General features: G+C 42.5%; 1 protein-coding gene, 1 long non-coding RNA gene and 3 pseudogenes across 6 annotated transcripts; 2 read left to right on the forward strand and 3 right to left on the reverse strand.

Annotated features, from left to right (window-relative positions):
• Positions 1-1,668: 1,668 nt before the first annotated feature.
• Positions 1,669-3,983, reverse strand: Metrnl-ps1 (meteorin-like, glial cell differentiation regulator, pseudogene 1; annotated as a pseudogene).
• A 2-nt stretch (positions 3,984-3,985) lies between these two features.
• Positions 3,986-4,535, forward strand: Ccdc69-ps1 (coiled-coil domain containing 69, pseudogene 1; annotated as a pseudogene).
• Positions 4,536-5,027: 492 nt separating this feature from the next.
• Positions 5,028-6,498, reverse strand: Hexim2-ps1 (HEXIM P-TEFb complex subunit 2, pseudogene 1; annotated as a pseudogene).
• A 6,654-nt stretch (positions 6,499-13,152) lies between these two features.
• LOC102547473 (uncharacterized) lies at positions 13,153-25,742 on the reverse strand. 4 transcript variants are annotated; one of them, XR_010052593.1, is made up of 4 exons: positions 25,691-25,742; positions 20,088-20,190; positions 16,269-16,340; positions 13,153-13,767 (listed from the first exon to the last, which is right to left on the reverse strand). It is a non-coding gene; the product is annotated as an uncharacterized LOC102547473 (long non-coding RNA). The 4 variants fall into 4 exon arrangements; XR_010052592.1 differs by lacking the exon at positions 25,691-25,742 and adding an exon at positions 25,253-25,415; XR_001838371.3 differs by lacking the exon at positions 25,691-25,742 and adding an exon at positions 25,275-25,414.
• Positions 25,497-44,461, forward strand: Sypl1 (synaptophysin-like 1). Of its 2 annotated transcripts, NM_001014263.1 has the most exons (6): positions 25,519-25,631; positions 25,914-25,985; positions 37,784-37,908; positions 40,027-40,234; positions 42,737-42,922; positions 44,219-44,456. In NM_001014263.1, the coding sequence occupies exons 1-6, from the start codon at positions 25,581-25,583 to the stop codon at positions 44,351-44,353; spliced, it is 777 nt and encodes a 258-aa protein (NP_001014285.1). In that variant the 5' UTR covers positions 25,519-25,580; the 3' UTR covers positions 44,354-44,456. The 2 variants fall into 2 exon arrangements, with proteins under 2 accessions (XP_038968556.1, NP_001014285.1); XM_039112628.2 differs by lacking the exon at positions 42,737-42,922 and having other exon boundaries at positions 25,497-25,631; positions 44,219-44,461.
• Positions 44,462-60,948: the final 16,487 nt, after the last annotated feature.

Raw genomic sequence — 60,948 nt, forward strand, 5'->3', positions numbered from 1 at the left:
TTTAGTCAGTGAAGGGCTCTACAGGACACCGACTCAGCAAAGTTCCTGCACAGGGTAACCTCGACTCAGCAAAGTTCCTGCACAGGATAACCTCGGTCTGAGCAGTGCAGCGTTTGTGTCTCATCAGGACTTGTTTTGTGTCTAATACCCTTCACTGGAGCCTTTTTAATGTCTTCTGAAGCCCAGAGGATTTATCCTGGGATTATCGGGAGGAGCTTTGAGGAGCTCTGAAATGGCCAGCCATGCTTTCTCGCCAGGCAGCACAGTTGGCTAACACACCACCAGGCAGCATGGCTAACACAGCCGAAATGATCTTGCAGTATGCTATTGGCTTCACCTCTGGGGCGGGGGGCGGGGTCAATGACGATGGCTGGGAATCGTCACAGTTTACTTTAGCGCTCCTGGCACACTTTGGAACCAGTCTGCATAATGCAGTGTCTAAAGAACATGATTCCAGCAGAACAGAGCATGTTCGGTTAAAAATAGAACATAGGCACAGTGCTGTTCATCTATAAACCATGAGGCTGGGGGGAGGAACAAAATTAAATAATAGTCCCTGGGGGTTCATGAACACCTGCCCCTGTCGCTCAAATCCTCCAAAAGCTGGGGACTGCCAGCACATTGAAGCAGGCCCTGCCCTGAGACCAAATGGCTAAAATAAACCAAACTGACCCAGTTAAATCAGGAAACATGAACGCACCTTCAAGCAGGCCACAGTTCAGTTAGCCTCTCTAGCCCAGGCCCCTTGGGGAGTTAACTTTGTGTTAGATCAGGCTAGACTGCCTTAGCGCCCACATCAAACAAGCTGGGCGTACAGCTGACGGGAAGCCGAGGCTGGGCTGGACGGAGTCTGCTCTCCTGTGTTTCCACTGGGTGTGCACCTGTTACGTTCAGCCTGCAAGACATGAAGTGCAGTGCTTGCTCTTTTTTTTTTTTTTTTTTTGGTTCTTTTTTTCGGAGCTGGGGACCGAACCCAGGGCCTTGCGCTTCCTAGGTAAGCGCTCTACCACTGAGCTAAATCCCCAACCCCACAGTGCTTGCTCTTAAGCTGTAGGGAGTCACAATGACCCGCTGAACAGACTTGCAAAGTGCTAAGAATCAGAAAGGAAATATTTTGAGTTTCCATGCTAGGAAATAATTTTGACAGGTAGCAGGATCTGTTTTGTGTCAGTAAAGAAACAGATATTTGCTGTCTGGGTATATAAAAGGCTAAGCTGTCAAAGACAATATTGTAAATATTGTAAGAATATGGGAAACTAGAGGGGGGGGCTGCTTCCTCTCCCACGGTGTCATTTACCCACACCCGACTGGCTGGCTGCTTCGCTTCTAGGTGACTCATCTCTGTTTCCACCTACAGCACCATCCCATCCGAATGCGGTAGTGGGGAGACGCTCTGCATCCCCCCTGTCAACTGTCGTTTCTGACTCTGAGACTCTACAGTACTAATATTCTCCATGTTTTACAGCCACCTGGGTATGTTTTTAAAAGTTGCAGTGCCAGGGCTGGAGAGATGGCTCAGCATTTAAAAAGCACTGGCTGCTCTTCTGGAAGACCTGATTGGATTCCCAGAACTCACGAGGCAGCTCAGAACTGTTTGCAACTCCATGCCCAGAGAATCCAACGCCCTCTTCTGGCCATATGAGCACTGCACACGCATGCAGACAAAACACCCATATGCTTAAGATTTATTTATTTAAAACAAGCCCAAGCAGTGCCAGTAGTGAGTGTAGGGTGTGGTCTGCAGTGGGTAGAAGTGAAGAGCCCTCCCACTGGATGCTAATGTGCACCCAGAAGACATGGACAAGGGTTTCCTTCTGTTCTGTTCTGGTTGAGAACTAGGTCTTAGATTATGGAACAGGCTGGCCTTGAACTTCAGATTTTTGCCTCTGCCTCCCAGGTTTTGAGTTCATGACCGTTCATGATCGGTGGCCTCACTGTATCAACATACCTATGGAGGATTTCCTTTTGTGTGTGTGTGTCTGTCTGTCTGTCCTCTCTCTGCCCCTACACACACACACACACACACACACACACACACACACACACACACACACACACACAGAGCAGAGCAGAGAAAGAAAAGTTTCATTATTCCCTTTTAGGTCAAACAAACCACATCCAAAGCCTTAACTTACAGACACAAGCCAAAGAGGTCACTGATAGCTCATGACGAGTAGGGCAATGCTGTACCTAGGAACACTGGTGTAGCTGCCAGACTGGCTCCCTGGTGGCCTGGGCTGGGTAGGAGCCCTGGGATTGCAGAAATGCAAACGACAGTTGTAGTTCTAAGTCCTGAAGCTGCAGACTAAAGGCAAGGCTGTGTGCGCCTGCCCAGAGAAGGGGAGTCACTGGTTTTCTCCCCCAGCACTTAGGCTGCTTTGCGGAGGGCCACAACAGAGAAGGGCCTTGCCCTGCTCCCATTTGATGCATCTCTGCGGGCCTTGGTGGCATCCTCAGCAGAGTCCTCTGAACTTAGTTCACTTGAAAGGGTATTCGCCTATCAAATTCACAAAAGTGGCTGTCCATGTTGCTGCACAGGATAAAACTAAAACTCACTTTGTCATCTATCCAACACTGACCCTCATGGGCCCCTCACAGAGGGGGGCCCTGGGCTGCCTGAATGGCCTCATTCTTTTCAAAGCACTTGATCAAGGGACATTGTCTCTGTTTCAGGACTGTTGATCGCTCCTCAAATCCCAGCTGGTCTTCATTAGACAAGCTTCACTGCTGCTTCAGCCCAATGTGCCTGAGGCTGTGCTTCATGAAGTAAACTTGAGGTCTATTTGTTTTGTTTTTGTTTCTTATGGACATTTCTGTCTCACAAGAAAACTATAAGACCTTAATTTGCATTTTATACCATTCCAGTGGGTGAGGGCATCCTTGGCTGGAACCTCGAGGGTTAGAATAACACAGGCCTCCCTAGGTACAGCACCAGGCTCAGTCCATGCCACCAGCCTGCGGCCTCTTTCAGGATTTGGGCAACCGAGGCCACAAACATTGGCACATTGGAAGGAGAACAGCACCACATCACCTTGCAAGTCTCTCCATGTTGATCTTGACAAGGCTGTGTGCCCCTCTCCTTTGTGCTTCTATACATCCTTTGAAAGCCACTAAACCATGTGGCACAGTCAAGCTGAGCCCCCCACAAAGTGCACGTGCCCTGTGAAAAGCAATTCCCCGTGCCCTGGCTACATACACCACTCCGGCAGTACTGTGCCGTGACGCAGCCCGTGGCCACTGCCCTCAGGAGCTGTCTCAAGACCCTGCTCTCCTTCCAATGGAGCCTACTCTCTGTCGGGTGGATGATCAACGCTTGTTGCTCTAGCACATGAGTGGCATCCTGGATGAAGCCTTGGATGACGAAGCCACTGGTGCAAATGGCAAGGACAACCTCAATGTCACTGCACGGCTGACATCGGGCAGACAGCACATGCATGTCCAGTCCTTCCTGCTCACTCATCAGCTCATACTGAAGCCTGTGGTCCTCCTGCAGAATACCCTGTTGGGGTATTGCCTCCACAAACGGACCACCCTGCTCTAGGCTTAACTACTGCACCTGGCCAACCTCAGCACCGATGTCCCACACCAACAGTCTCAGTTCTCCCACCATCGCTCCCCCCCCAAATATTGGCCCTAGTGGAATCCACTAATAACTTTATGAACAGTTGAGTTCGGGGCAGGTGAGAGGTGTCGGACTATAGGTTATCAATGAGCACCCAAGTTGGGTACAACCACTCCACAGAGCCTGCTGAGTCGAGCAGGCTTATCTGCTCTGTTTCCTTGCTATGTGCCTCCTGGGTGCACAGACGCAGAAGTCTCTGGAGAACTGAACACCGGTGCTACCCAGCAGCGTGCTCTAGACCTGTCTGTGACCAGTGCACACCAGCAGTCGCACACAAAGAGTAGATTCCTGACCAAGCCAGTGGGGCCATCTGGCCTGTTCCAAGCTGCAGCCAGAGCAGCTCAGGGAAGTTCAGAGTCATAGAGAAGCAGGGCAGGCTGCAAGCACAGGCGATCCTACCACTGCAAGAGCCAGGAAAAGGTGAAAGATGCACAAACAGAAGTCCTGGAGACGCTGGACAAGGCAGGAAGGCAATGAGGAGGCTGGGCAAGCCCCGTTTAGACACTGCATAGGAGAAAGGCATTCTTGGGGACTCAGGGCAAGAGGCTGAAGTCCCACTGCAGAGCACTTCTGCAATGCTGGTCTCACCACAGGAGGCCGTCAGCCAAGATGAACGAGGTAAAAGGATGTGTTAGCCGACTCCGACTCTGTCAGAGCCACAGCCAGGGTCAGTGGTGTCCCAGCCTGTCCTGGGAGTCAGAGCTGGAGAGTTTTCGCCATGCCGTTGACATGAAGGGTGGGCCAGTTCATGAGCCAGAGAAGCAACAACTCCTCCTCCCGTAAATTCAGAAAGAAAAAATAATCTGTTATTAGCCCTGAAAACCATCACCCTGGTGCAGGAGGTTGAGGACCTACCATTTCAAGCTGGAACAGGTTGACTGTGTCAAGGCAGTTATGAAAAGATTTACTCTAGGGCCCCACAAAGGAGTCATAGAACAGTCACTGCTACGGCTGATGGAGGAGTCACCGGATCATCTGGGTTTGGGGCTAGCACCTCCCAGGGCCAGCACCCCCTAGGGCCAGCATCTCCTTTGTCTGTCTACCTGCCTCCACAGGTACCACCGACCCTGCCCTTTGCCCACTAGGAGGCCCATGCAAGAAAACGGAAAACAGCACTGTTTGCGTGGAGATGAAGTCTCGTCTCATAGCTTACCCTTGAACAAAAACTCACAGCGAGTGGGCCTCCGGAGCGCTGGCGACACAGCCATGTGCTGTCACTTCCAGCTGGATAAAGGATTGAATTTGCTATAGAGATAAGCACTGGTCATTGTTTGAAGCCTATTTACCCAAGGTCTTAGTGTGAAAATTAAGTCCTCTTGTTAAAAATAATTTAACACGGAAAGATTGTTTGGAGACCTGCGCGTGGACCGGGCTCCCCCTGCGGAGTGGGGGAGGGAGGGCTGCGTTAAAGTCTCACCGGCTGCCTTTTGCTCCTTTTAAGACCAGAGAAGAACACAGGTGCCGGAGGTGGCATTGAAGATTGTAAGATGTGGGCAATACTTTTTTTTTTTTTATAGAAACAAAAGCTACATTAACTTTGTGGACTTTGCGTCTTGGCATCGTGAGTTTCTAGAGAAAGGACTCGTTTCAGATTCTGTTGTTTGCCCAGCCTCTTCCAAAATACCTGCGATGTTTTCGTGGGGACTAAGCCGCAACTTGTGAAAGCTACTTCGTTTTCAAATAAAAAAAAAGTCAAAAACTATTTTTTAAATTAAATTAAATAATTTTCTTAAAAAAAAACTTTGGGCCCGGGGTCTCTTCTGTGGCTGGCTTTTCCTGGTCATAGCTGCTCTCTTGGTTTCGTGTGTCAAGTCCTTGCTGAAGCCACTGGTCTCCAGTCTGGAGCCTCTCTGCCTCACCAGCCTGCTTCTCCACCTCTAGACAGGGTTGCCTGCTGCGGTGTCCTGCAGCTTCTGGGAGTCTCGGCCTGTGACAGCCATCTTTCTAGATCCAGGTAGTCGCAGGTGGCCTTGAAGCTTCTCAGGATGGTAACTGCTCAGAGGCCACAGAGAAGTCTGTCTCTGGAATTCCCCTGCCCCTCGCCGTTCCCTGCTCTGTTCTCTCCACTGGAGCCTGGGTGAGAGGATCCATGGTGTACATACAAGTTAGGCTCTTCCAGGTCACAGCCATTCATGAGGAATTGGTGCTTCTGGTAGGGTGACAGGGGCTAACCTTTGGCGAACATCTCCTCGCAGAGCTGGGAGACTCTCCGGCTCTGTCTCTCAAGCCATTGCTGCTTCTAAGCACAGCTCAGCTCCAAGTAGGGCCAGCAGGGCCACTTGGGCTTCGATGACTGCTAGGGGCCAGCACCATCTCCACAGACAGCCCCTGGGGCTCTGGGGCTGAAAACCCCTATTGTTACAAACTGAGCCACCACCAGGAGAGGCAATCCCTTCATCCTCTGAGTGAATCTCCTTTCTTGGTGGCAGAAACAGGGAACCACGAAAGTCATGAGGCTCAGGGGCCATCTGGGAGCTCTCAGATCTCCAGAGGTCTTCAGCTCCTCTGGGGCTGCTGGTGACTGTATTATAGTTGGTACAGCCAGAGTGGCCATTTTCCCCTACTCTTTCAGTAGCTGCCTTTAACTAGTGCCACCTCTTGCTGCAGTAGCATCAGCTCTAACCAAGCTGCTTAGGCATTAAGACTGGGAGACGGGAAGGGGAGGGTGTTGGGAGGGGGAGAAGCAGAGAGAAGAGGACAGCCTCGCAGAGCAGTGCCTGCTAGGGCTTGTAGTTGTAATTAGCTTTCAAAGATGACCTTTTTTTAATTGCTTATTTTGGTTGGTTGGTTGGTTGGTTGGTTGGTTGGTTGGTTGGTTGGTTGGTTAGTTGATTGGTTGGTTGGTTGGTTGGTTAGTTGATTGATTGGTTGGTTGGTTGGTTGGCTGCCTGGTTAGTTGGTTGGTTGGTTGGTTAGTTGGTTGGTTGGTTGGTTGGTTGGTTGGTTGGCTTGGGGAGTTTTTTGGTTTTGTTTTGTTTTTCAAGACAGGGTTTCTCTGTGTAGCCCTGGCTGTCCTGGAACTCACTATGTAGACCAGGCTGGCCTCAGACTCAGAGCTCCACCTGCCTCTCCCTCCTGAGTGCTGGGATTCAAGGCATGCACCCCCATCACCCAGCTTATTTTTATTGCTTTTAATGGAGACAAAACCCTAAGCAGGACTATGTATGTGTACACAATGTGCATATGTGTACTTTGTCTTAGTTAGGGTGTCTATGGCTGTGAAGAGACACTGTGATCATGGCAATGCCTAGAAAAGACAACATTTAATTGGGGCTGGCTTTCAGTTTCAGAGGTTCAGTCCAGTATCAACAATGTAGGAAGCATCACAGTGTGCAGATAGACATGGCGTTGGAGAAGGAGCAGAGACTTCTACATCTGGATCAGCTGGCAGCAGGAAGAGAAAAAGTCGCTGGACCTGGCTTGAGCATTTGAAACCTCAAAGCCCGCCCCTAGTGACACACTTCCTCCAACAAGGCCACTGTTCTCCAAGAAAGCCACACCTCCAGAAAGTGCTTGGCGACCAAGCATTCAAATCTATGAGCCTATGTGGCCATTCCTATTCAAATCACCATCATACTGTATACCTTTAGCGCAAACGTTTAACTTTTAGGCTTCGTTTAGTGCAGGAGCTTTTATAAGCAGCCAGAGGGGCTCAGCAGTTATGATCTGGGCTGCCATGGTTAATACAGACTGCAGCCTTCCCAGAAGGAAGCTTCAATAATCTGAGCATGTGAAGACACGGAGCTGTTGCTCTCTGAGTCATGATTAATAAAGCACACAGTGCTATCCATCCTTTTCTCCAGTCACTCCAACAAATACTTGGAATTACCAACTTAAAAAGAAGAGGGTTGCTTTGGTTCGTGCATGTGTGTGCATGTGGAGGCCAGAGGCCAGGCAGTTTGCTCATGCATGTTTGTGACCCCACTGCAGTCGTCCAGCCAGGTCCCTGGAGCCTGCAAATCACTTGGTCCAACAAATCTGGTGAGTCCCTGATTCAGTGAGACACAGTCTTAAAAGACCAGGTAGAGAGTGGTAGAGGCCAACAAAACAGACATTGGCCTCTGCACACCCACAGAAATATAAAAATAAACCCTCAATGTACCTCTCCAGTACATTGATCTTTGAAAAACAATTAAAATTTAGCTGAATAATAGAAATTCTGTTAGCAGAATTCCAGACTTTATTCAAGAGGTATTTGGCATGGTGGAACATGCCTGTAATTTAGAGGTAGTACTCTAAAGCTGAGGAGGCTTGGGGTAAACAGAAAGATCTAACAAAAAGTGAGAAAGAGAGGGAGGGGGGGAGATGGGGAAGAGGGAGAGAGGAAAGGAGTAAGAATGTGTATGTTCATGTATGTGTGTTGGTGTGCACCTGTGTGCATGCACACGTGTCTGTGTGTGTATGTGTGTTGGTGTGAATATGCACATGCATGCGTGCGTGCATGCGTGTGTGTGTGTGTGTGTGTGTGTGTGTGTGTGTGTGTGTGTGTGTTTGGGGGAGCAAGCAAAGGTAATTTTCAGAGCATTAGTTCTGCACAGCAGCACAAAAGTCTTTAAATCACTTCTCGCTCTTCTGATTTCTGCTCATTTGGAAAACAATCAAGGCTTCCAGTATCTTTGGACATGGGAAGTGAGACAGGAACACGAGAACAGACTATAAGGTGTGTGCCACCCTTCCAGAATTTTCTGCATTTTAAGGTCATGGGGTTAGCTCAAAGGGGGAGAGGCAAGCTCGATTGGGGCTGTTTTAACCTCACGTGAGTCTGAGGCATTTGACATAAGGAAAGCCCCTTCTGAGGCAGTGGCTCTGGCAGTGGCCAGCCCTAGCTTCAATTAACCCCTACGTTAAAAAGCCAAACAAGAACAAGAAGAGAAAATTGCAAACATATCAAAGTCTATAAAATGTGAAACTCTAGTAGATTCTACCACACTTCTTAGCACCACAGCCGTGTGAGAGTCTTTTATCCCTAGTAAGTATCCAATCTCAAGAACCAAGGCTGACATTTTAAAGACATGGCGCACAGCCAGATCAGACAGGCAAAACTGGACATAGGCGTGTGTTCCCTGGGATTGAAGACTGACCCCAGAACTAACTCACGAACACACATGTAGAGGCCAGAGGCTGACAGTAAGTTACTTTTCCTCTATCACTCCCTACCTGACTGTTTGACACAAGGCTCACAGCTTACCATTTCAGCTAGACTGGCCATCTGCTATGTTCCTGAATCCATTTGCCCCTGCCCAGGAGTGCTGGAGTTACAGATGTGCATCACCTTGCCTGGCCTTTTTCTCAGATCCTTTACCCGAGGGGCCATTTCCTAGTCCTTGAAATGGATATTCCTAACCAACCAACCAACCAACCAACCAAGAAAAGCGATTCAGGATTAAAGTAAATCCCACGGGGCTACCAAAGCGTCTGGTTGACCTGGGCTCCCTCTGTGGCACTCTAGACACATAAACGAATGACCATGTGAACAGGTGGCCCTGATAGCAAGTCTTAAGGGAGCAAACACATCTTTGAAACTCGCTGGAAGCCTGCCATGGTGGCCTCACATTTGACATAAGAAGCAAAGGTACCTTCATCCTGCTGGGTGAGCTCTGCCCCAGCACAGAATAAATATTTGATAGGTATTTGAAGAGCCAAATCACCTGCCTGTTTGAAGTACATTTGGAATGTCTGTCATGCCAACAGCAGAGACAATAGCCTGCTGTTAAGCAGGGAGAACATGCATCTTTCTCTCCTTGGCCCTGTAGTATGAAGTCAGTTTCCTGGGGCTACTCTGTGTTGTGATGCAGTCCCATGTGGAAGATGTTTATGGAGGACATCAGAGAAAAGGGGGGGGGGGAAGAGAGAGACAAAGAAGAAAAGGGGGAGGGGGCAGGAAGGGTCTGCCTTTTATTTAAACTGTGATGTAACCACTCACAGGTAAAGGTGGGAACTGAACCAAATGTATGCTGAGATTGTATGGCTGTTGCCTTGGCAACAGATGCATGGATCCCTGTCGCCTGCGAGTGATGTCACTGCTGGGTTCAGAGGTGAAAGCTTGTTCCTGATACCAACACTCTGGGTGAGGAAAAGAGGGTGAAGGGATGAGGTAATGAAGGGATGAGGGTGAAGGATGGGGTAAGGCCCTGCTCCCTCCACTCTCCAACAACGTCTCAAAGTGTTCTTGATGGCAGGGACAAGGAAGGAGGGGAAGTAAAGGGTTTTCTTCCAGCATTTAGTAGGTTCCAAAGATTTGCTGGTTGTGTTATGTGATTCTCTTCAAACAACCTTTTTAAATATAGTTGTTGCTATTTCCATAAACTATATGAATCTTGAGAGAAATTAAGGAATTTTTCTGAATTCACACAGGAATTTAAACCTGGCTCTGCTGCCCAACTCCTGCTCATAAATGGTGTGTCTTGTCCCCGATGCTGTTCTGGCCTTGATGTTCTGCTCAGTGCTGGCTCTGCTGCTGCCACGGTATCAACTAAGCCCATCTGGGATCAGCCAGGACTTTCCCCTTTGCTGTAGCTGGGTAATCAGTTGGGGTAGAGCGCAGGATATGCAGTCCTGACCTCTTCCAGCAGTTCCAGACTTAGTAGAAACAGAACACAAGCTTTGGCTCCTTGACTGCCAGTCAGAGCAAGCCCACGGGCACCCAGACGTGGTTTCCACAGGACTTTACCTTCCTATTAAAGATACAGGCTGATAATGTCCCTCCTCTCCCAAGGACTCTCCAGGGCTCTCTCAAATGGCCTGGAAAGTGTCGTATGGCAAGGCGGACACTGCCCACCTCTCAGCCCTTTCTCTTCTATGTTCTCTGTGAGGTAAGCAGCCCTGGACACTGCTTTCTGCCTCCCAGCTCACCATATTTGTCCTTCACTGTCTCCACTCTGAGTTTTCAATGAAGTGTCAGCCTCAGTTTCCCCCAGAATCCAAGCTGTTTATGCTTGGACCTAGGGTTTTACATAATTGTTCTTAATATTTTCTGAGTGCCCATGAGCCTGGCACTCAGAACAAAAGCTATATTCTTGATGTACCCTCCATTTAGCCATCTGACCCTGCATCCTATTCCCCACTCAGGGAAAACATTCAGAATTCCTTTACTTTTAAAAATATATAGTTATATTCATATGAGCTTCTATAATGTATTTTTACATTGTTTTAAATCTATAAAATCTATGTATAAATTTCAGATATTTATTTTTCCATTTACTGTTTATTGCTTAATTGCTAGGCTCAGCCACACTGTTGTGAATTAGTGCAATTCATTTAGTTTTACTGCCATGTAATACTCAGTTGTAAAAATGTGTCACAATGTATCCTTTCTCCTGCTCATGGGCATCCTCCAACTTTGGGCTTTTGTCTCCTGGATGCTACAGCTGTAGCCATTATTTTATGCCTCTCCATTTTCCGCACCTGCAACTTTCCCTTAGGCCCACTCCTCCCATCCCTGGGTTACATGTAAATGAATGCTTGGCTTTAGGAGATAATGCCCAACTACTTTCCATCACATTGGGAGTGTTCTGGAAAGTCCAATTGGTACTGCCCCATTCCTTCTGATGACTGTCAGAGAGGGGGGGGGGAGGGAGAGGGAGAGGGAGAGGGAGAGGGAGAGGGAGAGAGAATTGTTGGCTGAGAACCAAATGTGTTATTCCCCCACCCCCCAGCTGTTTTGCATTTTTAAGAGGAGGTTTGGAGAGGTAGTACTTTAATCCAAAACAATAAGGTTCTCAGGCTGAATCTCTGGAGGGCTTTATCATGTTTGCTGCTGAAATGCAGTCTGACATCTAGGGGTGTAGTGGGCCTGAAGATACAGTCAGTAGTGGGAGATAGTAGGCCCATGCCTTAGAAAAAGAACACCATACAGTGTGAGCACAATCTCAGGCTTCCTAGTTTCTCTCTCTCTCTCTCTCTCTCTCTCTCTCTCTCTCTCTCTCTCTCTCTCTCTCCCTCTCCCTCTCCCTCTCCCTCTCCCTCTCCCTCTCCCTCTCCCTCTCCCTCTCCCCCCCCTCTCTCTCTCTCTAAGATCTATTTATTTTTATCTTATATATTGCATTGTTTCAAGGTAAGCTCACCAGAGGCCACCCCCTGCCCCCAGGCCACTGTTAAAGCTAAAAAGAAAGTCTTTATTGCTAGCTGGCAGGCGGCTGCATGGGGAACTCGCCCAAATCAAGCAGCCCGGAGCCTTACAGCCTTTGTCTTTTATGCTCCTGAACTATGACTAGGTCTTTGACGGATTAGGACACTGTTCCTGGTTTTGCAGGTGCTAGGGCCTGGGCTTTAAGGTCAGAATGGTGCCTCTAACATGATGCTAGTTGTGCTAAGTCCTGGGGATCTGGGTCAGTGTTTTGCCTGCATGTCATGTGTATATACCACATACATGTGGTTACAGATGATTGAGTCACCATGTGGATGCTGGGAATTGAACCCAGATCCTTTGCAAGAACAACAAAGACTCAACCACTGAGCCATCTTTCCAGTCCTGATTCCTAATTTTTAAAAATATGTATCTTCCTTCAGGTGAGCTAGGCAATACAGGCTAACACGAGAAACCACAAGCAGGCTTCAGAGAGATGGACAGGCATACGGCAATCTTGGAGGTACTCGGGGTACTGGATCTCAAGTCCCAGCATGGTCTTTGCTAGTATCACTCCCGTCACTGGAAATATCCCGAGAAAGCTCAGTCTCTCCTCACCAGGGCAACTCATGCTTGGGTGAGGCACAGGCATAGTCACTTCTGCAAAGGCTGGTACCCAGTTTCACCCACACAGAGATCTCTTACAATGGGTAGAAGTGTCTGTAGGGCCTCTGCTCACTGGCCCCATCCTTCCTAGTGCCGTTTGCCTCTACTTGGCTCTCTCTCATTTTTCCTCCATTAATTTATTTATTCACTTTACATCCTGACTGAAGCTCCCCTCCCCCCTCTCCTCCCAGTCCCGCCTTTACACCCTGTCCCTCATTTCTCCCTCCTCTTCTCCTTAGAGAACGGGTACCCACCACTCATCCTAGTGCATCAAGTCCAAGCAGGACTAAATGCGCCCTCTCCTACTAAGGCCAGACAAGCCAGCTCAGTTATGGGAAAGAGATCCAAAGGTCCACAACAAAGCGAGAGACGGCTCTCACTCCAATTGTTAGGGGACCCACATGAAGAACAGGCTTCACATCTGCTACATATGTGTAAGGGGCCTAGGTACAGCCCCTGCATGCTCTTTGGTTGGTGGTTCTGTTGTACTAAATAAAAACGGAGCACCATCCCACACTACACCAGGCACGGCAGGCCACATGGCGCCCGCCGGTGGGCTGTTCTTATCTCGGCAGACTCTCTGGTCTGGAGCTCCCGAAATCTCTCCGCCCGACTTGCTAAGTTCCCATGGCAGGTCGCTACCTTGCCAGCCTCAGGCGTCCAAATTCTGCGACAGCTGGGGTTCTCCATACCTATCTCTGGAACCCAGTTGAGTCACCATGTGAAGGAAACAGCACACAAACTTAGTTTAGAATCAACAGGTAACTCAATTGCTGGGTGGGCGCAACTACTAACATTCTTTTTTTAAAAAATCAACATTTGGTATGCTTTATTGAGAGGTGACAAGTAGAACAGGTAAACACAGTAGGGACTGTGTGGGGAACATGCGTGGGACTATACAGGTGAGATGCGGAAATCCCTACCGGGAAATCCAGTTCCTTAGTCACTGACCGTTTCTCCGTGTATTCGTTCACCAGCTCAACTACTAACATTCTAATCAGTAAGCCATACTAAATTACACCCACCAGGATCTGCCATCTTACCAGGGGCCTCTAGTTCATTACATCTTTTACCCCAGTCCCCAAAAATTGCAAATCTCCTTCCTCCTCTTCTCTATCCCCTCTGACCTGGAAGTCTCCCGACTCCTTGCCCAGTGATTGGTCCCCTGAAATCTTTAGTCATTAGGGGAGGGCCTTGCCACATGGTTCAGTCTTTAAGAGCCCCCATGGGCATGCGGTTGTTGACTCTGTAGGCCTTCTTCTGGTGGCCTTGAGTCTCCTGGCTTCCTCATTTCGGCCTCCCATTCTTCCACACAACTCCCGAGCTCCTCCATTGTTTGGCTGCGGGTGTCTGCATCTGTTTCCATCTGCTGCTGGATGAATCCTCTCAGGAGACAGTTATGCTCAGCTCCTGTCTGCAAGCACAGCAGAGTAGTATTAATAGTGTCGGGTGGGCTCTCTCCCGCGGGCTGGGTCTCCGGTCTGGCAGCCATTGGTTGGTATTTCTTCCATCTCTGCTCCGTCTTTGTCCCTGAATTCTTGTAAACAGGACACATTCTGGGCTGAAGGTTTTGAGGGTGGTTTGGTATTCCCTCCCCTGGAAGTCCTGCCTGGCTGCAGGAGGTAGCCTCTTCAGGCTCCATATTCCCCACTAAGCCAGTGGGCTCTCTTACAAGGAACAAGATGGCTTCTAGCTGCTTCAGACCTCTAGAGATTTAGACTATGTACCCACAGAATAGGATACTTTTCTGAAGAGCTGATAAAATACCCAAATATTTCTGCTGGCTTAAATACAAGTTCTTCCATAAACCAATCACTGCTCCAGTGGGATAGAATATGCAGATTAGCTGAGCCTGGACCACATCTTCAAACCTAAGCCAGATCACATGAGTAGGAATACTCTGGGATGTGGGGAGAAGGGAATATGTTGCCCTCAAAGGGATGCTGGACAGACATAAAAACTGAGCTACTAAAAGACAGGAGAATAGTTTTAGCTTCTTTTATGCTTCATTTTCACTAGTAAGTAGGTGAGAATAATCCGAAACCTATTTTATATTGATCTCTAGTATTCTATTAATGCTGGTATAATTAGCCTTGTAATATGAAAAAGAATGTAAGTCAAACCAAGTGTGGTGTAATCCTGGTATAAGGGAATCTAAGACAAGTGATTCTGAATTCAAGGCCATCCTGGGCTATATAGGGAGACAAATAGCCAATAATTAGACCAAAAATCCAATGAAACAAACAAAAAGATAGTAAGTTAACTACTGGACTTTGTCCTGTAAGGCTCAAATCACATGCTTTCATTAAGGGATGCCTGGGACTGTGTTTAGCCTATCATAGACAAGTCATGGTCCTTAACACCAAGTAGAATCATAACTTAAGGGTACGGTTACAGTTTTGTACTTAGGCTTCCCACACTGTAGCCAACCTGGCAAGAGAATGATTTTTAAAAGATACCTTTATACTATCAAGACTTCAAAGAATTAAATTTTTCCCAGGAAACTTATTGTAGGCTGAAGCCCTTGTACCAGCCAGAGGACAAACTTGTCTCTCCACGTAAGATTTTAGATAGTTCTAATAACTTATCAGATGCCACCAGGATAGAAGCAATCAAAGGGGAATCAGTAATGGGAGGAACCACACTGTGACCACGGCCACTTAGTTAGCATAGCTCTTGTCCTTATTTAAGTCTAAACCTGAGCTCAAGACTCTGAAGATCAAGTCAGTGTGTGGGGACCATGTCCGTGGACCTCACTCCTCATCTCAGTGGCTACACCAAATAACCCCTTTCTATGCTCGTCCAAGTTACTTGTCTTTTTAATTAGTATATTGAAGACAAGTGGTGGCTGAGTCTCCATAGCCCAGGCTTTGACCCTAAAATCTCAGATAACAACACTGAGGTTCAGGAGCCATTCTGGACTTTTCTCTTCATTTGAGTTACTAATCACCAGCTGCTGGGGCTTTCTGAGCAGTTGTCTGGTTAATTTTTTTCCAGGGCCTGGTCATATCCCTTCTTCCTTTCTCTCTTAGTCACTAGCTACTCCAAACCAACTCCTTTTCTCTTTCTTCTCTTCCTTTGACCTAGAGTTCTTGATACTGAAGTGTAGCAGAAACATGGCATGGTACAGGGCTGCGGATGGTAGAGAGAAGCAGGTCTCAAGGGCAAACCACACAGGCAGCAGTTCCCAGTGGAGGATGTGGAATCTGTAGAATTTCAAAGGCCTGAGAGAGTCATGGGGTTGTTCCGAGAATCTCCCCAGTCAATAGAATTGGATCATGTATGTACATTGTGAAGACTGCAGTCCTTGTTAATTCATCTGTTTCACTACAGATTTTTAAGGGTAATTCAATTATAGATCAGAAAACAGAAAATAGTGTGTACTCTGTTCTCCCTGTGTCTCCCCCTACTTGACAATGGCTGTCACTGTTTTATTGTTATTATTGGCCTACTCCTACATCCTAAAGGATGTAAACTCTTGCAGAACAAAGACAATATTGTGCTTCTTCTTGTATAATCAGGGCTTATCAAGGTGCCTGGTGCATATGAATGGTTGGTTAATAAATGTTGCAAAGGCCAGGTGATGGTGGTGCATGCTTTTAATCTCAGCCCTCGGGAGGCTCTGAGTTTGAGGACAGCCTGATCTGCAGAGAGAACTCTAGTAGAACAGCCAGGGCTACACGGAGACCCTGTCTCAAAAAGCCATTAATTAATGAGAAGCAAAGAAGGTAGCGGGTATCCAGTCTCTCTTTACAGATGGTCAACAACCACTTTTGCTACCTGTGCTAGGTTTGCCCTGCTTTTGCTGCTTTCCTTTCCTCAGCACCTAGCAGACTCTCTACCATGTTTCTAGGCATTCGGTAGCTCCCATGTCACTCCATGGCAGCCCAAACTTTGCCTTGTAGTGAAACCTACCTTCCTTGGATTGTGTCCCAGGCTCCAAGATTATCTCTTCATACACTCAAGTGAAAACTTCCATCAGTCTCACTGCCAGAAAAAGAAAATCGGATGATGTCCTGTTAAACTGTCATTCTGTAATAAACCGTGTAATGTGATAATCCTTTGGGTGTTTGCATTTCAAACCATGGAGCTGCTGGCTATGATGACATTTCAGGGTTTAAATGACAACGTAGAATGACAATTAGATGATAGATAGACAGACAGACAGACAGGCGGATGGGTGGTGGGGTGCTCCTCGTTCTTCCAGGCCATATCATCAAGATGCTCACCTGCCTTGATCATAAAGTCAAGGTCACCTTAGGAGATTAAAAACAGCAGGGATGAGAAACAATAGCCCAGAGTATCTTAAATACAGAGAATGGAAACCTTTGCTTTCCCTCCAAGGTAAAGAACACAAACCAAGTGAACTGCTTGGGAGTAAAGACTTTCTTATTTAATTTATAAGAAAATCACAAATGGTTATCGCTTTAAAGAGACATGGGTGGGGGGACATGTGGTGTCAAATGCCTGTAACCACAGCACTCAGCAAACTAAAACACAAGGTTCATGAGTTTAAGGCCAGGCTAGGCTACACCCTGGAACCCTGCCCCAAAACAGTGAGCTGCAGGTGGAGAGGCAGCCCTGGGTTATTCATTGAATACCACAAAACACAGAAAAAAGTCAAAGTGTAAAAGACACAAAGCTATGAAACAGAACAAACGATCAGAGCAGGTTACCCTGAGGGATCCTTTAAATGACCATCTCCTAAAGTACATTAATAATTAGACCAAATTGCATTTATAATTAACCTTCTAGAAACCCAGCTGGTATGTGAAGTGATTTCTTCTGCCTAAAGCAATTATGTACAAGCTTCCAGTGTTTTCTGTGTTGTTGGTATTTGTGTTTTCCAGCTTGTTTCTACTTTGTCATTTGTATACTCCCCTCTTCACATTCCCCAAGTTGATTCTGTTGTTGCTGCTGCTGAGATTATAGATTTCTGTGTCTAAAGAAGCCAGCACGGAAAGCTATCACTTTTGCTGGTCTGTTCCTAGTAAATGCTGTAATAACACTTCAGAAGATCATGGTGATTCTGGAAACCCAGGATCAGGAGGACGGGCTTACTTTAGACACAGGAAGTTCAGATCCCCAGGCCTTCCTGTCTGATAGGCTTAAAACAAAGCACTTTGACCACCCTGCTCACTGTCCTGGAAAATCTATCACACTCCGTGCTCTTCTGGGCAGGAACCCAGGTCTCTGTGAGATAGTAAACAGGAGAAGCAAATCGTTCTTTTAGAACTGGTTCATGCTGCTCTTCTCACCTAATATCAAGAGAAAGCCTTCTATATAACACAATATTAAATTTGAAAGCTCTGTAGAGGCCTTTGAGGGCTCTGCTTTCTGGAGACAATAAAATGTGGAAGTGCTCTGAATAATGACTTCTGAAACAAGTTGTTAAAAACTGGTTTGTACAATGTTCATATTGATGCTGTTTACCAGTGCATCCTGTGGGGCGGGGGATGATTTGTCTTCATTCACAAATCCTGGTTTATTATCAAAAATACTCAGTGTTAACTGACATATGCAAAATCAGTGCAAAGTAAGCAAAAAAAAAATTGAATAGTAATGTTCTGGGAAAGCGTGCACACATGACAAATCCAGTCAGGACCCAGTGGTTTCCTGTTTTTCACCATCGTGTTTTTGCTTCATGCAATATTGTGCTAGTGTTGCTAACTTGCTGCCTGCTCTTGGTCATTGTTACCACACTGGGGCCTGAGAGCTCTTTACCAGCAGGATTAGAAACACCGCTATTGCGCAGTACCAGCTAGGGATCTCTGTTTGTGCTCTAGGCTGCTGCCACAGTGTCTCTTCCAAACCAACATCTCCCCACTTACTCAGCTTGGCCGGAAACTACTAGCCTTCTGCCAAGGAATGCAGTCCACACTTGTAGGCTGGTGTGTACGGCTGGGCTGGTCCTCTACAAATGTTCCCTTTCTCCACCTGCTGCATACAGAATCACCGGACCCCATATAGGACGCTCCTCCCTTCAATCACTGTGCGTTGTCCTAGCCTCCTACCTAAGGAAGCCCTAGGCAAGCTTTAGTGCTACATCAGTTCCTCTGTGAATCCCTTTCTGACACGCTTCCTTCCTTTAAGCCTTGATTCCAGATCATTAAGATATGGATCATAGTTCTTACCTTTATAAAAACTCAAAGGTCACCTGAAACATGACTAAAAGTTCTCCAAAAAGTGTAAAATACTATACAAAAGCCAACTTATACCACTGCAGGAGTTATTTACATAATAAATCTGTTCTCTTTAGAAACTTAAGTGTTTTGATGGTAATAATAACATCTACCAGAGTCTGCCCAGCTGGAAACGGTTGAAGTGGGGCACAGCCTGTAGATCCATGATCTCTGGCCTTTCGATTCTCTAACTGTTCTGTGCTTCATTAAGTGCAGGCAAACTTAACTCTTACTTTATCAACTTCCTATAGGATTCCCTGGCAGTTAACACATGTCCTATAGCAGCAGGGGATTCACTAGAGGGTCTCTTGCTCCTTTTTTTCCTGACCAGTCAGCCTGAAGCTTCTCGCTGGCCAGGAAGCCTGTTAACTCTTTGTAAACCGGAAAGAAATAGGAAAGATGTCACTCACACAGACACATACACACCAGCTGAAGTGGAAAATGGCTGCACCACCTTTCTTTATTGCTTTCAGCCTTTTATATCCTTAATACAAAACGTTCTCTGTGTGCGAATGTGTACCTCATAGATAAAATGTTACATAAAAGGGGAGTAACAGAACAATATCAATAACAAGTTCAAAGCAGTGTTTCACGCTATAAACTCGCTCTAAGTTCAAAGCAATGGTTTCTCATGGCCTTGTCTTATCATAGTGCACACCTGTGGCTTCAGCCCTGGACCTGAATGTTTTCCCTCGAACACAGATTTGTCCCAAGCTTATTTCTCTTTTTAGTGTCATTATGAGAGCTCATTGTATTTCTTATTAAACAGCCTTTATTCACTCTTACGAGGAGTGGGCACCTTCTATTCTTGGCTTCAACTTTGTTACATCTTTCTAGAAAACAGCTAAAACCATCTCTTAAAACTTTCTTCCTAGGATTATCTGAATTAAATCAGGGATTCTATAGAATCATTTATTCATGTAAACAGCATTAATTCATGAGAGTTAATCTTTATGTGGTTCTTCAGGAAATCTGATCAATAGTGTGGGTTAATGCCCCGGGATTATTATATTAATTTAATAATGACAGGAAAGGCATTATCAGCTGCAAGATCATCTTGAGATGAAGGCTCTTTGGGACCTTGCCTCACAGAGTTGGCCAATCACAGACCATGCAAAAGTGGTGGGCCATCTCCAGGAAGGCTCCTGACAAATGTCTACAAATTAGAATGTTTCCCCTATTTACGTATTGCTTCAGTGAATCCAAGTTTCGAAGGTGCTGAGAATTATGCTCAATTTCAAAGCAAACTGTTTAAAGAAAACTAGATCCATACAGAAAGATTAGAATAGCTTAGCTCTGTGTGGTGTTCAGTCATAAAAAAGTTATTTGCTTTCTAAAATCCTAGTCTCAAGCTTTATGTTTCTTTATCAATAGAAGAGTCTTCCTTACAACTCTCTCTGTCCAATAAAGGGTAATCTCTTTAAATAGTTTTTTTTTTTGTTCTAACACTAAGTCTTTGCTGCTTTTTGGCTATCTAATTTGTAGATTGATACAGCTACTGTTTCTGGGACACGGTGACAGTAAAAGGTTACATCTATTCAGTTCTTCTCACAGTATCAGAAACTCTTCATCATCATCGTCTTCGTCATCATCATTGTCATCGTCATCACCATCATCATCATCATTAGGTCTCAGGTGCCCCAACCCACTTGGCTCTGCAACAGAATGGAAAATAAGGATTTATTTGCTTCCCAACTGAACATTAACAATCTAATAAGACTAAGTGTGGTTTTCTGGATTGAGTCATAGAGCAGTAAAAGAGCATTGATCTACTGATGGAGTTTGACTATTTCTGTAGTTTAATCAACAGTAATATGCCAATATTAAGTTTATTTTTTTCTGTTTATAAACCAGTGACAGAATATTTGTACATTGAGATTTACACAGACCGCAAACTTAATCTTTCCCGTTGACTCCATTCACCCCGTGTGCGATGTTTGTGACATTGGTAGGAAACAGACACGAGGCAGCTGGCAACTGTTAGCGAAAGGTCTTTTTACTGAGAATTCAGGTGCATTAGCCGTTTGTTATTTCGTAGTGGATCATTTTTTCTCTTAATGTTTGTTATTATTTGTTGGCAAAATCAAAGTGCCTTAAGTTAAGAGTTTGCTTTGAGATCCACAGAGACTCGGTTTCAGTTCACAATGCTTTCATTTACAAGTCTCATCGCATGTCCATTGTAAATTTAATACTGTAAATGTATTCAGACTCATTTACATGCCTATGGCTGCCTTTGATTAAACTTCTTCCAAAAAATAAAAAAAAAAGTTAATTTTTTTCTTTTTTCTTTTTTTCTGGAGCTGAGAACTGAACCCAGGGCCTTGTACTTGCTAGGCAAGCGCTCTACCACTGAGCTAAATCCCCAACCCCTTAAGCTTATTTTTTTTTTTTTTTTTTTGGTTCTTTTTTCTGGAGCTGGGGACCGAACCCAGGGCCTTGCACTTCCTAGGTAAGCGCTCTACCACTGAACTAAATCCCCAGCCCCAGCTTATTTTTAATTAATCAATTTTTTTCTTTAGATAGAATCTCATGCAGTCTAGGCTGACCTTGAACTCCTGATCTTCCTACCTCTATCTCCTAAGTGTTTGGGGTTACAAGCATGTCACGTGTTCAGTTAATCAAAAAAATTATTGATAAGTGTATGGTGGCTATAGAAGGTGCCAACATTAGAGGAAAGTGGGTAAAATGTATACAGAGCTGTATTTTGTAACTTTCCTGTACATCAGCTGTGACTATGAAATTGGAAGCTCATGGGCCTGGAGAGACGGCTCTGTGGTTAACAGCACTTACTGCTCTTGCAGAGGGCCTGGGTTCCTAGCTTCTACACGTAGTTCCCAGCCATTCATTAACTCCAGTTCCAAGGGACTTGACACCCTCTTTGGATCACCAAAGGCACCAAGCATACACACGATGCATATAGATTCATCCAGGCAAACCACTCATACAAATACAACAAAATAAATCTAAATGGAATAATAAATTTTAAAGACTAAAATATAAATAAAAATATTGCAAGTTTGTGTTTAAAGGCTTTAATTATTTTGAGATTTACTGAGTTGTCTCGTTTATGGTTTCTATTGCTGAGAGAAAACACCATGACCAAAATCAACTGTGTGTGTGTGGGGGGTATTTTGCTTACTTCTACAGTTTAGTGTAGTCTATCACTGAGAGAAGTAAGAGCAAGAATTCAAACAGGGAAGAAACCAGGAGGCAACAGTTGATGCAGAGGCCATGGAGGGGTGCTGCTTACTAGCTTGCTCCCTATGGCTTTCTCTGCTTGCTATCTTACAGGAAGCATAATCAAGGAAATCCCAGAATTTTGGAGCCAAAAGTAGGAGGATCTCTGTGAGTTTGAGGTTAGCCTGGTCTACATATTGAGTTCCAGGAGAGCCGCCAGGATTACATAGAAATAGCCTGTCTCATTCCCTACCCTGCCTCCCAAAAAAGAACATGCACCAAGGGCTGGTCCTCAGGCCAATCTTTGTTGTTGTTGTTGTTGTTCTTCTTCTTCTTCTTCCTCTTCCTCCTCCTCTTCCTCTTCCTCCCCCTCCTCCTCCTCCTCCTCTTCTTCTTCTTCTTCTTCTTTCTCCCCCTCTTCCTCCTCCTCCTCCTCTTCCTCTTCTCCTTCTCCTTCCTTCCCCTTCTCCTCCTTTTCCTTCTCCTTCTTCTCCTCCTTCTTCTTATTCTTCTTAAAGATTTATTTATTTTATGTATGTGAGTACACTGTCACTGTCTTTAGACAACCAGAAGAGGGCTTCAGATCCTATTAGAGATGATTGTGAGCCACCATGTGTTTGCTAGTAACTGAACTCAGGACCTCTTTTAACCACTGAGCCGTCTCTCTAGCCCCAATCTAGGTTCTTAATGGAGGTTCCTTTTCCAAAGGACTTCAGCATGTATCATGCTGACATGAAGCTAGTCAGAATACAAGACTACTGAATCAGTGCACTGCACAATTAAATACATGCAGCTGTTTATTCCAAAATTATTGTGGAATCTACTAAATGAAAAAACTATTTGTATATATAAACAAAGACCCAGGTAGGTTTTGAACTTGATTTTGAAGTATTCAAAACTACTTTTCAGGAAAAAGAAACAAAATATTTAGTTGGGAATTAGTTACAAAGACTTATTTTGCCAGTAAGGTGCCAGAAATCTTGTATTCCCACCAAGAAGAGCAAAGCATATTATAGCTACCCAGTGATGTGAGTTTTGTCTAAATATGGCATCCTTTCTGGCCTCTGAATATTCATCTCTCAATCCCAGGGTCACAGCCTGGCAAATGTTTTGTAAGCAGCAAAGAGAAAGTGAAACAGTGACAAATTACTTAGCATCTCCACAGATCTACATACTACTTCAGACAGCGCAGTCTGGCATTGCAAGCGTTAATTCTACAATCACCCTCATAAAAGAAATGGGAAGAGGACTGGAGAAATGAGTTATGTAAGATTTTTCGCTACCTTAAGCTCCACTGTAGATGGCTGCAGAATCATTTCCACAGTTACCAGATAGGAACTCTTCCTTTGATGGTTTAGAGACTGACTGCTCTTGCAAGGGACTTAGGTCTGCTTATTAGCACCCGTATGGCAGCTCCCTAGTTTCAGGGGGTCTAACTTTGGATACCCTCATCTGTTCAGTCTCCACAGCCTTTCCCCAGATTTGAGGAAATGACCACAGTGGTAAGCAGTGTCGATTCACCATCATCATGAACAGTCTTTCCAGAGTTTGAACAGTTACATTGTCAATGAAATGCTACTGTTATGGGAGTTTTACACCCTTGTTATAGAATCAGCAAAAGACTCTTATAGCTATCTTTTTAACTAATCACACACCCTGGCTCTGCCGCCCACTACTGACTCCTTCTCAAGCAGCAGTGCCACACTGTATGTGACTGAAGACTCGATTCCTGTGCTTCTGTTCAGATCCTGAAATGATTGTCCTTTCTCAGCCTCCTGAACAGCTGTGACTGAAGCAGACCTAGGATCCCACCTATCCCCCGGGCACTGCCTGTACTAATAAGCGCATTAAGCCTACATTTTAAATGTTCCTTCTGATGTCTATTTCCAGCGCCAGCCATGGCTGTTTGAAAACGTTTATATAAGATTTTTCACTACCTTAAGCTTCACTATAGATGGCCGCGGAATCATTTCCACAGTTACCAGATAGGAACTCTTCCTTTGATGGTCTAGAGATTCCTTGACTGGTGTTAAGAGACAAATCTGTGATTGGCTCAAAGTAATAGGTAGTATTTATCCAAAACAAGTAGTTGCGGTTGTCCAGTGTTGGTGGACATAATCCTTAGGCTATATAAGAGGAAATTCAGGCTCAGTGTGCTGACTCAAGAGATGTGCTGGTGTTAACTCCTCTGGCATTGCTGCCTTAGGCCCCCACACAACTGCTATTAAGTGGTCTTGCCTACTTTTAGTAGTGCAGGATAAGTTGGTGACACAGGAATGTAAAAAGCGGCAAAGTCAGAAAAGCAGTGGCGGCAAGATGGCCCCCACACAGTAGCAGGTACCCTGTGTCTAAGGCGGCAGAGGTGGGCAGCCCTAGCAGTCTAGATGAAGAGCCAAGACTAACCGATAAAACCTTATAATCAGCCAGAGAAGTGCAAGAGTTCCAGAGAGCTGTTAAGCCTTCGGGGCCAAAGGTCTCATCCTGGGCCAAGAGCTGCCAAGGATGGAGGAACTCCAGTGTTCTCAGACTTACAAACCGGAACACCTGTAGGGTTAAGTTGTGAGGGCTGCGACACTAGAGGGTGCCACTTGGCTGCTGTTTCTGGCTGGATTCAGCCACCTAACAGAAAAGAAGGCTGCAAAGAGACCACTTCCCTTGCCTACCCACAATTCCTATCTAACTGTATAGTCAAGCAAACCTCTGCCCGCTGACTGGTGTCAGGACTAAAGGGACAAACCATGTGGGTACAAATTATTTCGGACCTCTCAGCTCTATAAAGTTGTGAGATGAGCATTATCCCGTTCTGTTAGCATCTATCTCATTTTGAAATTACATTGAATATATTTTTGAATATTTTTAATATTCTACTTTGAATATTTTTTTATTTGAAGCAAAAGCTAAGTAATCCATTCGTGGGTTCCTACCCAACAGGCATCAGCAGAAAAGAGCTTTTAAGAAATGCTGAATGGAATACTCGGAAATACGAGTGAAGGAAGGAGGAAGTGTTAGCTTGATAGCAAATGGTCACTACTTTTAGTTGTAGTTGTTCTGATAGAATAATCCAATGACATTTCATAAACACAAATAAGTTCCTGGAAGCTGGAAATGGGATCCTCTGTGGCAAAGATCTTCCTTCCTTCGCTGTTGGGTTGATCATCTCACCAAGCATGAAGACAGGCCGCTATCCCAGCCCTCCAAAATATGCAAGGTAACAAGGAAGTCAGAGAAGAGATGTCTGATTGTCCCCACCCCCATTCTGGTAGCAGGAGGGAGGGTTTCCTAAGACAAATCATGAAAGATGTTAACTCGACCCCCCCCAAAAAACGCCCGAAATACAGGCCTCGCCAGACGGAGATAGGAGTGGAGAGATGAGTTGCCCTGTGAGACCTGTCAAGTCATGAAAATGGGTGGTCTTTCTCCTACTCTGACTCCCAGCAACTTTGAAATGTCCGCGGACATGTTTGGTGAATCATACTTTCAAAGTACCCCCTCACATAAGGCAAGTTCGCCAGACCGCTGTAGTTTTGCAATAACTATTACTTTAAAGGCTCTTTAACACGACCTTTGAAGTGAGGCTTTGTCTGGGTTCATACTTCATACATTTGTCCAGAAAGTTCAGAGCACGGTGAAGAAGGTGATAGAAGGGCGTTGTGGGGGCCGGTTGTAACAGCCACAAAAGGGCATAGCAACCAGAACGCCGCCCAGGTGGAGGTCCGCGCTGCGCAGGCGCAGGGGGGGAGGTCCCTCCGACCCCACCCCCACCCCCGCGCGCTCGCGACGGCCGGAAGCCAGACTGGGGGGGTGCCCTAGGGAGCGCGCGTGCGCTGTAGAGAAAGAGATAGGCTTTGGGGAAAGGGGCGCCACACGCATGGCTTCCAAAGCCTACTTGATTCGCCAGCGGTTCAGCCGGCTGAGTCAGGTGCGGCCCGGGGAGGAGCCAGCCTTTCCCAGCCCGGTCTCAGCCAGGCCTCAGCTCACCCTCTCCGTCTCTTCAGTGCGGCCTCAACCGCCGCCCCGCTCCGCCCCAAAGGCTAGGCCGCCCCGGCCCGAAGGGCCTTCCTCCCAACCCGGCAGACCCCGCCCTCAGCCCCGCCCCTAGGCTCGCCGGCCCCGCCTTCCCGCTCTCTCGGCCGAAGTGCTCGGGTGTCGCTGCTCCCCTCCTCCGCCCCGCGTCCTGACTCTTTTCCCTCCTTTCCCTCAGAGGATGTCCACCTTCCAGATCAACCTCAACCCGCTCAAGGAGCCGCTCGGCTTCATCAAGATCCTCGAGTGGGTGAGTGCAGCCTACGACGCGGTCCTCGCCCAGTCCAGCGCGGGGCGCCTTGCGGGGAGGCGGGGCCCCGGTAGTGAGGGAGCCCCCGCGCTCGAAGGCCGCGGGGAGGAGATGGCGGCCGGCGTCGAGTCTCCGGTGCCGGCGGCTCCTCCCGGCCGCCCCTAGCCGCGGAGGCGTGGGAGCTCGCTCGCTTTTTTCTCAGGCTTCACTGCGGTCCGCCAAGGAAGACAGGACTTCCTGCTGCGGTCCAACAGATTACGGACCGCCCGGAGGCCCGCGCCTTCCGCGGGCGAGGCTAGACCTGGGTTGCGTCCTTCGCTGGCGGCGGGTACGCGCTCGTGTTAAAAATAGTGTGTCAGGGAAGCGAAGGCAAAGCCCTTGCCCCGACCCATTTAATACCTGGCCTAGGGTGGACGTCGAGGTTGTTTATAGTTAGCTTTAGCCACATCCTGCTTGGAAAGTCAGCTTTTAGCCCTTTCCGGCCAAATAATCATTAACATCAAAAGAGACTTAGTTAGACCTCGTCACGTGCGGTTAGTTTATCAAGCTCTGCGATTTTCCTTCAAACTTCGCGGTCCACTATAGTTCTGTGCTGATTTTAAGAATGTTAATATTTAAACGCTCGGCATTTATTTGCCCAGTGTGCAGTCAGGTTGTGTTTTCATAACCGATAACGCTTAATTCCTTCACAGTTCATTTTGATGGTGAAAAAAAATAAGAACTCCCCAGTTTCGTGCATGTGTTTTATAGGACTTCGAGTTCTCCGATGACTGCTATAATTTTTATATTTACACTATATGCCTCTAATTTTTATGAAAACTGAAATGCAGCTTTTGTCTTGCAACTGGCAAAAGACATGTGACTTTCTTTGCAAACCTAAGTTTAGAAGAAGGTTGATATTTTAATTCCAAAAGTCATAGAGAAATCAAAGATGTGTAAAGGTCAAGAAAAGAACTTTACATTTAGTCTCATTGAATGTTACAATTCAGTTTAATAACTTAGATTTTCACTTAAGACGCAGTTTATATCCTTTCTTGAATATTTTAAATAGTAAAAGTATTCTTACGTGTCTTAAGAAACTAATGCTTTCAGTTTGAAAAGTTTTTATTACACAGGCAGTAATTTTGTAGTAAGGCTATAGAGTGTTAATGGTCTAGTGAATATTTACCCAACAAATATTTGAGTATCATATACCAGCACTGTGCTAAATGCCAGCTTACAGATGTGAATAAAACCATCTTTTTCTCATGATCATTCAAGGATGTAATGGAGATTATAAAAATGCCATATGGTAAATTCTTTATTAAAGATCCTTGTGAAGTGTAGTGGATTAAACAGGAAGGCATCATTGGGAAAGACTTTATAGATGGAAGAACATTTGAAGAATGAGTACTAACTCACTTGGGTGGTGGATAGGGATTGGCTTTCTAGGCAAAAAGAGTCCTGTGTTTAGTGGGAGGAAAGTTGAGGCAGTATAGCCTATGTAAGAAGGTATTTGCTTGAATATTGGGCAGAAGTATGGTCCTAAATTATTATAACACGATCGAAGCCCTTGTTCCTTCTGAGGTTAGTCTTGAAAAACTGGTCCTTTGTGTACAAGTTATAAGAATATTAGGTCGTATATTGGGTAGTGTCCAGTTAAGCTCAGATTCCAAGTGCATCATTGAAGTTGCCTTTTAGAAACTTTCAGTTGTTAACAGTATAAAAATGGCCAAACATGGAGACCTGCTGCTTTAGAAATTATGTGTACCTAAAACTAATTGTAGTAAGGATGGAGATAACTAGAAATTAAACTATGTATAGAAGTAGCACTTTTACGATGACTTTGATAGTTCTGACCAGGTTGGTGATGGCCTTATTGTCTGTGGTAGAAATCATTAAGAAGAATAGAAAAGTGTTTGAATTGTAATTAAGGATATGATGTTGATGACCCCTTCATAGTGTGTCAGTCCTAGTATATATGAACCTATAGTTTTAAAATACTAGGATAGACTAGAGATTCATCTGCCAGCAAAGAAGAAAGGAACAGTTAGGGAGGTAGAATCATCTTGACATCACTGTTAGAATTTTAAGTAAAGAATGTTCAATAATGTCAGGTACCATGAGAACTTTCTTAGAATAAGAACCAAAGTATGCCCTTGTTTTTAGTACTGGTACTTGAGGGACTGTCGATGGCATTAGCAAGAGCAGTCTCAGTAAAATCAGAACCCGGATTAATGTAGGCTAAGTGGGTGGATGTCTGGTAAGGAACTCAGTGAAGGTTGACCATCAGAGAAAGTTGGTGGTATTACAAAGAAAAATGAAAACTAGTTTCCGTTTACAGTTCATTTGTTTAAATACTTTGTCTAGAGCCTGCCATTGTAAGTTGATATACAACAAAACACTATGTTAAACTAACTTTTACAGTTGCTTCACTTTTTAAAAAAAAAAAAAATTTGCTTTTAGAGACAGGGTTTCTCTGTGTAGTCCTGACTATCCTGGAACTCACTCTTTAAATTAGGCTGGCCTCCAACTCAGAGACTCGCCTGCCCCTTCCTCCCAAGTGCTGAGATCAAAGGTGTGCACTACCGTTGCCCAACTGTCAAACATATTAAGTGAATCAATTTCCAAATTTCTGGTGTGATAATGAATACACTTTGGTAATACTGCTGATTTTTACTAAAGCCCAGCAGTTTTAGATTTCAGTCCATTTGCCTAATCAGTGCAAGTGTCAATATACTCAAATAAATGATGTCTTAGTGTTTTTCCAATAAGAATTTGGCCTTGACGGTGCCTGGGGAAGTCTTGGGAACTCTCGGGGGTCTGCAGGCTGAGGTCAATGGCAATGTTGGCAATAAGAACAGAATAGAGGTGAGCCCTCAACAGGACCTCTGGGTATGGATATGAGCACATGAGAAGGTGAACAGAGAGACTGGGGAAGCGGCTCAGTGGGTAAAGTGCTTGCTGCAGAGACCTGAGGACCTGAGCTTGGACCCCCAGTGGGTACACATCGGTAACCTCAGGACTGTCACACTGAGACAGGTGGATCCCTGGGGCTCCGGCTTCAGGTTCAGTTAGGAGCCTTGCCTCAGAAAATAAGATAGAGAGCAATACAGGAAGATACCTCACTTGGCCTCTGGCTCCATTATGGGATGCACAGGTTAGTGCAGTCTTTGTGTGTGTGTGTGTGTGTGTGTGTGTGTGTGTGTGTGTGTGTGTGTGTGCGCGCGCGCGTGCGCGTGCGCGCTCACACTTAAGAAAAGATAGCCACCTAACAAGACCTGGACCAATCTCTCTGCTGGAGAAGAAACAAATTGAACCTTCATTAAATACCCTGAAACATATGGAGAAACCAGTTTTTTAAATTTAAAAACACAAATTTTATCAGTGGCAACCATTTTACCAGTGTTCCCTCCATACTGTAACTTATTCATGTCAAGCCAGCCAAGTCAGCAGTGATGGTGCTGATTTCCTCTAAGGATCATGAAAATAATGGAAAAGTCTGAATTTTTTCATTATTATTATTTATCACATGTGGATCAGGATAACTTGCTGGAGTTGGTTCTCCTGCCATGTGGGACCATTAGTGATCCAATACAGGTCATGAGGCTTCATGGCCAGCAACTGAGCCACTGGCCCAGAAAATGATTCTAAAGTAAATATATTTATAGTCCCTGGACTATGTAGCTCTGTACTCAACCAAACATGTTTTAAGAGTAAAGATAACATAGATGCTTTCAGCATAATGATCTCTTAATCAGAAGAGACTTGTAACTATTTCAGCCATGTCTCAGGAATCTAAGTCCTGAAGGGTTATGGAACTGTTAGCAGAAGTTTGTGTGGTTGCACTGTGAAGAAGTGCAGAGAGTTTGAATAAGCATTGTGATTCTGATTTCATTGCTTATTTCATGAGAGTAACTTGAAGTGTTCTCAGTGTTTAACTTAGTAAAAGCAGTAAGTGTATTTTTATACAAACATTCACATGCAGTATATTTTCAAGTCTATTTCTAAGTGTTTTGATTGCTTACTTTTCCCCCCAATTTTTATTAAATTGGGTATTTCTTATTTACATTTCAAATGTTATTCCCTTTCCTGGTTTCCAGGCCAACATCCCCCTAATGCCTCCCCCTCCTCTTCTATATGGGTGTTCCCTTCCCCATCCTCCCCCTATTACCACCCTCCCCACAACAATCCTGTTCACTGGGGGTTCAGTCTTAGCAGGACCAAGGGCTTCCCCTTCCACTGGTGGTGCCCTTACTAGGCTATTCATTGCTACCTATGAGGTTGGAGCCCAGGGTCAGTCCATGTAGAGTCTTTGGGTAATGGCTTAGTCCCTGGAACCTCTGGTTGGTTGGCATTGTTGTTCATATGGGGTCTCAAGTGCCCCTTCAAGCTCTTCCAGTTCTTTCTCTGATTCCTTCAACGGGGGTCCTGTTCTCAGTTCAGTGGTTTAATGATGGCATTCGCCTATGTATTTGCCATATTCTGGCTATGTCTCTCAAGAGAGATCTACATCTGGTTCCTGTCGGCCTGCACTTCTTTGCTTCATCCATCTTATCTAGTTTGGTGGCTGTATATGTATGGGCCACATATGGGGCAGGCGCTGAATGAGTGTTCCTTCAGCCTCTGTTCTAAACTTGGCCTCCCTATTCTCTCCCAAGGGTATTCTTGTTCCCCTTTTAAAGAAGGAGTAAGATTGCTTACTTTCAAAATGAAATATTAAACATAAAGAAATTTATATAGATAACTTTGGTTTAATGGTAACACTGAGTAACAGTGAGGATCCTACAACTAGAAGTGCTTTGTTTTGGCACTCATAAATTAGATGAATTCCAGTATTTTCCAGTAGAATTCTGAGAAGGAGTAAGGTGTATAAATAGGAAATAGTACTGTGACTCTGGGTATAGGATAATTTACTGAAAACACCAGGTGTCCCCAGTTTTTTTTTCTGCATGAACTTTCATTAGTGTAAATACTTTGCATAAAGCTCCTCTATGCATCTATAATTTGGGTGTAAATTCTAATGTTAGTACCTGAAGACATACTATACATTTAGAACAAATTTACATTTATATATTTTATTTTCTTTAGCTTGATTTTTGAGGTAAAAGTTTCAGATAGTCCAAGCTAGCCTCAAACTTACTTTATAGCCAAAGCTGGCCTTGAATTCCTGATCTTCCTGCTTCTAACTCCTGAGTACTGGGGTACTGAGTACACACATGTGCCACACACCCAGCTTACATTTTTCAGTCTGCATTTAAGTAGTATTATGATAATGTCCCCCCAACTTGTAATTTGATTAACTAGAATCTATTTCTATCTTACAGTGTGGCCTCCAATTCTCTTTTGTACATGAATGCATTATCAGTCTGTACATCTTAGCAGATATTTTCAAACCATATCATATAGAGGTTAGTTTGGTTACAGTTACTTTATTCTATAAACTTGTCTAGACAGGGACACTCACATTGGAATATATGAACAATAAAAATGAGAAAATAGCCGAGGTTTTTGTTCTGTCCTTCCAAGTATGGAATTCAGAAGCTAGTTTACTACATTCACATATGACCTTCTTAATAATTCAGGTTCAGCAGTGAGATTTTAATTTGTCTAAAACCATATAAATAGAAGTTTAAATGTTTAAGCTAATGCTCAGCTGTAGGTTGAATTCCATGTCTGTGGTGTCATTATTCTTGGGTAGCTGGGGCTAGGAAAAATGAATTACAGACAGGGCAAGCAGCTAACTGGTGTCACTTATTAATATAGAGTTAATAGTATAGATTAACAGGTTCATAGAGCTACCCATGTAAAGCAAATGACTGGAGCAAACTGTTTGAAAGAAAAAAATAGTATGACTACTAGCTTTAAAACCCATCTGCAAAAAATAAAATAAAATAAAATAAAATAAAATAAAATAAAATAAAATAAAACCCATCTGCAATATAGAGAGCCAATCTGGAAAGCTCCTGCCCTGTTTTTAATGTCACTTCTATTCCATCTGATTGCTTCTCAGTGAGAATGTGATTCTGATGTTGCATTACCAGGAAACCCAGCTTTTGTGTGAGGTACCCTAGGTTTAATGATAAATTTACATTTTAAAAATAAATACTAAAAGAATTATACAAATCTTAGATATAGGTTGGGTTTTACTGATGGGCATCCAGTATATAAGTTAACTCTTTTGGTATGGGTTTGGGGTTTGTTTGTTTGTTTGTTTGTTTGTTTGTTTGTTTTTGTGGTTATTTGAAGCAGAGTCTCATTACATAGCCACAGTTGGTTTGGAACTTGATATGTAGAACAGAGTGGTCTCAGACTCAGAAATCTTCCTGCCTTTGCTTCCCAAGTGCTAGAATTAAAGGTATATGCCAACTCTTCGAGCTAGTATATAACTTCTAATCATGGTCAGACATTCTATAGAATAAAAAATAGAGAGATGGTTGTATACTTCTCTAAAAATTATTTTGGGTGTTTTAGTTATTATAAATGTGTGCCTTGGGCCTTTTTTTCTGGGTAAGGTGAATACAAGAATTGCTAGCATGAACACAACACTTGATAGGACAGTACGATACTCTCTAATTCCTACATTAAGAAACTAAGTGGACTTTATATATTATACATGTATTATATATATAACAAGATACACAAGAAAAATAGTACTGGTAGAGTTATTACAAAATGGGTTAATGTTTGTAGCAGTTCAGGAGAATTTATCAGTTTTACCATAGTGAATTAGAAGCTTAAAAAAAGTTCAGGATTAGGGGCCTTCTCAGAGGAATATGTGTACAACTAAGACATAAATACTGGAATGTTTCAGAAACAGTAGAAGTACACTGTGCAATGATAGCAGTACCTGGCAGAGAACAGAGTTCAGCCAAATCTAGAAAGACAGTTGCAGCTGCATTAGCCATGCCATTTATGCCATATTTGGGAAGTATTTGTTTTGTTTCTTAACTATATACCTGAAAATTACTGGAGGAGTCCCCTTTAAACTAGGGTTACATGATGAGATTGCAATTTCAGACTAGTGTGACATCATTCTAAAATAACTTTGTTCAAAAAAATAAAACAAAGCAAACAAAAATATACCAGTCACAAAGTAATTTAATGTTGTGTTAACAAAAGTTCCTGTGTAGGGAAGGCTGACCTTGACCTTCTGAGCCCCCTTCCCCTCCGGAGTGCTAGAATTACAGGCATGTGCCACTACTTCCAGTTCATTCAGTACCAGGGAATAAACACAGGACTTAGTGCTTACTGGGCAACTCCCTTAACAGCTGACTACATTCCCAGCCCCAGACTGTGTATTTTTATTTTAAATCTTTTAAATCCATGGCATATTTTCCACTAACAGCATGTCACAATTTAGATGGCAACATTCACTATTAGCAGCCATCAGTAGCTGATGGTGATTTTATTGGATTCTTTAGAGCCCACATAATACAAGATGCGTGATGATTGGAATGAGATTAGAAACAGGAAAAGTTTGTTTAGCAACTCCCACTAAAATCTGGTTAAGTGCCAAAACAAAGAGTTGTGGATGTGATACAAGCAGCTTTTAAAAAATTGTTCTAAACTGGGTATGCTGGTGAAGCTAAAACATAGAAGTAGAAACAACAAGTTGTACAGTTATGTGAGTTGAAGGCCAGTCTCATCTACAACGTGAGGCTTAATCTTCAAAACAAAAGCCTTTTTAAAAGTTTTCATATTCTGTATAATCTTATGCAACATGATTTTTTAACTCAGCATTAGGTTTCTGCAACGCATCTATATTGACAAGCTATAGTTCCCGTATCTTTTTCTCCCCCTCTCTTTCCTCCTCTTCCTCCCTTCTTCCCTCCTCCTCCTCCTCCTCCTCCTCCTCCTCCTTTTCTAAGAGTGAGGGGCCTGAGAGATGGCTTAGATATTAAGAGCACCTGTTCTTGCAAAGGACCTGAGTGCCACCCATGTGGCAGCTCACAATCATCCATAATTCCAGTTCCTGGTACTCTGTTGCCCTCTTCAGCCCTTTAACAATATCAGGCACTCAGGTGGCTCACAGACATATGCAAGGAAAACTTTGACTAATGCACATCTTTTTTAGAAGATGGTTTGAATATAGTGCAAGAAGGCAGGGAGCCAGGGCAGTAACTAGATACACCTGTACCTTTTTGATACATAACTTTGAGAATGTAAGAATAGCTACCACGATCAGTTTTCCTATTGCTTTTCCCTCCCTCCTCCTTTGATATAAACAGTATTGCTGTGAACATTCATATGTAAGTCTCAGTACTTGAGAAAGGGTCTCCTTGGACCTTTGGACTAGTGAGTCCTTTGTGACATTATTCTTACAAGTATTTCACCTACTTTTAACTTGCTTTATATTCAGAAGTTGGCTTTTATTTTAATTTATTTTAGCTGTAGTTGAAATTAACTATCTTTTATGGTAGTGCTTTTTAAAAGAATCTTAAACTCCTTTACATGGTCGCAGATGTTCATTTTTAAAAGCGTTCTCATTTAAGTTCACAACTCACTTGAACCATTTTTGAATAACCCTTTACTAGTTATCTATTACTGTATAATAAATTGCCCCAGCTTAGCAACTTAAAACAACAGATATTCATTATCTCATAGGTTCTTTGTGGAAGGGATCTGGGAGTTTGGGTTCAGGGCTTCTCTTGAGGTTATTGTCAGCTATTGGCCAGGGCTTTACTAATCTCATAGCCTCAAGCTCAGTCATGTGGTTATAGGCAATACTTGGTCTCATGCCCTTTAAGTCTCTGAAATTTACTTGAGGGGGTGGAAGGTATAGGGGTAGAGCACTTGGCGTAGCATGCTTAAGTCCTTGGGTTCAGTCCCTAGCATGTGACATGGGGGACAGGGGAGGCCTACATGCTGGACATGGTGACTCATGCCTGTGCTTCTAGCACTCAAGACAGATCACCATGAGCTCCAGGCTAACTTAGGCTAGATTTATAAGACCTTTCTCAAAAACAAAACCCACAAACGTTAAATAGTCTGACTCTCCTCCCAATTGGCAGTGAGCATCGTGAAGTAGTATTAGAGAAAGTTCAAGAGAGTGAAAGAGACAGAGATTGGCTGCGGGAGGGCAGTTTGCTTGTTTTAGGCAGCCATATGTATCTGGGCTGGCAAGACTGCATAGCCAAAGGTGCCCTTGAATTTATGGTCCTCTTTAACTCCAAGTCCTAATTACAGGGATCACAGATATGCTTATTTTATTCAGTGTTGGGATCAGTCCCAGGGTTTCTTGCATGGTAGGCAAACAAGCTACCAATTGAGCTACATTCAAAGACCAGAAATAGCAGTCTTATTATAATGTAACGTTAGAAGGAACTTGTTTCTTCTGATGTATTCAGTACTCTGTATAGATAAAACTTAAGGGAAATTAAGTTTTCCTCTTGATGGAATTGTGGCAAAGTATCTAGACATACCTTATGGTCAACACAGTCCTTGCTCAGTCCTCCTGTGCAGTGGCAAACTCTGTCAGGTAAAAATGTTCAAGATTCTAATCTGTTTCTGGCCTCTTTAATTTGATCTATTGGTTCAGTTTATTTATATTATTTTCATCTTTAATAACCTTAAATGTGAATTTATTCCCAAGACTCAGTTCTTGCCTTTCTCCTGCCCTATATATTTATGTATATTTATTTGACAGAATATTCATATTTATCAGTACCTATGAAATCTTAACAGGATACCTCAAACTGCACACAGGCATTACTTTTCATATGTGTTACCAAATTCTTTTTTGTGTATTTCTTCTTTGGAGGAACCTCTAATTATTACTACAATACTAATTGTAATATTTAATACCCTGTAAGATTTAATACTCGAATAACTCATGAGAAACCATATCTAGCTTTCCATTATTTTGAGAGTATTTTCCATTATTTCCAAATAATTGCGAGTAATCTGACTAAAATGAGAACAGGTTTTAGATTCACAGTTTGCATGGCTTTAGTCCATCATTGGGAGACTCAGTCACTTGGACCTGTGGTAAGTAGTGCTCGGTTTAGTAGCTCTTCTTCAAGACAACCTAAAAGCAGAAAGAGACACATAGGGCTGGGTTTCCAGTATTTCTTTGAAAAGAATGACCTTTCTTTTAGTAAGACTCCACTTACTAAAGGTTCTTCCATGTTCCCATCATGCCATAGGTTGGCAGTATGTACTGGCATCTAGGGAACACACATCCAAACTATAGTATCACATATTTAACATTGTAGGCTTTGATAGGAATTATACATAAAAATGTTTCTAATGTTGGATGTGTGTAACATTTAGCAAAGAGACCCCAAATCTCTTTAGTTTTCTATTCTGGGAAGGGCAAACAGTAAGTATAGTACATAGGCAATCTTAAAGGTGATGAAGAAGAAATAGAACAGTGTACATAGAATGTTAGAGAAAGGTGGTAAGGGAGAATCCTCTCTGCTGAGATTACATCTGCATAGTGAGCTGAGCAAGTGAGGAAGTGAGCATGTGTTAGAGTTGGAGGGAAAAGCCAGTGAGACCCTGGAGGAGGTGTTTAATGACTAGCCAGCAGATATGTAATGTGTGGAATGTAATAATGCAAAGGAAAAAGCAATGTAATATGTGAGTTAAAGATATTAGGGAGCTAAAAGACATTCAAGAACTAAGGAGTTGTTTGAGGGCTTTTAGAAGAGGGTATCTACTCTGCCTTATATATGTGTTTAAATTAGTAGTGCACTGAAATTGTGGCAAAGAGGGAACCAGGAACACTACTATTAAGGCTATTAGTGCAGAATCCAGCCAAGAAGTTGATACGATGGCCATTTAGATTAGGAAGTGGTGATAAGTACATTCCATGTGTATTTTGAAAACAAGAACCATTGACATTTACTGAAGTTTTGAAATTTCAGATACTATAGCACCCAAAATAAAGTATTTTTGTTGTGGAAAACAATTTATAGAACAAAAAAAGTTAAGTCTTATATCTTGTATTGCACTGAAAAATGACCAATATTAAAATTTTTATGTATAACCCTTCTGAATTTTACTCTCTTTAGGTGTAAATGTGGATATACATGTAGTATATTGTATGAATATTATATTGTACATAAATTCTCTATGTAATGAGAATGTTTCATTAATCATCAATATTGTAATTAAAAGCTTATCCTGTTGTATAGATGAATTCTAGTTTATGTGACTCTCTAGCAATACTTAGAATGTTTCTGGGTCTTTCTGTTACAGGTAGAATTTAAGGAAGCTTTGTTATATTATAAGTGTATACATAATCAAGAAAGCGGTTTCCAACTACTTTTTCAAACCCTGAAATTTGTGAAAGTGATGTTTCACAAGCTCATGAAGTAGCCTCTCGTTTTTAACAGTTCACATCAGTAATCATACTTGCACTCAAAATCCAAAACACCTTTAGTTTTTGCATTTAAATTTTTGATACAGAAAAATGGGTCTTATTTTAATTTCTTTGGTTTTGGTTTTTTTGTTTTTGTTTGCTTGTTTTGAGACAGAGTCTCTCTTATTTCTTGCTGACTTGGAACTCTTGATTCTGTGTACACCAAGCTGACTTTGAACTCAAAGTAATCCACCTGCCTCTGCCACCAGGCCCAGAAGTTTTTTTTAAAGTTCATATTGTATGGGAAAGTTCATATAATACTTGGGAAAATAAAATCTCATTTGTTGACATTTGTACATTTTTATAAAGCTTTTAGTGTATGGTTAGTAATTTCTAGAATACTTATGAACTTGGTTTTAATGATCTCTGTACTTTTGTTTTAATGACCTTTATTTTGGCTGTAGTAACGTTTTGTGTTTTGTTTTCTATTTTTTGGTTTTATTTTATGTAGTTTGCTTCTATCTTTGCTTTTGCCACCTGTGGTGGGTTTAAGGGCAAAACAGAAATTCAAGTGAATTGTCTTTCTGCACCTGGTGAAAATAAGACGATTACAGCTACTTTTGGTTATCCATTCAGGTGAGTTATCTTTTACTTGTCCAACAGCTGTTCCAATTTCATACTTAGTCATTAGTATCTTTAACAATTCTGGATCCAGGCAGAGGCCTGATGTCGCGTGAGTCTCTGCTCCTGGGAAGAGCAGAGATAGGAAGAGAGAATTCCAAGACGATCTGGTGTGGCAAGACACTGCCTCAAACACATGGACTTGGGAATGTTTTCCAACTTTGTTTACTGAAGGTGGTAGAATGTTTTAGATTTGCATGATTACTTGCCTTTAGTCAGACGATGGTATAGACCAGTGCCTGTCTGCAAATTTTTCCTGGTCTCTAGAAGGAACTCTATATACAAAGGGGAGTATATTTATTACTTTCTAGTTGCTGAGACCAAATACCTGACAGAAGGAAGAAGGAAGAATTGTTCTGGCCCACAGTTTCAGAGTCTGTACCACACTAAGTTGACTTCATGCACTTGGGGCAGAAAATCACTTAGTAGTGAGAGTGTGTGGCAAAGGCGGTTCTTCATCTCATGGTAAAGCAAGCATGCCCATAAATGTCCTCCTGCCTCTAGGAAAGCCCTTGGCTCAAGTCCAGAGCCTGTCATAAGAGTGTCACTAGAGAACCAGGCACTCTGTACATGAACTTCTGTGAGAAAGTTTGAATGGGCCAGCCATGATGGCACATACCTTAATCCTAGCACTCCTTCTCAGTGAGTTTGAGGATTGCCTGGTTCTACATAAGAAGTTCCAGTTCCAGGGCACCGAGGACTACATAGAGAGGCCCTGTCTTCAAAACCAAGCAAACTATCACCACAACACAGTAGATCAGAGATGGGAAAAAATGGGGACTACTCTGTTAGTGAGCCAGTCTGCTACCAGAACACAAGCATAGTTTATGAAGATACATATTTCTCGTATTTCCGCAGTTACCAAACTAATAGTGTTTTATGTCATTTTAAGACATACATAAAGAATACATGTTTCTCAAGAATAAAACCGTGTTTATTTTACTTTTAAAGGAAAATGAACAGTAACAAGTATCTCTGAGTTCACTATTTCACTGAAAAGTTTATTGTAAATATTGTGTCTAGGATATGAATCTTCTGCTTAGCTTGCTTTACTTAACCTTTCAAAGACTCAATTTTCTGCCCAATAAATTGAAAATACAATCTTTTAAGAATGTTTTGAGAGTTAAGTTTCAGGATTTTACTATGTATCTCTAGTTTGCCAGGAACTTGCTCTGTAGATAGCTGACCCAGGAATTGATAGAGATCTGCCTTCCTCTGCTTCTTGAGTGCTAGGACTAAAGGCTAAAGATGCCTGTACTCTCTGCAAGTAAAATACACATTAAAGATCTGTATATCCCGAGAGCTTACTAATCATCAAAGATTTTCCATCTCTTATCCATTTGTTTTGTTAATAGTAACCATCTTTAATAACGTTGGTTTTATAATTTATAAATGGGGAAAATGTCAGGCAGTATGAATTTTCATTTAGCTAATAAATCAAGGGTTAAAATATGAACCATGGGTTTGAAGAAATAGGTCAGCAGTTAAGGGCACTCTTTTGGAGGACCTAGGTTCAATTCTCAGCACCCACATATGGCTCACAATTGTCTGAACTCTAGTTCTAGAGGATCTCATACACTCCTCTGGTCTCTGCAGCCATGAGGCACACGTGATATAAAGACATAGATGCAGACAAAACATCTCCACAAAGTAAAAATTAAAACTGAGTCTCTAGGTTGGTTGAAAATAAATTTTTTAAAAAAAAGAATATCATCACAATTGGTCTCCTAGAATTAGTGACACAGACCTCTGCTTCTTAGAATAGAAATGTAAGTTGTGAAGTATTTTTATAATTCCTCCTAATATGATAAATTTTTATTATAGGAAGATAGTATCTAAATGTTAAAATGTTTAATTCCATTTATATTCAATCTGTCATAAACTGAATAAATTTATGGGTATATGTAGTATGAAATTTTTAGTTTAGTTAAACAATTTAAATCTTTTTTTAAAAAGAAAATGTTCTTAGTGTACTTGGGGATCATATTTTGAAATATCAATACTCTGTTTAAGTATTTCTGTGTTCAGAGAGTCCAGTCATTCATTACTTATTTGAGTCTTTTTTTTTAATAGGTTGAATCAGGCATCATTTCATTCAGCTCCAAATGTCAATGTGTGTAAGGTGAATTGGGAAAAGCATGTCCTCATAGGTGATTACTCCTCTTCCGCACAGTTCTATGTCACCTTTGCAGTCTTGGTGTTCCTGTACTGCATTGCTGCCCTTCTCCTCTATGTTGGTTACACCAACCTCTACCGGGATAGTCGCAAACTGCCCATGATCGTAAGTAACCGTTTTATCCCTTTATACAAAAATAGTATGTGCACTATAAGTAAGTTATAGTTCAAGCTAACTACAGATGTTCTTCTCACCAGAAATACAAATTATTGACATAGGTGTTTGACATGAGGAGAGCTTTAGTTATTAAGTTTACTTCAATTTTCATAGTCTGTTTATACTTCAGGGATTTTTTTTTTAAGCCTAGAAAACTAAAATATTTGATAACTTGTTAAGTTTTAAGTAGTGAACATTTAAGAACTTAGTATCTTTAATTTGAAGACTTGCAGGACACAAATCGCATTTCTATTTCTCACCCTTTTCTCCAAACTCCCTGTATACCACTACCTTTTCTCGGGGAACTGCATGGTCTTTATCAGTAAACTCGGGCCCAAAGGTCAAATCTGACCTTTTAAAATAGAATGTTTTTTAGAATGTGGCTCTACTTGACCCTTTATGTTGTACATTGTGTATGGCTGCTGTTATGCCAAACACTGGCCCAGATCCTTCTTATAGTCATTATCACTGGTATCAGTGAGTTACATTTGAATGTCAGCAGAGGATTAGATTTGAAGTCCTGATAGCCTTCTGAGGGCTTCAGAGTCTACTGAGCTAGAAATAAAAGTAATCTTTGAGATTATCAATGGCAAGTCTAGCGATAAGCCATGGTTTATGTTAGACCTCCACTATAAAGGAATGGCTGTAAGGTCAGTGTAGTGTGGAGGTTTTGCGATACTAGGCATTAGTACCTATGAAAAAAAAGCACTGAAGTCTTTAAAGAAGTTGTGAATTGACCTTAAATAGAAGGCTGTTTTAATATGAAGGAATTATTAAGTTATATTTACCAACTTATTTTTAATTTTTGCTGCTTGGATCATAAGAATGTTAATGGTAAGTAAAGAAGTAAAACATTTCTTATCATGCAGATTTCTATTCATGTCTGATAAATATAAGAAAGCTAGATGGTTTCATAAAATTCTTCTTGGCTATTAGTTATCTTTTTAAAATGTTTATTCATTACAACCTAGAAGTCTGTAGCTTTGAACATTTTAGGCATTGCCTTAAGAAGTGACTAGATTGATCACAGATAATTTTTTTAATTCTATGTTATTAAAAGATTTTTTTTTTGCATTTTGTAACTACCCCAACAAATTCCTTTTTTACTAAATAAAAAATTAACCCTCTCTTGTACTCTATCTAATAATTTAAAAAATATTATACTTAAGTAATACTAAGTTGTTTATAGAGAGCTTTCTATATGATCAAAACAATCTAGTTGTATGTCACTCAGGGAGTCATAAGTAAATTTCTATATTAGAGTGATGCTATTGATCATACAGATATTCCAGAGTTGGTCTCATCAGTGGTTTTTGCTAATAAAATGTAGGAGAAGTATTTATTTTTTGTTTCTTTTGTTTTTGTGATAAAGAGCCTCATATAGCACAGGCTGTCCTGCTAAGTAGTTAAAGATGACCTTGAACTTCCTGATCTTTCCCCTTCTGCTCTTAAGTGCCGGGAATGCAGGTGTATGCTATCATGCCCAGCAAAATGGGTGCTTCTTATTTATAAAAGTAAAATTCAGGAGCTGGTGAGATGGCTCAGGAGTTGAGAACACACATTGTTCTTCTAGAGGATCCAAGTTCAGTTCCCAGCTCCTATATTATAAGGCTCACAACTGTCTGTAACTCTAGCTCCAAGGGGATCCAGTGCCCTCTAATGGGCTCCCCTCTACTCCCTAGACACACACATGCACACAAAATTTAAAATAATAAAGTAAATTTTTAAAGTTAAATTAAATTTTGAATGATTTAAATTGAATCATAAGTATAAAAAGGAATCATATATTTTAAATGTAACATTGACTTTTAGGTACCATTGATTAATAAGCATAAGTTGTTGATTTTTAACATTCTCAATTCTATACTAAGTTATTTTAAGTATTTTAGTTTCAGATTTTTTAGTCTAGGTTTTTATCTTTTAATAATATATGACTTTTTGTATTAAGTAGCAGATGGCATAGTGGTGCACTAAATCAGGAATATCAAAAATAAAACACAGCAAAAAGGATTTTCAAACTCTAAAATCATTTACAAATCATGCTTTAACTTAGGTTGGAGCCCAGAAGCTCCAGGTAGCTGCATTGCAGGGCTCTAGGTAGAACCATTCACTTAGACTGCTGTGTCACTAGAGTCTAGGAGGACATAATTTTCAGGGATCTCAGTAATCCTTCACTTTTTTTATAAACATGGTTTCACGTGGAGGAGTTTAATGACAGGAGAGGAGAGGAGAGGAGAGGAGAGGAGAGGAGAGGAGAGGAGAGGAGAGGAGAGGAAAGGCGGGCCATGAGCATGTGGAGGGAAGGGGTGGGGTGGGGAGGACAGGGACAGAGGGGAAGAGAGCAGAGAAGCGAAGAGCCATGGAATTAAATGGAAGCCTGATTTCTTTATTGCTGATCTGAAATGTGCTACTTTTAAGTCGATTGCGCACTAACTGCTTATTTTTCTCTAGGACTTTATTGTTACTCTTGTTGCTACTTTTTTGTGGTTGGTGAGTTCCTCGGCCTGGGCTAAAGCTCTTACAGATATTAAGGTAGCTACTGGACACAGAATTGTTGAAGAACTTGATCCTTGTAAGTCAGAAGTGTCATGTTACTTTGTCTCTGTGACTAGTATGGGGTCCCTGAATGTATCCGTGGTAAGTATCTGATACTTGCACAGTTTGTTTCATTCACTAGAACAGCATTGAAGAAAGCAGTAACCTCCAATAATATGAATACATTGATTCTTGTTTTATTCAGCTGTTTGGTTCTAATTTATATGTGTGTGTGTATGTATGTATAAGTATACATATATATTTACTTATGAAAAATATGACCTGTAACCAAGATATAAAGACTGAAAAATATTAATAATGATGTGCCACCCATTGTGGTATAGTATCTTAAGTTATTCAGCCATTCTGAGAAGAATGTGAAAGGCAGTATTGTTAGCTTGTACAGCTGAGAAAACGTATGCAGCTCATGCATTATATAACTCTTAGGAGGCACAACTTTTGAGCCAGCTCTGACTTTGATCCGGTTCTCTTAAGTCTGGTTTATTAAGAATATATAAAACTAATATTTTTAAAGTTTCTTAAACCCGTAAAATTTAATATATGTAATTCATTGAATATTTTTCTATTTTATCAAGCTGAAATTTATTATCAATAATGTTGAGATATTCTATATTGGAAGGCTTTTTAAGAAAATACTTTTATATAAGTTTAAGTCAGTACTGCCCTATAAAGCAATTTACCCACGTTCTTATTTGTAACTTTGTAATGTAAGAGGCAGTACTTGAAGCTCATGCTAGCAGAGTGCTTTGAGTAGAACAAGTTCAGAAGAATTGTGTGTACATTTACACGAAGAAGTGTAAGGCATTTGCTACTTAGTACCTCAAGCTGCTTACCCAGCTCTTAATTCATAAGTCATCACAGATTGATGGAAGGACTTTGTTAAATAACAGGTAGGTTTAATTTGTTCCCCCTCTGAAATTTCATCTAGTCTCCACATGAGTATATGGAAAGAAAATTTTTGGGTGTTGATCAGTGCAGGATGTAAAGTAAAATTCTGGCTCTGGCTGTTGGAATAGCAGTGAGCAGTCGTAAGAGTGAAGGAAATAAGAGATTCAAACTATTCTGAATGAATAAAAATGAGAATTTAAAAAATATGAACTCGGCTTCCCATTGACCCTCTTCACCCTGGATACCAAAGTCTAAATTCAAATAAAAGGAAGATCTCACTTTTCTCACATGCAATCACAAGTTCTACATGCAGAAATAAAAGGTTTTCATTTTGGTTGTTTTATGTTAGATATAGAGGTTTAACATATTATGCATGTCATACATCTATAATTTGTATAGTGGCTGTATGTAGTCTTCGTTTTTTATTCTACTTTGTATGTATTTTAAAGCAAACATTAGATTTTTCATATTTGTTTTCCTCTCTCATAGATCTTTGGCTTTCTGAATATGATACTTTGGGGAGGAAATGCTTGGTTTGTGTACAAGGAGACCAGCTTACATAGTCCATCAAATACGTCAGCTTCTCATGGCCAAGGAGGTGTCCCACCCACTTCTGGAATGTAATTAAAGGGAGAAATACACTGTATGAAATGTGTGCTATACTATGCCTTGTTGCCAACATCTTGAGAAGCATTATTGTTTCTAATAAAAAGTAATGGCTTTTTCAGTAAATTGTGGGTTTAAAAATTTGCTGCTTTTCTACATAAAACGTGCCTTTTCTAGAAATTTAAGATGTAAATGTATTTTTACATGTAAGTTTGAAAATTCAGGAGCCTGTTATGAGATGATGTTACTTTTAACTGAACAATAATTTAACTAAGTTGCTTCTAAAGTGTTTACACCTTAAACTTAACATAAACCTTCACTCAGAGAACAGTTATGTTGTATCATAATATAGGAAGAATGTTTGGAATATACACTACTGGTAGTTTGTACACATCATATCCTTAAGGCTTGGCTTGTTTAAGAAAACCTATTTGCATAAATCATATTTAGAAAAAATTAGTGCAATTTTATATTTGAATATTGTTCATGTTAAAAAAAATTTGAATTGCAAAGACTGGGTATATATTTTGTTTCTGTTTTTCTAAATGACCTGCTGTACTTATTAGGTGTACTAAAATTGTCTTAGAAGCAAGAGTTTGAAAATTGTAACATGTATAGAGTTAGCTTTGCATTTGGGTTGCATGGGGTCTACTCATTATTTCTGGTGGTTTCTTAGGCTTGTGAAGAGCACGGTTCCCAAGATGGTTTTCTATGTGTCCACACTCTCAATGATGCTTGCTTACCATCCTTTGTTCATACCAAGAGAGGAAAACCTACTGTTTTCCAGACCCTGTTTAGAGGGTTACTAAAAATTAAGGTTGCCTTTTACTCTTGAAATATTTAACATTTAGTCAATGAAGTTGCTTCTCCTAAGTTTAACATTGATATTGTGAAAATAAATGCAGTTCAGATTTCTTATTTCTTAAGATTCATTCTTCCAAAGGATGATTAAGGAATTATGCTCATAAAGAACCCAAGTAAACTGTATTGTGTGTGTGCTGTCTTTACATACATACACATTTGTGTGTGTTCAGAATACAGTGCTTTTTGTTCCTGGCTTTTTTTGTTGTACATGGATTCAGACTTCCTACTCTTCCAGGATGATGTTTGTATGTAAAGCACATCTTATGGTATTGCCTTATTTTTGTTGCTTTATTCATGGCAAAGTGTCAGTTTGAGAATGTATGTTTAATAAGCAAACAATAAAAAAGTTAAAATAAAAAATGCCCTGTTGTTATATTGCAATGAACTCTTCATCCTAGAGGTATAATTGTTGGAATATGGAACCTCTTTTCAAAGCAGGAGATAGAATTACAATAGTATTCTTAAGTGCCAATAAAACAGACTAAAATGCTTCAGACACTCATTCTTGTTTGAAAAATATTTATAACTCTTAAGATTGTTTTCCTGATAAATATTTTCTAATTGGTCACTCAAATAGGAAAGATTACTGATTGAGAAGATAGAAGATACAACTTTGGGCCTGTTTCTCTATTTCTCTTGGCAGACTGCTTGTCTAGCTAGCGTGCACAGGGCCCTGGTTTCATTCCTCTGCACGACTGTATAAGCCAGCTATGACAGCTCAAGCCTGGAATCTCAGCACTCCAAGTTCAAGGTCATCCTTCCCTACTTGGGGAGTTTGAGGCTAGTCTGGGGTATGTCAGGCAGTACTATTTTCCTGTTCTCTCTCTTTCCTTACCCCCTCTTTTCCTCCCTCCTTCCACTCTTCCTTTTTCCTCCTCACCTCCCCATCCTGCAGCTAAACTACTGGGATTTGAACCTGCCCTTGGCCAGCTCAGGAGCTGACTAACAAGGTGAAGCTTACATTTGTATCTGAAAACATGGAAATAAGAATCCTGACCTTGGGCTAGAGAGATGGCTCAGGAGTTGGGAGCACTGGCTGCTCTTCCAGAGGACCCACATGACATAACCACCTAAAACTCCAAGGGGGATCCAATGTCCTCTTCTGGCTTCTATGGGTACTACATACATTCACAGACCGTATGCATACAGGCAAAACACATAAATCTTTTTTCTAACTTCAAAAACATATATGAAAAGCAAATTGGTATAGAGCTTGTGAAATGTCTTCAGCACATAGGTTCTTCAGAAATCTTAGCTGTGTCTAGGACTTAGTCTGGAGTCCAAGGGGCTAGAGGACACAGGCCGGGAAGCGGGAAAGACTTCATGCATGTAACCTTCTCTCTTTGTAGTGTTTACAATTTGGTTTTCCTTAACCAATCCTAAGTGTTTGGGTGTGTGTGTTTTTCTGTTGGTGCAGATGTTGGTAGGGCTAATGAAATAAAAAGTTAGTAGTCCATTGAAATTAGAGTAAATTCATAAAGGGCTTCTGTTAACCTCCCTCCCCTTCCCACTGCTTTTTAGTGAACATTACAGAGACAGTTTCTAGGACAAAAACAATAAAAGCTTTAACTGCCGAGAAGATAGGCCACAGAGAGCTATTTAGAGACAGACTCATTGCTAATCCTTTTAAAAGGTAAAGATCACATGGATAAAGATTTTTCAGTCTGTAAAGGGTAGGGGTGGCATTACATGATATTTTATGTTTAGGGCATAATTATAATTTTATGTAATATTCTCAGAAATAGGTGAATGTATAAAGTCATATAGAAGACTTCATATGCTCTGGATTTTTAAAAGAAATAAAATATTGCTAGAACAGCTTTTTCCCTTGAGAGAGAGCGTTGGTACCGATAGCTCAGAAATGACTGTTCTCATCAGTACTTGATGCTGCCAGGTTGTTCATCACTGCTCTGAGTTCAAAGTGTCACCCTTGTTTAAAACCTGTCTGTGATTGCTCTTGGGATTGTCCTCTCTTTCCTGTAGTTACTACCTCCTCTGCTTCTCCTGCACTCCATTCTCGTACCCTTAGCTGAGTTTTCTTCTGTGAGCCTTTTCCTGTGGATGTAAGCAGTTCCCTGCATCATCTCGCTAGTAACCCCTTGGTGATTTCATGGCTGCAGTGTTCTCCCTGCCTATGGCTTGTATTTTCACTGGATTTTGTCATATGAACTTGTTCATTGCAATGGCATGCAACTATCTTCCTCAGGGGTTTTAATTTTCTGCGATGGTTTTGGCTATGGTGAAGTCACATTTTCTTGTACACATTTTAGAATCCTCTTTTCAAGTTCCTAAAGATCCTTTGTGAGGTTTCATTTGTGAAGAATGGCACTGAATTTATACATCAATTAATTTGTGAAGTATTACCAAATTTATAATGCCACAGTTTTGTATTTATAAACATGGTATATTTCTTCACTTATACTTTATGCTTTCCAATAAAGTTGTGTAATTTTCTACATAAAGATTTAAGACTGTGCTTAGCCTCAAGAGTTTCCATGCTGTTTACACAGTTACATTAGATTATATTTTGAATTGAGTTGTAACTGTTTATTGCTGCTATATATAAACAACATGTATAGATTTTTATCTGCTGATAATTATAGAAGTTGGCAGTTTTTCAAACCTTGAATTTTTAATATGTAAATTATCCTGGTATTTAATGTTTATCATCTACAAATGGTGATAGTTTTATCATTATGTTTGGAAATTACACTAAACTTTCTAATTATTCTCTAATTATAAAGTGATCAGCAAGAAAGCCTGTTTTAAATATGTAAAGTATGCATTTACTGACATACTGAGAACTGCTTCAGCACATCACAGTAACCACAGAACTGCACAGTAGTGTATTGGTAGCTGTAGTTATATAAACCGTGGCCAGCTCAGTTGTTTCTTTGTAGAGTTGACTCCTCGGTGGGAAACACTGATCGACTTAAAGCGATCACGTGAGAACGGTCCTGTGGCTCTCAAGTTGCACTTTGACTTTGCTTGGATAAGAATATTATTTAGAGCTGGGTAGTGGTGGGGCAGCCTTTAATCCCAGCACTTAGGAGCCAGAGGCAGGCGGATCTCTAGTTTGAGTTTGAGGCCTGGTCTACAGAGTAAGTTCCAGGATGGCCAGGGCTACACAGAAAAACTCTTGAAAAATTAAAAAATAAAGGAAAAAAATGGCATTTAAAACCAAAGCCTCAATAGCTTGTTGAGTTACAAAGAATGTGGTTGGGTTCTTTAAGCTGGTTTTTGTTGAGGCGTAATTGACACATAATAAATTACACATGTCTGAGGTATACAGTTTTAATATTGAAATGTATCTAATGAGGGCTCACCACATCTAGAAAATGAACCAGTATCAGTTACTGCCCAGAGTGGCTCCTACCCCTCTGCCTTACCCACTCCAGCAACTGTTGTCACTGGGTGTTCTCCAGAATGTTATGTGGCCCATACTATAATTATTTTTCTGAGTGGTGTGTGTGTGAATTACCACAACTTGCATTTGTATTCCTTTGTTGGTAAAGAGGCTGCTTGGAGCTTTAGGCTAATGACAGTTCACAAGTCCTTATGCTAGGTGCAGTGGAACATACTTACAACCTCAGTACTTGGGAGGCTGAGGCAAAAGAATTTTGAGTTTGAAGAAAGGCTGGACTGTATAATGAAACCCTATTTCAAAAGGGGTAACAAAAGGACAAAAAAGTGTTAGTTCTGGCACATAACTTTAGACTCCACACTCAGGAGGCAGAAGTAGGCAGATCTTGCTGAATCCAAGTCCAGCCTGGCCTACACAGTGAGTTCAAGATCAGCCAGGGTTAGTTACATAGTGTGTTGGCTAGCTTTATGTTAACCTGACACAAGCTAGAGTCATCAGAGCAGAGGAAGCCTCCATTGAGAAAATGCTTGGATAAAGGCAGGCCTGTAGGGCATTTTCTTAATTAGTGATTGATGGGGAAGGACCCAGCCCACTGTGGGTGGTGCCACCCCATGGCTGGTGTTCCTTGGTTCTATAAGAAGGCCTGTTGAACGAGCCAGTAAACAGCATTCTTCATGACCCGCTGCATCAGGTCTTGCCTCCAGGCTCCTGCCCTGCTTGAGTTCTTGATTTCCTTCAGTGATGATCGCTGATGTGGAAGCATAAGCCAAAGAAACTCTCCTCTCCAAGTTGATTTTGGTCATGGAGTTTTAACACAGCAATAGAAACCCTAACTAGGACACAGTGAGACCCTGTCTCAAAGACAACAAGCCAAAACAACAACAAAATGTGTGGGCATCCTTTACTAGTAAAGACCTCAACATGGTATATTCCCGCCTTTCTCTCACTGGGGAGGGAGAGGCAAGAGGATCTGGGGTTAAAGGCCAGCCTCCGTTACAGGATACCACCCTCCCCATCACACACACAAAAGTAGGGCTGGAGGGTGGCTGAGCACTTAACACTTCAGTCTCCAGTGTCTGTCGGCCATCTAGCTCCTGTTCAGGGCATCCTATGTTCTCTTCCATGGACATAACATACACATGTGGACACATACATACCTGTAACGGTTTTAAAAGCTATGTTAAAGGAAAACTATTAGTAGAACAGCAGGACCACGTGGTAGTGATATTTTAACTTGAGAAGCTGCCATGGTGGTTCTGTACCATCAGGATATGAGACTCCAGTTAACATCTTTACATCTTTTTGGGAACGTGGGCAGAGTTTGGAATAGTTTTGGGCTCTGTAGTAGTGCCGTTGTGGTTCTGATTCTAAAAATAAACCTGCTATTGTATTTTTTTTTCACTTTGTCTTTCAAAGAGCAGACTTACTGTTTTGTGTTTTTTAATTTAATTGTATTTTCCCTTATGGATTTACTTTTGATGTGACTAAACCCTCTCCTCTCCAAGTTGTTTTTGGTCATGGTGTTTTAGCATAGCAGAAGTACACCGAGGCTCCCAGTCCAGCCCCGTTTAGCCTGTACACATAGGCCAGATCGTCCAGATCAGGACAACACGTCCCTGCAGCTCTCTCCGGACAGAGGAGCTGACTGCAGTGAGTTGAAGGCTCGAAGATTTGGGACCACCTGGCTCCTCCATCCTCTGTCAAACATCCTGTGCAAGCACACGGGATGTGGAACTTCCTACTACCCCAGAAGTCAGACCTTTCCTTTGGGGGATTGATCAGAGATTCCTTGGTGGGGGTACTGGGGGAGGGGCTTTGAAAAGGCTCCTGGCCCTGTCCCACTCCCATCCCTCTCATGCCCTCTTTCTCTCTCATCCTCCATGAATGAATCATCTCTGCCTGCCTTCTCTTTAAGGCCACGATGAGATGAGTCTAGATCTCCTTATATTGCTCTCCCTCCCACCTCTAGGCCTTGAGCCTCTCATACTAATGGAGGTAACTGCCTTGGCCCCCTTTGCAAACCACAGCTGCTGCTTCCATTGTTACAGTTAACACTCCCATCCCCCACACCACACACCTTCTAACACACTAAAGAGTTAGATTAGCAAAGGCTCCGTTCTTTTTTGCCAAGAACAGAAAGACCCTCTGGTGACTTAGCACTTATTTGTATCATATTAGCCAAACGCCTTACTGTTTTGAAGAATATAAATGAAGTCTACCCAGACATTTATACCCTCTACACATAGGCTCAGAGGGCAACTCTGTCCTCTGCTGCAGAGACACTATAACAGGATTAGGGATGAGACCCTTTGCATTGGTTTGACAATGTGTCGGTTATTATCCTTAGCAAGGGCAATTTCAATGGAATTTAGGGCTGGCCTAATTAGAGTCAGACAAGAGAATACCAGGTGAGAGGATGAAAAGGAGCAAATGCCAGTGATTCTTTTGAGGTCCTTTGCTGCAAAGGGAAATGGAATTTGAATAGCGGGTTTTATTTTTTAAGCTGAAAGAAAACATTGATTCCCTTAGAACTGGAAATGCTTGCTGATAAGGGGAAGAAAGGACAGATGATTGCAGGGCCAGAGACAGGTGGAAAGGCAGGATCCTGAGGGAAGGCTGTCTTGATGAAAGCACACACAGTCCAATGCATTAGGGGATAATTGTGTGTCTTTGCACTTGTGTGTTCTGATGTGTGTGAGCAAGTAGGTGTGTGTGTGTGTGTGTGTGTGTCTTCAGAGGCCGGATGGTTGAGCCTCCTGCGTTTTCCACACTGAAACTGGAGTTCACTGATTCTTTTAGGCAGACAGTGAGATCCAGCTCTGCTTCCCTCATGATGGAATGGCAACCGCACTCTACGGCACCCGGTTTACACAAGCATGGTGGGGACTGAACCAAGATCCTCATGAGCCATCTCCCAGCCCTGCCTAAAACAATTTTTAAAGAAGTTGCTTCGATTTTGTGGGCAAAGAGCATTCTCTTTGATTGTGTCTGTGTTCTGAAAATAAGCAATATCATCATCTGAGAATGTGCAAGAAGACAATATACAGTCGGTGAGCAAGAGGGCAAGAGACACTGCTAGGTATGGTGGGCACTTGTGATTCCAATATGTGTGAAGTGGAGGTAAGACAAGTGGGGTCGGGGATGGGGCTAGAGAGAGGCCCCATCTCAAAACAACTAACGACTAGGCCTGGAGCTTGCTTAGATCCATAGTACTGAAAATGTTCTAAGAAGACCGTACACGGGATTGTAGCCAACACAACAGGACAAGGAAAAAAAAAACTATCCAAAAGGAGAAACTAAGCTATTACTATTAGATAATAAGCGTCCAGGTCCAGGAGACCCAAGACGAGCTTCGGTCACCAGAAGTAGCTCAGAGAGATGGAAGGATGGAAGATAAATATACCCAAACTGCACAAACAATTACTGTAAGAAAGTCCAAGTAACGTTGTGCGCTAGACGCTACCACTGTATTAGCAAAGAAGCTAGAATGAGGAAAGATATTGAGTACCCCAAGGGGAGAAAGAACAAGCTTTAGAAGTTGAGAGCACTGCTAGAAGAACTGAGGTGTAGAACTATTACTAACCACTAAAAAGGCAAGCCATGCTAACCCAGCCCAGCCATGCTCCCTGGCAGGGGGAGAGCAAGCAGAGGCACCAGGAGTTGCAGGTTTTGGTGAGATTGTAATTCCTTCAGCCAGGAGAGAAGAAGAATCCCATATTAACCTTCCATATGATTCAAAGAACATTGGCCAGGCACCATTTTAAAAAAGAAACCTGGGGTTGGGGATTTAGCTCAGTGGTAGCACTTGCCTAGGAAGCGCAAGGCCCTGGGTTCAGTCCCCAGCTCCGAAAAAAAGAACCAAAAAAAAAAAAAAAAAAAAAAAGAAACCTGTATAAAAGTGAGCTGCCCTGGCAACCAGATATTAGGAACAGTCACAAGTCAGGGAAGCTGACCTTATGTGCCAGAGCCCCAGGCTGAGAGGGATGGGACAGTTGTGCAGATTGGGGTGGGGATGGGGTTGCAGGTACTGAGAAGCTGAAAATGGTAGGCAGTAGGAAGCTGTCTAGGCAACGACATGCACAGGGGAAAGTAGCAGACTCCTCAGCAGTGACTAACTGGAGGCTGACAGCCCTGCCCCTGAGATCGGGGGTGGAGTAAATGAAGCATCAATTCACTGCTATGGAGTCTGAGCTCTGAGGCTCCAGTGGAATGAGTCGCCCACAGCCATAACTCCCATGTCTAGAGCAGGGGTTCAACGCTCAGGAGGCTTTGGAAATTACAGAGGCAGGTCTTCCACCTACACAGATTATAGTGCTAGAGTTGCTTCCCCATGTCCAGTGCACTAGGAAGACACTTCCGTCCATATGGCACTTTAGCCACAAGTGTATGATCTGGGGAGTCTCCCAAGGGTAAGTGTCTTAATCACTGCTCACTTGCTGGGAAGAGATACCATGACCTTAGAACTTATAAAAGAAAGCATTTGAATGGGGGCTTGCTTACAGTTTCAGAGGCTTGCCTGATTATTGTCATAACAGGGAGTACGGTGGCACACAGGCAGACATGGTGCTGGAGAAGCAGGTGAGACCTACACCCTGACCCACAGGCAGAAGGAAAAGAGAACCACTGGGCCTGGCTTGGACTTATGAAACCTCAAAGTTCACCCTGAGTGACACACTTCAACCATAAGGCTAGACCTACTTCTACAAGGCCACGCCTCCTAATCCTTCTCAAGTAGTGCCACTCCCTGATGACTAACATTCAAATATTTAAGACTATGGGGTCATTCTTACTCAAACCACCACAGTGGGGTAAGCTGCTTAACCCACAGACCACAAAGCTAGTGGGCACTTGGATACATAAAGAGAAGTGACTACTACAGACAGTTCTAACAGGCATTGAGCACCTGTCTCATGTAACGCAATCCCATGAAAGATACATAGTAGGTGTGTTATAGCAATCTGTGAGGAAAATATAACAATAGTGACACTATTATATACACTAGAGATGCAATATATACACTAAATGTTGGGGCTCCTAATTTCATAAAACAAACATTAACTGCATAAAAGGTCTCATGGGTCCTGATACAATGGAAGTAGATAATTTGAGTCCCCTAATGATATACCTCAAGATCTCAAACAAAACAAGCAGCAACTTTCAGAGCAGAGAGGCTGGAGAGATGGTTCAGCAGTTAAGAGTATTAGTTGCTCTTCCAGAGGACTCAAATGTTAGTCCTAGCACCCACATGGTAGTCTAACTCTGGTCCCAAGGGATCCAGTGTCCTCTTGTAGTCTCTGCAGACATCAGACACTCGGTGCACAGATACAGATTTAGGCAAAACATCCATACACATAAAATAATAAAATGTTTTACAAAATTTAAGTCAGGGCAAAAAAATCATTAAATGGACACTAAAAACAACACATAGAATCAAAGAAGAAGTCATTTGAAAAAAAGAAATAAGACCAACTAACCCCTAATGAAAAGAAAGAGAAGTCCAAACTAATAAAATTGCATAAGGAAAAAAAGATTACAGTAGATACCAATAAAATCCTGAGGACTACCAGGAAGTGTTTTGAAAACATATTTCAGAAACATAGAAAGTTTAGAAGAAATAGATAAATGTCTAGATACATATAGCCTACGAAAATTAAATCTGGACATTTACAGCTTCAGTGGGTCCTTTAACAGGCAACAGGATTGAAACAGGAACAAAAAGTCAACAAAGACTAACCCAGAACTAGATAGATCACTTGTCAGATGCCAGTAAGCCTTTAAAATAAGCTCCTTGAACTGTTAAAGTAGAAAATGGAGGACATAGCCACTCACTGTACAAAGTCAGTATTCCCTTGATAACAAAACCTGAGGAAGACACAGCAGATAAAACTATTAATCAACTTCCTTGATAAACACAGATGCAAACATTCTTGATAAGACTCTGGAAAACTGACTTCTAGAAGGCATTAAGAAAACCATATGCCATAGCCAAGTAGTTTTCCCTCCAGAGACGCACAGATGGTTCAGAAGATGTAAATTAGTCCGTGTGACACAGCACAGAAATAGACTCGAAATCACATGATCTTCTCAGGAGTCTCAGGAAAGAGCTCACTGACATTTAAGAAAAGCCTGAACAAACCAGGAAGGGATAGATTATATCTCAAAATTATAGGCATGTGTAGATAAAGCCCGGCTGACAGTAGAGGAATAAGAGGAAACTGACAGCATTTCCTCTGTACAGAAATGAGGCCCACTTACTTAGTTTATTTACAAGTATTTGAAGTATTTCTAGAGTAGTAAGAGAAAGAAATAAAAGGAATGTAAATAAGAAAGGAAGAAATCAAGCCATCCCTATTGGCAGACAACGTAATCCTATACTTTGAAGACCCTAAAGGTTCCATAAGAAAACTCTTAGACCTGTTCAACACCTTCAAGAAAGTAGCAAGACATAAAAATCAATGTACAAAAATCAGTAGCCTTTCTATATACCAATAATGAACTTGCTGGGATCAAGAAAAAAATCATTCATACTAGCTTTTTTAAAATCTAATAATAAGTCTAATCAAGGAAGTAAAACACCTCTACAGTGAAAATGTTAAGACACCAAAGAATCTTGAAACAGAAGATGAAACGAACTTCCATGTTCATTGCCAGGCATAATTAATCCTGTGACAATGGCTATATTGTCTAATGCAATCTGCAGATTTAATGCAGTTCCCCTGAAAATTCAAACGGGATTGTGTGAAGTTAAGACCTTTTGCACATCACTGGAAACAGTCAGAAGGGCAATGAGACAGTTTACAGAGTTGAAGAAAATCTGTGCCAACCAAACATCTGGTGAGATTAATTCCTACATCTTATAAAGAACTCCAAAAAAAATTAAATAGATAAATACTGCCCCATCAAGCAAATCGTCCAATCTGAGTGAGCTAACAGACTGAACAAACAGGTCTCAGAGTAAGAAATACAAGTGGCCAAAAAAGGAAGGAGGAAATAGTTGGGAAAATATCTGGCACCTTTATCCATCATTGAAATTCAAACTTAAACTGCTTTGACAGTACATCTCACTCTATTCTGAGCCGATGCGGTTAAAACAACCTATGACAGCAGATGTTGGTGTCGAAGTAGAAGGAGCCCTGTATGCTTCTGATGGGACCGCTCACAAGTGCAGACACTATGGAAGTAAGTGTGGATGCTCGGGGGGGGGGGGGGGGGAATAGGACTCCTGTTCAGATAAAGGGTTAAACTGAAGTTCCCACACACAGGAACTAATGCTCCTCCACGAAGCCCTTCCTGGATTGCCAATAAAAAGCCTGGTGCTAGGTATGAGGCACCTATCCTTGACTTGTTGATCAGAGGTATCCTAGAGACCCCAAAACAATACAGACTATTTCCACCGCTCTTGGTTGCTCACCAGAACTTGATGGCAAACCCCTGTTGCTGAAGACACCGTGTACTTTGGTTATAGAATATGGAGAAATCAAGTTGGTGCTGATCTGGAAGCTTCCTCCCTGCTAACAAAATTTCACAGTACCAGACAGTGTTATGTAAGCTGCTGTGAGGGAAATGTCACCAACAGTCGTACCCAGCTGTAAGTCCTGTGAGCTACAATGACAGACATGATGACACATGCCCATGGGTGCGATGGTGCTGAACACTACCCAGCTAAACTACTGTTTTCTGGCTGGATTTAAGGACCAATCTGAGGAGGAAACTCATGCCTTCAATGGTGCAGGGTTGGGGAGTTCAAAGACTCCAGGTTCAAAGAACCTTCTACTCTTAATTTACTAAACATAATGTCCATACTTCCTTCTAAATTTGTATCTCTCTGCCCATAGATTAGTTCACCCACTCAGGCCTCATCACAGAAGTTTCTTTGTGTGGTGGACAATGGATAATGCAGGAACTCGTAACTCATCAAAGCACAGAGAATGAGTGTCAGCACCGTGCTCAGCCACAGATGGGACGTCTGCATCCCCTCTCCCACAGCTCAGGGACCATCACTGAAGGAGGGTGGAAAGATTTTAAGAGCCAGAAGTTGGGGAAGACCAGAGAGAAGCAGAGTCTGAACATGACAGAGCCACTGTCACCATGAACTCAGAGTTGCTGCATTTGATGCACAGGACCCACGGAAGAGGTTGGGCATCCCTTATCCAAAGTGTCTGGAACCAAGTGGTTTGGAGTTCAGATATTTTGGTTAGGTGGTCTTTGAAAAGGTGAACACTTGAAGAGAAAACCGGGGTGTCTGGTCAGGCATGCGTAGAAGGGAAGCATCTTGGCAGCCCTAGGGAGAGGCAAGGCTCAGTGGTAAGAGCATGCCCATCAGAGACCGTCCAGAGGGACATGACATATGAGTGTTATGAAATATGGCATTTATTTAGAAGATTAGGTCTGAAGCCATGGTGCTTGCAGTGGTTTGAATATGCTTGCCCTGTGGGAAGTGACACTATTAGGAAGAGTGGCCTTATTGGAGGTGTAGCCTTATTTGAGGAATCGTGTCACTGCGGAGGCAGGAGTTTGAGGTCCCATAAACATGCTCTGACCAGTGTGATCCAGACCATCCTCCTGGATGCCTGAGCAATACAGTCTCCTTCTGGTTGCCTTTGGATCAACATGTGGAACACTCAGCTCCTTCTCCAGCACCACGTCTGCCTGCACGCTGTCGTGCTTCCCACCATGATGATAATAGACTAATCCTCTGAACTGTAAGGCAGTCCAAATAAATGTTTGCTTTTATAAGAGTTGCCTTAGTCATGGTATCTCTTCACAGCAATGAAACCTTACCTAAGAATGGACCTAGCCCTGCCCCTGTGACACACTTCCTCCACACATACTCCAACAAGCCCGCAGCTCCTAATAGTGCCACTCCCTATGGGACTATGGGGGCCATTTTTATTCAGACCATCACACCAATGAGTTCATTTTTTAAATGTTTAAATTTGTTTTGTTTATTTGAGACAGCTCTATCAATCCCAGAACTTGTGGCCCTCTTGTCTCAGCCTCCTGAGTATGGGGATTATGAGCATATGCCACCTACCCAGCTTATAAATTCATTTTTGAAAAGCAGTGAATATCGAGCACCAATGTAGGAGGTGAAAGGATGTGATTGACAGGTTAGGACAGAGTAAAGGCTGTTGCTTCTTCCAGGTGGGGATAGTAGTAGGGGGTGGGAATAGAAGTAGGGAGTCGGGGATAGGAGGAGGAGGGTTTGGGGAGAGTCAGAAGGGGTAGGGAGAGTGGGAGGGATGGGGCCAGGAGTCTAGCCCAGGATTGGGTGTCAGCCTTATCATGTTCTTCAATGCATGAGAGTGACATAAAGGCAAAAGGCCAACTGTACACTAGTAACAGTGGGCCGTCCATGGAGAATGTTTATCAATGCTTTACGCATGTTAGCGAATTTTTTAAAAGCATATGTTCATGAGAACTGTAAAGGAACTTTCCCTTAACCCCACTACCCAAAGACAGCAGACAGTTCCTTAAATGTTCCACTAATGACCCAGAACAAGCTTTCAAATGAAATGTGAAGTGTTGCAGTTCTCCTCAACCAACCGTCAAGCAGTGTCCTGTGACACTCTCTGCAGTCATGGCCAGGGGATAGAAAACCTTGGCTCTGAACTTTAGGACAGAAAACAACAAAGTGTCCTGGAAGCCTCTTTAGGGACGGGTTTCTATTTGTTTATTTTAAAGTTGAGCTCCAAAATGATTGTCTAAACTCTAGGGCTAGAAAGTATTGCAGGGTAAATGCTCATCCAAGCTCTAACATTTGTTTTAGACCAGGTTTATACTGTCACACGCTTTATAATTTTCCTGTGTGGTTGCTTATCAAAACTTTTATAACATTATACACTCTTCATTTTCCGTACTGCAATATAGAAAGCAGTTTTAATTCAGAATGAGTAAACTAACTAAATGTAGGGTTTAATTTTGCTTTGTTTTTATTGTTGTTGTTTGTTTGTTTGTTTGTGTTTATTTTGATTAAAAGAGTCTCTCTGGTGTTTGTTTGTTTTAGTGTGTTCGTTTGTTTTTTAGTGTTTTTGTTTGTTTGTTTTCCCGACTGTTCCAGAATTCAAGATCCTCCTGTCTCAGACTCTCAAGTGTGACACCATGGTTCATGGAGGTGCTTTAAAAGCAACATCCTTCCTCAGACAAGCTCACACACAGTGCTTACTACCTCACAGGCAGAGCTAGTCACTGGATACTGTGAAAAGTAAGTGACCGCAGGTAAAATTCCAAAGAAAACTCAGTCTCTAAGTTTCTTGTATGCTTCCAACTATCTGAACTTGGGACTGAGACTCTCCTTCCTACCTCAGGGTTAGCATAGGGCCTGTGGGCTGCCAGCATGCCAAGGTCCCAGGTAGCAGTAGGAGGCCACCAAGTGCACACAGTAAGTCTACCCCCATTCCCTCACTAGCTCTTGGGCTCACTGTAAAGCACACAGTGTTCTGACGGAAAACATCTAGTCAAATCTGATGTGTTTAATGTAGACTCCCTGATCAGGAATGCAGCCCTAGAGGTGAAAATTTGTTCTCAGGGTTAAAAGGAAAAACAAAATCTATCTTGTGGAAACCAGTTGTAGGGTGATTTGCTTTGCATGTAGGCATTAAGAACAAGAGTATTCGCACTCAGCTTACTGAGCCTCTTAGGCAACAAGGGAAGCTTAACGGAAAGAATGGAAGCTGGTGTGGAGTTGCACCTCACTGGAGACTGCCCTGGCACACTCACCCAGATGGTGGGGTTCTCCTTGGAAAGGGAAAGATCCGCCCTAAGCAGACCTTGACCTGCTATTTATTACAAAACTTACTGGAAATCTTTCATGGTAATGACTGAGGCTGGCTGGTCACTGACATTTTAATTACCTAGTCTCTGAAGAACTGTAGGTGTTTCTGATATGACTGATGACCTGGTGCTTGACACAATCACTTCACATTATCATACCAAAGGTTCTTCAGACTTATTTCTGGTTGACCATCCTCTCAGGCTGCCACTCCCCAAAAGTCATCTCGAAAATTTTTCTGCCCTACAGCTGTTCTGAGGAGTCAGTTAATGACGTGTTAAAACAAATCCTTAAATGCCTCAGGAATGAGCTGGCTGGACCTTGGGCCTGGCTATCTGGAAGGCAGTAAGCCCCTGAAATCCACCTCCAGCTTTCCTTGTGATCCTCTGGTTGTCTTTCATGATGCAGGAAATCCCATCTTGAAATTTTTTTCAGAAGTAGGACAGAGATCTGAAATAGGCCTGGCAGCTTAATCAGGACTGGCTGTCTCTGTCAGCAATATATAAAATGTGTTTTTCAAGGATAAAAAAGTTTGGGTCCTACTTAGGCCATAAGAAGATACATGATCTCTGTACTCCCAACCCCCATACTGTTTACCTTTGTGCTTAAACAGGAATCAATGCCTTCCCCAGACCTAAGGCTTCTTAGAGCCAATCCCCTTTCAACAGAACCGCATTTGGGTGAGTGTCGGTCTCCAGTGAGGTGAAACTCCACACCAGCTTCCATTTCTGGCAGCTAAGCTTTCCTGGTTGCCTAAGAGGCTCAGTAAGGTGAGTGTGAATACTCTTGTTTTTAACACCTACACAGGTGGTTTCCAAAGAGATCAGAAGAATTTGTGCACGCCTACAAGGTACTCATCTAAAGCATCTTGGGGCAAGGGCTCTGTGATAGAACACCCGATTTATTTGTTATGCAAAGCTTCACCCCCAAATACCAGCTCACTGAGTTCTCAGAATGTCCTCACAGGGATGCCTGATGCACCATGCTTCCTGTTTTCTGTAGAATTAGCACAGCATGCTCAAAGCATTGAGGCATGAAAGCAGACGGTTCTGAGGAGTAACCATGGCGGCTGTATCTCTTGTACCTCTGTACCTCATCTCTCTTCATGTTCTCAGGTGACTAAACCTGTGATCCTAACTCCGTCTTCAACAGTGTAAGGCAAATGCTCAGGGGAAGCTGGGATGGTCCTCTGCTTCCCCGAGACACGTGAAGGCTCAGCTAAAATAGAGACAGAGAAGTATAAGTTGCACGCAGTCCAGCTTCTCAGAGTGGGGTACACATGTTTTGGAGAACAGCGGAGTGGGGTGAGTCTGAGGAGAGGAACTACAGAAGAAAAGCAACATCACCCCCTTTAGTTTCTCCAGAATTAAATGAAATGCCTAGGTTTTAACTCTAAGTTAAGAAGTCCTGTTGCCACTAAGACAAGCCTTCCTTTTCTGAAGTGGGTCTGGCTATGCCCACACTGGACACTAACCATTGCCCTAAGGCTGAGCACGATCAGCCTTTGGTCCCTGGTTGCACCCATGTGTGTAGAACTCCTGCTGTGTGGCAGATGAGAACAATGTGGCTCCCTCCTGGGGATCTCACAGTCCAGTGAGAAGGAACAAGTCAACT

This window comes from Rattus norvegicus, chromosome 6 (assembly GCF_036323735.1).
Source record: "Rattus norvegicus strain BN/NHsdMcwi chromosome 6, GRCr8, whole genome shotgun sequence".
NCBI lineage: Eukaryota > Metazoa > Chordata > Mammalia > Rodentia > Muridae > Rattus > Rattus norvegicus.

Bases quoted from the DNA above. Each gene is read 5' to 3' on its own strand.
- Sypl1 (NM_001014263.1), top strand. From the start codon at position 25,581: ATGGCTTCCAAAGCCTACTTGATTCGCCAGCGGTTCAGCCGGCTGAGT. The intron at 37,909-40,026 runs GTGAGTTATCTT...TTTTTTTAATAG, and splicing joins ACTTTTGGTTATCCATTCAG to GTTGAATCAGGCATCATTTC. The intron at 40,235-42,736 runs GTAAGTAACCGT...ATTTTTCTCTAG, and splicing joins GTCGCAAACTGCCCATGATC to GACTTTATTGTTACTCTTGT.